Source organism: Nicotiana sylvestris, chromosome 7 (assembly GCF_000393655.2).
Source record: "Nicotiana sylvestris chromosome 7, ASM39365v2, whole genome shotgun sequence".
Taxonomy (NCBI): Eukaryota; Viridiplantae; Streptophyta; class Magnoliopsida; order Solanales; family Solanaceae; genus Nicotiana; species Nicotiana sylvestris.
Window position 1 is genome coordinate 93338617 of NC_091063.1, and position 72089 is coordinate 93410705.

Sequence of the window (72089 nt, forward strand, 5' to 3'; positions counted from 1 at the left end):
TTTTTTTAAAGAAAGAAGGAAACAAAAACAAAACTCCAGAAAAAAAATTCTTCAATTTCTCTCAAGTTCGTACCTTACAGAAGAGCTATCAATTGTTAAAATTCAAAAAAACTCAGACCTTTCCTCCCAAAAACTGACTTACCTCTGAAGAAAAGTCCCCATATATAGGGGAGTCTCGAACCTTCTCCCTTCCTTTCCAAGAAATCCTCCAAATTTAATCGCAAATCCGAAAAAAAAACAACCCCAATCTCACATAGAACAAAACCCGGACAAATGGAAGGTGTGGATGTGATTTCTCACATCCAACTGCTCCCATTTACCCGAGATTCGTCCCAAGAAATCAAAAGTTCGTGAGAATGACGTGAAGCTGAAAATATTCTGTTAGAGAACGGTTATGCCACACTGGAGAGATGAAAGGAGGGGCCATGTGCGATGCGTTTGGGGATGAAACTCATCTGAAACTCAGACGAGTTTGGACGAGCTTGGGCGAGCAGAATCAGGGCTAGGTGGGCGCCGTTTCTATGTTTCTAGGTTTAGGGTTGGGTGTATTGTTTGTATCGTGTATTTGGGAAAGTGGGGAGGGTTTGGGCAGGCGGGTCGCGGGTTAAAGGCTGGCCCAATGGAATTAATGAGAGAGGGTCTTGGGCTAAAGGCTGTCCGAAATTGGGCTCATTTTCCTTCTCTTTTCTTAATTTGTTAGCTTTACTAAATTTAATTAAAAATGCTAAAATAAAATCTAATTTGTAGAATTACCTTAATTTTTTATTTTTAATATAAGAATAACTAAATAACTTAAAGCTAATGAAAGGAAAATACTAATTTGCAACTAGAAGCTAAAATGTAATAATAACCAATATTTTGAATTTTTATTTAATAATGCAATGAATTAACAACTTAAATCTAAAATGCAAGTATCAACCTAAAAAAATGCAATGCATGAAATTTGACATTTTCCCCATGATTTTTAAATATTAAATATGCATTAAAAGGTAACTAAATGCAAACAATTACTGTAAATTCCTATAATAATAAACACTCAAAAGAAAAGTCCATTTGTGACTTTTGTAGGAATATTATTATTCGGGCAAAAATCACGTGCTCACAAAAAGGTCTTACAAAAAAAGAACAATACAAGAAGAAAGGAAAATTCTATCTATGCCTAGGGCTGGTCTCTCCCTCGGGAGCAACTTCCTCTTCGGGCCTAGCTTCATTATCGGACCCGCTCTGACTGTCGTCATCATCATCATCGTTGGAGGAGGAGACGAGGAACTTGGCATCAGCTTCGAGCGCTTTTGCTTGGGCTATCTCCTCGGTGAGGTCGAAACCTCGAGCATGGATTTCTTCGAGGGTTTCCCTCCGGAATTGACACTTGGCCAAATCACTGATCTGTTTCTACCGGTTGGAGACTTCCCTTAGTTCAATTTGAGCATCCTCAGCATCCTTTAGGTACATAGCAACGGTCTTGTCAGATGTGGCCTTCGTCCTCTCGACCTCGGCCCTAGCTTCGGCAACCTCAGCCCCAGTTGCAGCAAGTTTGGCCTCGAGCTCATCGATCTTCTTGGCCTGGGCCAGATTTTTTACTTTGCCTCCTCGGAGCTGGGTCTCAACCGAGGCTAGGTTGTCTAGAGCAGCCTCTTTCTTAGCAGTAAGTTGATCCATGTTTTCCTTCCACTGGTTGAAATCGGCATTAACTTGATCGACCTCTCCTCGAAGCTGCCCGATTATGTCCAATTTTTGCTGCAACTGAGACACTAAAGTGTTATCCACCACATTGGGTCAACTGGACCATACTCTTGCCAAATTATAGTTACCTGCTTGTCTAGCTCGGCCTCATTTTGACGAGTTTTGGCTAAATCTGCCCGAAAGTCCTTGAGTTCCTCCTTCTTTTGGCTGCAAAGAAGCCTTAGGGCCTTTCCTTCATCCGAGGATCTCTTGAGCTCGGCCTCACATTAGCTCAGCTCAGCCCTAAACTTGGTAGTGGTCTATATAGAAAAAGAGATATCAGTTAGTGTAGTTACAATAATAAGAGCTGAAACTTACATGGGAGAAGAGACGATGAGCCTTTTCAAAGGGGGTAGATGCATCATTGAGGTCGGTGGCATTATCAACCCCAGTAAAGCAATCCCGGAAAGGATCTTCTTCACCAAGGACTCTGTTTGGATCGGGTGCTCGCAGAGCATGAGCTTTCTTTATTACCTTCTCAGAATAAGATGGTAAAGGAGGGGAGTGACCTATTGTCACGTCCCGAGCAAGTCGCTCAGGGTGCTCTGTCCGGCCTCGGGGGTCTCGGTACTTGCCCCTTTTGGTGTACTTGTTGAAGAAGGGGGAATGATTTCGATCTCAGGTGATTCAGGGGATTTGCCCGCATTTTTCTTTGGAGCCTCCTTTTCACGTGGCAAATTTTTCGGTTCGGAGGACTTGACGGCCTCAATTGGCTTCCTGGTTCGGGTCACCAATGTTGATTCTTAACCCTCGTCCTCTTCTTTGTCATTCAATTGGTGGATTGAGTCTATCCACTTGAATGAGTTTCGTCCTTTGTCTTCGAGCAGGGGCTCTCTTATCCTGGGGGTCTTCGGGTTTCGAAGCCCTTTTTCTCTTATTATCTTTCTCCGATTTTGGAACCAGGGACTCGGTCTCTTTCCCGGGCGGGGCTGGCCTCATTTTGGAGGCATCTCCAATACCTACATGAGTGAATAACATGCATGCGTAAGGTGACATATCCAGTAAAGCATCAAAAACTAGGGGGAAGGACTTACCATGATGTTTGGCCTCCCATTTTCCTTTCGACAAGTCACACCATTTGCGCTCATTATACGTGGAGGTCGCGGCTAATTTTCGAACCCAATCTTCGAAGTTGTGGATCGCATGGGCATCCAAGCAACTGCCGTAAAAAAGGTAAAGACATCACAAAATGCAAAAACAAAATATAAGTAGACACTGGGGAAAGGACTTCACTTACGATCGGGGGTTCCATTTCTCTGGGAACGACATTTTACCCTCGGGAATGACATTCGAGGTCCTCTCGCACGAACCGGCTCATCCAACCCCGGTTCTTATTATCATCATTGCTAGCAAAGAAGGCCTTGCTTGATATGCATTGGAGCTTGATCAGCCCTCGGAAAATATGAGGATGATACAGTCTGATGAGGTGGTTGAGGGTGAACTCTAGCCCCTCGGCCTTGTCGGAGAAGTACCGAAGCATATTAACTATACGCCAGAAAGAGGGATAGATCTGAACGAGGGTGACTTGGTATCTTTTGCAGAAGTCGATCATGACTGGATCAAGGGGACCTAGTGTGAAGGGGTAAGTGTAAACACTTAGGAACCCCTTCACATGAGTGGTAATGCTCTCCTCGGGGTCGGGGATCTGTACCACGATCTCGTCCCCCCATCCACACTCTTTTTTCATGGCCTTAATGTGCTTCTTCATTATCAAGCAAACATATCTCGATACATGCTCGCATCGACCAGGAATCGCGGGGGGATTTTCAACTCTGAAGTCTTTTTTATAACACAAGGGCCAGAATGATCTCGTAAAGGGTAGGCACTTTATCACTGGCCGGCCGAGAAGAAGAGGAGGAAGCTTTCTCTTTTTGAGGAACGATTTTAGACATTTTCTCCATTGATTCAAACTTAAGGAAGTGGATATAGGCAAAGTTTATATCTTCTGGCACTAAACGAACGAGAGTAACGAGTAATAAGAGAGAAGAGATGGAGAGAGGGAGATATAAAAGGAATTTAGAGCTGGAATGAAGATTGAAGTAAAGTTTTTTCAAAATTAAACCTTGTATTTAAAGGCAAGCGGTGACGATTCGACGACGCTAATGGCCTACCACTACTAGTCAAGCATTTAATGTTTTGGGAAAGCAAACCGACGGGACGTTTTGGTCATCTCGAGCGCCTACGTCACGGGAATGATGTCATCATCAAGGACTCCGGAGAAATCGAGGCTCAAGTCGTTTCTTATCATTTTATTCTAAGAAACATGGGGACTATCTATATACGGTCAAAATCATGGGTCCCTAATTTTGTAGGCTCGAGAGGTCGCATCGAGAACAAGTTCAATATAGACCGATCTTGAGCTCGAAGGCAAAATATGAGGCTCGAAGATCTACGTGCTCGAGGAACATCGGAGTCGAGTATGGCCAACCTCGAGATAATACCGTTATGGGTTTATAACAGGATAGAGCAAGATTCCCGCCACGTCCCCAAGATCATGGTATAAATTCCAGAATAGATTTATACGAGTTAGTACGAATTTGTACTAGGCGGTTAAACAGCTGTCCCAATAAGGTTCCTTACTGTAAATAGAAATGTACCTTATTTAAGGTTCCCCTACTATATAAAAGGGACCCCAATCATTTGTAACGATCATCAATCATTGGCAAAAGAATATAGCTCTTACTTTCTTGCTCATTATTCATCAGAATTGTCACTTAGCTTTGTTATCTTTACTTCATTGTTCTTGTGGACCTACCTCGAGGTCAAGTTTGGCCCAAGCACTGATTTGATTCAACTTATTTCCTTAACTTATACATTTGATTTCTTGATTATTAATTGGTATTGAATTGAATCACGTATCTTTAAAATCATAAACAAGTTTAATTGTTACTTGTATAGTAAAAAATGTTTACCTTTAAAAAAGAGTTAACTAGCGAAACTCAAAAAATAACCTACTTTTTGGAAAATATTTTGATCATATCAAACACTCAATGATATTGCCTTCAAAGTGAAATTTGTTTTTCTTTCTAGTACTAAGACCTATACATATGTCACAATTTAAATCACTCTAAAAATAATTTTGTGTCATTGCATGAAATGTTGTACAAACATTGATTGTTTTTTAATTAAAGCGGCACATGAGCTGAGTTCAGAACGCCGTGAGATAGTTCGTTGCATATGAGATGTAGATGTTAGAGATGAACTTCATACTAGTAGTGTGAAGTTCAAGTGCATTAGTTCCAACTTGGAGACCACTGGTCTACAGTTCAAATGAGGTATTTTGAATTTGAGTAGTCTAAAGTTAGGTGTAGTACCTTGGCCCATAAGAAAACTTGAAGAGAATCTTATGAAAATGTGTAGAAATGGCGTGGGGTAGCCACTATTTAAGGTGATATTTATTTTTTATCCAGCAATTCTAATGTTGAGCAAAAATAGCTACTACTCTATTAAATTTAATATAAAAAGATATTTTTACCCTTTCTTCCATTGCTTTTCTTCCCAAACCCTCGCTTCTCTCTCAAGTTCAATACTCACTCATTTTTCGTTTTCTTTCGAGGAAATATCCTAGTTTCAATTTCGTTTTCTTTCCATGAGACATTTTTACCCTTTTTTTCATTATGCTTTATTTTCTATCAGAATGTCATTTTTATTGACATTTAAAGAAAAAGGCAAATGTGCAAGGTCACAACATAATGTATTAGACCATTTGAACGAGAATTCACCAATTTGAGTTTTCACTTTTTTGACTCTAATTATAGATATCTAAGTCTCTACGTGTTAACCAAAGATCTTGGAATTATTGGCATGAAAACTAAGATTTCAAAAGTTAAGGACACTTGGTCCAGAACTTAGACTAAAAAGCTCAAAAGTTAAGGACAATAGGTCATGGACTTACAATTACAAGTTCAAAAGCTAAGGAGAATAGGTCCTGAACTTAGGCTAAGAAGCCCAAAAGTTAAGGACAATAGGTCCTGAACTTAGACTAACGAGCTCAAAAGTTAAGGACAATAGGTCCTAAAGTCCTGAACTTAGACTAACAAGCTCAAAAGTTAAGGACAAGAGGTCCTGAAGTCCTGAACCTAGTCTAACAAGCTCAAAAGTTAAGGACAATATGTCCTGAACTTAGGATAAGAAGCCCAAAAGTTAAGGACAATAGGTCTTGAACTTAGACTAACAAGCTCACAAGTTAAGGATAATAGGTCCTAAAGTCCTGAACTTAGAGTTACAAGTTTAAAAGTTAAGGACATGTAGTCCTGAAGTTAAGTTCAAAAGTTAAGGACATGTAGTCCTGAAGTTCTGAACTTAGAGTTCCAAGTTCAAAAGTTAAGGACATGTAGTCATGAAGTTAAGTTCAAAAGTTAAGGACATGTAGTCCTGAAGTTAAGTTCAAAAGTTAAGGACATGAGTAGAAAGGTATTTTCGTTCGGGCAGTTAAAGTTTATTAAAGCAGTGGCTAAAGACTAAAAATATTTTAAACAGTGGCGTAAAAGTAAATACATGTGTTATTAGTGGCTAACCGTGCACTTCCCCTGAAAATGTTTCTAAATAAGCCCAAATTTATCAACCTATAACTATTAATCACAGGCATACTAAAAGTAGCCAAGCCTATACAAAATTAAACCCCCCAGAAAAATAAGGATTCTTTCCCTCCGAAAATCACGCCCAAAAATCTCCTTCCATATTTTTAAGTGTAATCAACAACATTAGATGCAAGACGTAAATAAAATTTTATTAATGAGATAGCAAACAAGATGAAACGCAAAGAAAAAATATATAACATTCCAAAAATCTAAGCAAAAAAGGATCTTTTTCAGTGGGTATGTTTAAAATTCATTGAAAACATATAGATGAGTCAATATACAAACTTTGATAAAGATTGGAGGTGATTAGGACTAGTTTTGAGTCAAAATATGTAGTTGAAATTGAGTTTTCTAATTTCTCGACGACATATGAATCAAACATGTATCTCACGTACAAGTATATATAGATATACAGGAGATACACAAGAGATACATATATACAAGTGACATACAAAAGATACATGAGAAATACACATTAAGATACACATATTATCTTTTTCCATGTTCATCCTGTGTACTTCGAATTTGGCTCAAGTTTCAATTCAAACCACCTAAAATCTCCACCAAATCGTTCTAAATTTGAGATTTATATTCTTTAAGATGTAAACAACACTCCCTAAAAATAAATTCCAATTTTGAAAACTCTAATTTTTTACTTCTTCTTCCTCGCCAGGTAGGGGTAAGGTCTGCGTACACACTACCCTCCTCAGACTCCACTTGTGGGATTATATTGGATATGATTGTTGTTGTCTAACTTTTGACTTCAAGCTTAAGCAAGCTTCAATGGCTGTCCATGGCGGATTCAATTTAATCCTTCGACCCAATCCAACAAACTAAAATTTATTCCTTCGATCCAATCCAACAAACTAACGTTTAAATTGATTTTTAAATGAATTAAGATGCTCGATTCTCTGAATTTCAACTTAAATGAATTAGAAAATTACATTATTGCTCAATTCTATTATCTCAAAAAATTTGAACTGCCTTTTGTGTTTTAGCAAAATAAATCGGTATTACAAAATGACATTTGGGCTATTTCCGATAGATGTTTTGTATTGGGCTAGGTTTGGTTGAAACTGTTTATGGACCAATAATTTAAGTAATTTTTCCAAAACTTAATTTCGTTTTAGATAGTTATGATTACTAAAAAAAGTTTTTATTAGTTTGACTTGGTAATTGAACAATAATAATTAATATTATCAGATATATGCAAATACGAATAAAATATATTTGAGATGTTTTGTATATTTCTTAAATGTACAAATCTCACTGGTAGAAAAGCATAAGACTTACAATAAAAGTATTAACATGTCGAAAATATATTCCCAAATCCTAATTAATAAATATCACTTGTATGTATTTTTTTTCTTCCATTATACTTTATCTTTCGCTAAATCTATACGATCTCCATTATTCAGTCCAAATTAATCCATATATTTTGACCCAAGCTAATACTAGGTGGAGTATTACCCATATGTAGTTCAACCCACCATTTGACACCCCTAGCTTTAATTAGTGACGGTTAAGACTTCATTTTATGATATTCAATTCCATTCCATCTCTTCTTCCTTTCACTCCTAACTTAAGTTATTCACGAGCTTATTGATGTGAGGCTAGAAACTCGTGTTTTAGCCGTAGTATTACATTCCAATTACTGCATTTTTACGTGTGCTTAAGCTCAAATGATAGTGAATTATACTTAGTACATATTTTATGCCTTGCAGGAAGTGATCCCGAGTTCAAAAGTTAATGTGGAGCTAAATCGATCAATTTGGAGCTTTGAAGTCTGAGTAAAAGCCCAATGCATTAAGCCGGGATCATGCTCGGAGGTCGTGTACCAAATCTGGATGTCAAAAGAAAATAAAAAATTTCACTTTGAGAAATTTGCACTACTGCGCTGCACTGTGCGGCGCAGGTGTGCAATTTCACAACAGGCGTCAGAAAAACAACTCTCTGAAGTTTCCCACAACCGCGCTGCACTGTGCGACACAGCGTGCGGCGTGCCTGTACAAAATTTGCAGAGGTAAGTCCTAATTCGCGCAGGAAAGGGTGTTATGTCTTAACCCGACCCTACTTGGTATAAATACACGTAAAAACACTATTTGGAGGACATTTGACACACCGAAGACCTAGGAATACTATTTCGGAAGGAGATTATCATCGAATTGTACATTCCTTCATCTTTAATTTGTAATTTGATTATGCAAACTATTTGTGGAATTGTTACTATGAGCATGAGTAGCTAAATACCTTATCTAGGGTTTTGATGGAACCCGTTGAAGGATGACTTTCTCATTATGTTAATATAGATTTGCCATCATATTATCTCTATTTATTCAACTATATGCTTATTGTTGTTGATTGAAGGGCCCTCAATTAGTTGTCCCTATTCAGTGTGCATTACTCGGGAGAAAGTATATATTTAGGCTGTTGTTGAACATCATCACTCCTAACGTATATGAGAGATCAATGCAAAGGGTTTAAAGGTGGGATAACAAAACCTTGGGTGCAATCTAAGTGAGCTGTACTTAAAAGCTAGCTAGCGTAATTTGGGAAAATATGTCTAGTATATTGTTGTAATTACTCGGGAGAGAGTTACGACAGTCAGAGTGCTCATAATCGATAGAGAAGAATTAGGCAAATTTATAGCAAACATAGCGAAAAGGATTCCGACAACAGGGGAAATCAGAACCTTAGACCTTTCTCATTCTTGCTTACGACCACTTTAGAGCTATGTCTTAATTCCTGCATTTTTATTACGTAATATTTAGTTAATAAACACCCATTTTATTACTTAAACATCTCTGAAGATTGAATACTTGAATTTCAGTGAGTTCAATAGCTGTGATCGATAGGTTAATTCCTTGTGGGATTCGGCTCTAGACTTATTAACCGGAATATATTTACAGTGACCGCTTTGTCCTTTTTGTAAGGCATAGGTGGGCGTGATCAAATTTTGGCGTCGTTTCTGGAGAATTAACGGTGTTATTAAGTGTCGTTAAAAGAAGTGCAAAAATTCTTAGTGTAGTCAATTTTTTCAACTTAAACTGACCATTGAAATTCTAATGTTTGTAATCGTGGTTGTAAAACGTGCATGCCTAGAAACTCCTCAAGAACTGGAGAATTGTTCGAAGCATTATTAGATCTTGAGAAGGTGTTCAAGGCATTGAACCGTGCAAACAGGAAAGGTAAACAACAACAGAACTCAACCAAAAGAATTGAACCAGACATGGAAGACGATAATCTAAATAATAGAGACAACATGAATGACCCAAACAACAGAAATAACACAAATGACCCAATCAATCGGGGTGTGGCACCTCTTGTGCTAGAAGCAACACTATATGACCGGGCATAACCCACAGCTAACAACTTAGCAACTGCTATTGTAGTCCCTTAAATAAAAGCAGATTTATTCCAGATCACAAATAATATGCTACATCTGTTGCAAAACAAAGGACTATTCTCTGGGTCATATGTTGAAGATCCTCAGCAGCATCTAAAGAACTTCCTCTCAATTTGTGCCATATAGAGACATCACACTATGACACTGGAAGTAATACGTTTGTTGTTGTTTCCATTCTCAGTGACAGGAGCAGCCCAGACTTGGCTTAGTTCACTCCATATCAACTCCATCACTACTTGGGATGAATTAGTCAAGCAATATTTGAGCAAATTTCATCCACCCAACAAGACAGCTCAGCAAATTGATGAGATATTGAGCTTTAAACAGAGACCAACTGAGACGCTACATGAAACGTGGGAGAGATTCAAGGCTTTGCTAGTTACATGTCCACATCATGGTATTCCGGAGCAGATATTGGGGCCGAATTTTACATGGGTTTAGCAGATACTTTGAAAGCCAATGTTGATGCTTCAGCATGTGGAGCATTTTTTAGCAAGACATTCAGAGAGAGCAAGATCCTGCTTGATAAGATGGCACAAAACTCAGGATGGACAAGAAGGAACGCTCCAATCACTCATGTGGTGCACTCGGTGGCTCTAGATCCGGCTAACTCCATGGCTGAAAATATGGCCACTCTACTGACGCAACTGAGCATCCTTACTAAAAAGGTGGAAGAATCAGGCTAGAAGCAGCAGGTACACATAGTTGATGCAACTAATGGGGTTCTATGTACATCATGCATTAACCAACCATATGTCTGCTCATGGAGTGCTGAAGGTGATAGTCAACAGTATTAGGAGAACATGAATTATGTGGCCAACTAGAGGGACCGAGACTAGGTGGTCAAAATTGGGGTCAGCAAAATCAACAATACAGACCAGCTCAGCAGCAGTACAATAACAACAATAATCATGGGGCTATGTGACCACAAGGTAAAATGGTGCCTTACCAAAGGCAATAAGGGTACAACCAGCAAAATCAGCAGCAGGCTTATCAACGACCTCAACAATAACAGATTGTGAGACATGAATATGGGTTTGCTAAACTCGAGAGTATAATGCAACAAGTGATTGGGACCACCGGAAAACTAGCTGACAGAGTAGACTCACATGAGTCAGCCATTAAGAATATTGAGATCCAGTTAGGACAGATTTCCATGGACTTAAATAATCGTCCTCATGGGACGTTACCTGCAGACACCCAAATCAATCCAAAAGAGCAGGGCCCGAAGCAGCTGATGGCAGTGAGTCTTCGAAATGGTAGGGACTTAGATCTGGAGCAAGAAATTACTCGCGAAAGTAGGCCGACTGAGACACTAGTGCCAATACCCATTGAGATAGATGATTCAACAGGTTTAACTGAGGTGACGGTACATTATGCGCAAGATAACACCAACAAAGAAGAAGAGATTGTGAAAGAGACTGAAGTTGCACCGGAACCGATAGTAAAAGCAGTGCTTGAACAAGAGAAAAATCAAATTACAGGGAAGAAGCGACCTCCAACACTATTCCCACAGAGATTGGCCAAGTATCAAAAAGATGAGAAGTACAAGAAATTTTTAGAGATGTTGAAGCAAATTCAGGTAACCATTCCATTGACTGATGCTTTAAAGGAGATGCCTGGGTACGTAAAGATGATGAAGGACTTGATGCAAGTTCGACTTCCAAGACTTGGCCACGGTTACACAGACTCAGACATGCAGTGATGTTGTTACGAGATCCATAGCTGAGAAGTTGTCTGACCCAGGGAGCTTCAACATCCCTTGCACAATAGGCAACTTTGCATTTGCTAAGGCACTAAGTGATCTAGGGGCAAGCATAAATCTTATGCCCCTAGCGATCTACAAAATGCTAGGCATTGGAAGAGCTAGACCCACATCTATGCTATTACAACTGGCTGACCGAACAGTGAAAAGACCCTCTAAGATTCTAGATGATGTGTTGGTGCAGGTTGGGAAGTTTGTGTTCCCAGTAGATTTTGTCATCCTTGACTGTCGGGTTGACGAGGAAATTCTCATAATTTTGGGAAGACCATTCTTGGACACTGGGAGAGCTTCAATTGATTGTGAAACTGGAGAGCTCAAAATGAGATTAAATAATGAAGAGTTAACATTCAACGTGCATAAATCTATGCGCAGACCTAGTGAATTTGCCAATTGCTCTCTAATAGATGCGGTGGATGTAGTGTTGGAGGAGGACGATGCAACATTGAACATTAAAGACCCTCTAGCAGCTTGTCTCATGAACTTAGATGAAGCTAATGGTGAAGACTTGGCAGAGTGGGTACTTGCTCTTGAAGGCCAAGGTTTTTGGAAAAGGGAGCTTGAGTTTGAGCCCTTGCACTTGGAGGAAAAAAAAACTCCTCCAGCTAAGCCGTCAATAGAAGAGCCACCAAAGCTGGAACTGAAACCACTGCCATCTCATCTCAGGTATGTATTCTTAGGACCTAACTCAACTCTACTTGTTATTATCTCATCCAGTTTGTTAGATGTGCAGGCAGAACAGCTTTTGCAGGTACTAACTGAGTACAAAACTGCAATTTAGTGGACCACTGTAGACATTAAAGAGATCAGCCTGGCCTTCTATATGCATAAGATTCTGCTGAAAGATGGGCACAAACCTTCTAGAGAACATCAAAGAGCTGAACCCCAATATGAAAACGTGGTAAAAAAGGAAGTGATTAAATGGTTAGATGCGGGAATCATATTCCCCATCTCTGACAGCAAACTGGGTTATCCCAATGCAGTGTGTACCGAAAAAGGGAGAGTATAACGATAGTGAAAAATGAGAAGAATGAGTTGATCTCTACACGAACAGTCACAGGTTGGCGAATCTGTATGGACTATAGGAAGTTGAACTTGACCACCAGGAAGGACCACTTACCACTGCCATTCATTAATCAGATGCTAGATAGATTGGCAGGGAGGTCTCACTTTTGCTTCCTAGATGGGTACTCGGGGTATAATCAGATTTTCATTGCCCCAGAGGATAGAGAGAAAACGTTGTTCACCTGCCCTTATGGAATCTATGCTTTTCGGCGAATGTCGTTTGGCCTATGCAATGCACCCGCCACATTCCAAAGGTGCATGATGGCCATCTTCACAGATATGGTAGAGGAGATAATGGAGGTTTTCATGGATGACTTCTCAATGGTGGGGAATTCATTCGATGATTGCCTTGTGAACTTGAGGCGAGTGTTGAAAAGGTGTATCGAGACTAATCTGGTATTCAACTGGGAAAAGTGTCATTTCATGGTACATGAAGGATAGTTTTGGGGCACCTAGTGTCAAGTAAAGGTATTGAGGTGGATCGTGCAAAAGTTGATGTGATAGAAAAGCTTCCACCGCCCACCTCCGTCAAAGCAATCAGAAGTTTTCTTGGGCACGCCGGTTTCTATAGGAGATTTATAAAATATTTTTCCAAAATTGCAAACCCCTTGTGTAAATTGCTTGAAAAAGATCACCCTTTTGTGTTTTCTGATGACTATAGGATAGCTTTTGAGGAATTAAAGAAGAGACTGGTAACAATACCTATCATAGTTGCCCCCAACTGGGAGCAACCATTTGAGCTGATGTGTGATGCTAGTGATTATGCTGTGGGAGCAGTTCTTGGGCGGCGAAAAGATAAAATCATACATCCAATATACTACGCAAGGAGATGCTATGACCAAAAAGGAGATACTGGCAGTGGTGTTCGCATTTGACAAGTTCAAGTCTTACCTGATTGGCTTAAAGGTAATTGTTTATACTGACCATGCTGCTCTCAGGTACTTAATTGAAAAGAATGAGTCAAAACCGTGCCTGATTTGATGGGTGCTATTATTGCAAGAGTTTGATTTGGAGATCCGTGATCGAAAGGGAACGGGGAACCAAGTCGTTGACCATTTATCCAGACTGGAAGGAGCTAAAAAAAAGGTTAAGGTAGAAGATATTTTGGAAACATTTCCAGATGAACAACTACTAACCATGAGTCTCGAGGAAGCGCCATGGTATGCAGACATTGCAAACTACATGGCGAGCGGTATTGTTCCTTATGACCTTTTCTCTGTTTAAAAAAAAAGTTCTTTCATGATTGTCGCATGTATTATTGGGATAAACCTTATCTGTTCAGGATTTGTGTGGATAACATGATCTGGAGATGTATCCCCGAGATAGACCAGTCTTCTATTTTGCATGCTTGTCGCGTGTCACCATATGGTGGGCACTTCGAGGGAGTGAGGACGGTTGCGAAAATCTTGGAGTCGGGGTTCTATTGGCCAACATTGTTTAAAGATGCACATCTATGGATAAAGGGGTGTGATGAATGCCAACGAACTGGGAACATTTCCCGCAGACATGAGATGCCCATGAACCCAATTCAGGAGGTAGAAATGTTTGATGTATGGGGGATCGACTTCATGGGTCCGTTCGTTAGCTCATATGGCAACAAGTACATACTCATCGTTGTGGACTACGCGTCCAAATGGGTAGAAGCTGCAACACTCCCTACAAATTATGCAAATGGGGTAATTGGTTTTCTGAAAAAGAACTTTTTCGGGATAACGAAACCTTGAGTGCGATCTAAGTAAGTTGTACTTAAAAGCTAGCTAGCGTAATTTGGGAGAATATGTCTAGTATATTATTGTAATTACTCGTGAGAGAGTTACGTCAGAGTGCTCATGATCGATAAAGAAGACTTAGGCAAATTTATAGCAAACAAAGCAGAAAAGATTTCGACACCAGGGAAAATCAGAACCTTAGACCTTTCTCATTCTTGCTTACGACCAGTTTAGAGCTAGTTCTTAATTCCTGCATTTTTATTACGTAATATTTAGTTAATAAACACCCATTTTATTACTCAAACATCTCTGAAGATTGAATACGTGAATTTCTATGACTTCAATAGCTGTAATCGATAGGTTAATTCCATGTGGGATTCAACTCCGAACTTGTTAATCGGAATATATTTACAGCTACCGCTTTATTCATTTTATAAAGTATAGTTGGGCGTGATCACTTATCCATCCAAAAATTTTAAGAAAAGACGAGGTGAAAAAAAGGTCCTTTTCAAAATAGATGATATTACTTTAAGTGATTGACAGGAATAATCCTATAAGGGATTGGTCTTTAAATATTGTCCCTGTTTTCTAATGTATTTAGAAACTGACGGACCCCACACACATGCATTGCTTGTCTGTGATTTCTCTATTGGATTGATAGATTTTATACTATGTTTAACCTTCGTATATTGTTAATTGCTCATAAACTCTACCAAATTGGCATGATTTTTTGTTTGTTTAATTGTTCACCAAACTCTAACAAATTGGCATGATTTTGTATTATTTGTAATTGACATTCTATTAAATTTTTCATCAAAGTCTACCCAATTAACATACTTTTTCTGTATTGTTCAACAATGTGTTATTCGAAATTGTAATTTTAGTTTCGATCAAACCATTCCAAATCTGCTTCGATCTTAACTTTAAAACAAACCTCTATTACCAACACAAATAATTTTCAAGCACAAATTTAGTCAAAAAAAAAATTAAATCAAGAAAACCCACTTTATCTTCTTTAATATTTTTTTAGGACCAACAATGAACTTTTGAAAATTTTAAAGTAAATCACTAAATTATTATTTGAACTATAAATTATTATTCAAACGATTTTAATAGTAATCAATCATTAGTTTCCAGATTTTATCCCCAAACAAGAATTTCACGCTTATAATATTGAAGAACTCTGATATTCTTGGTGAAGAAAAGGCATACTTTTGCAATAAAATAAAAAACAAAAACAATATTTAAAGATGAATCCCTTAGATTAGAGGACAACCTATTGTAAGTTTTTACATTACTTCTCAAGGGAGAAATAATCGAAGATGGAACCTAGAAGTGCATGCAAACCAACACGTACCCTTCTCCTAATTTCCCGTTAACAAAATGATGGGTCCAAACATATACTGAAAATCATTGGCCTATTGATGATGTGATTTACTAATTCATTGGACAAATTAACATGAATTTTTTTATTGAGACCATTCACTTCCCTTAATATTTTCTGTGTCTGAGATAGAAAATCGGAAATACCACAAAGGCCAAGTTTAATTTATTTTCAATCCCATATATATTCACTTCCTTGCAAATTACTTGAGAGTCATCTTCTTTCTCTCTTTGGCATTATTCCATTTTTCTTTCTCTCACAAACATTACATTTAAGTTTGTGAGAGGAAGAAAGACAAGGTTTCAAGCCTCATTTAAATTGCTAAGACAAAGACAAGTTAAAAAAGAAAAAACAATATGGGTGCTTGTGCTAGTGTACCAAAGGGCATGAGGGCTGAGGCAATGGCAGCTCCTCCACCGGAACATCCGAAGGAGGAGAACACCACCACTGCCACCACCACCACCGCGCCTGAGGTGGTGGAGGTGAAAGAAGGTAGTGACAATGCCGAGCCAAAGGAGGATGAGAAGGTGGCTGAGGAGAAAGGTGCTGATGACAAGCACCAATCTCTAGGATCTTTGCTCAATGAGGTATTTATGATTTTAAATTCTCTGTTTAAAAATATTTAAAAAATATATTTATATAATCAGGCCAATTATAAGTTGAATATAAGTAAATCTCAATCATTTGGTGACCCAAAAAATTAAAATGATTTCTAGTTAGTTTGCTATCAGAGCTTAATTAAAATTGAGAAATATATAGGATAAAAATTGTTAGTGTATATAATTTAAATTAGGTATTTAATGGGTTACATAATTGTTGTCATGTGATCAGGAGGTCACGGGTTCAAGCCGTGGAATAAAAATGTAGGGTATGACTGCGTACAATAGACTCTTGTGGTCCGGCCTTTTCCCGGACCTCGCGTATAGCGGGAGCTTAGTGCACCGGGCTGCCCTGATGAGTTACATAATTATATATGTTACCTTCTAAGTATATATTGTTGATGGGAAACATGGAAAAAGATCAATGAGTTGGAACAAAATACTACTAAGATTCAAAAAACTATTTCCCAATTAAAAATCTCCCCTCGACCCTTCCTAATTATATACTGTACTTTGACAACAAGCACTAAACAAATAAAGCAGAATTTAAGTTGATGGGTGCATATCAGAATTTTTAGTTTGATGGGTTCGACCTTGAGGATTCAGCACTGAACTTATTTAACCGAATAAATTATGAGTTCAAAATTTAATATTTGTAATAAAATTTTAATAAATTTCATTTATATATATATATATAATGTGTCAAAAATATTGGGTTAGGTTTAACTGTAGTCAGAATACTACATCCGCTTTTTTGACAGTTGGTGTTGAACTTAATGTAAAAACGTTCATATACATATACGGTTCAAATTCAGGGGCGGAGCCAGCATGTTCTCTAGGGTTCGGCCGAATTCACTAGCTTTTATCTTTAAAAATTCATTAAATATGTACAAATTATTCATTAAGAACCCAGTAACTTAAAAGGATTAGAATCTCCGAACTCATAAACTTCAAATGCTAACTCCGCTTCTGGGTTCAATCTAAGAGTAATGGCTGCAGTCGTACTATTTGTTCAACTGCTGCATCTACCTCCAACACAGTTCTCAATAGTTTATGGGTTCTGAACTTGCCACTAAACTCATAGCTCGTCTTAATTTCTGGATTCACATTTAATTTAATTCATACATATTTATTGTATTTCTTAATATAAATACAAGATTTGAATAAAAGCTACTGGCTTCGTCCGAACCCCTAACTCCACCCCTGAAAGCAAGACTTGTTTATGATTGATTACTTTGAAACATGAATGCAACAGAGTGAAGCAGCCAAGGAGTCAGCTAAAGATGAGAAGAGCTCAGACAGCAATGCTGAAACCAAAGAATCAAAGGATGAGGAGCTTCCAGTATCAGATGCAGCTGTTGCACAACCCTCTTCTTCTTAATGAAATAAAATGCCTACATTATTTGTTGATGTCTTCAGAGGCAAGCTCAAATGTGGTGAAATGGAAACAAAACTGTTTTTTTGGTGGATATATGTTTTAGAAATATCTGTATTTTCCATTGGGTATTTCATATTGTTGGAGTTCTCTTCTTCTTATGTTGAATTGTTTTGTTTGTTTTTCTATTAATCACTCGCACAGTACAGCTACTCTTATCTGGTTGTAACATGTTATATACAGTACCATATTTTTCAAATTATCAATTAATGATTACTGAAACAGCTAAATCATAATTATAAATGACCTGATTACGATGTGCACTAAGCTCCCGCTATGTGCAGGGTCCGGGGAAGGGTCGGACCATAAGGGTCTATTGTACGCAGTCTTACCCTGCATTTATGCAAGAGGCTGTTTCCACGGCTTGAACTCGTGGCCTCATGGTCACATGGCAGCAACTTTACCAGTTACGCCAAGGCTCCCTTCTGATTGCAATGTTAGTAGAGAAGAAATAGGAGAGCAAGAATTTCAAGTAGGGCCATGAGCAGGATGTATCTGTCATTTCTTACATGCTAAGCGAAGGCCTCGAGGGTAAACAGAAATTAGAAACTAATGGCCCTCTAGGTGTGTTTGGTACGAAGGAATTTCCAATTTCCCCATATTTGGTTAATTTTAATATTTTTAAATATTCTTGAAAAAAACAAAAAAAGTAAAACTGAGTAGATAAGAAAACAATGTTCACATATTTATAGAGAACTCTAGCTAGATGTGGCGCCACTATGACAACAGTTCTCAAGAAGGAAATGCAAAGTTTCAATCAAGCATCACATAGCAAAAAGAGGAATTATTAGCAAGGTTAAAAGAAAAACTACATCAAAAGAACAACCATCAATATAGATACTAGCATCCTTCAATGTGATAAGAAACAAAAAATGTCAATCTCAAGACAAATTTGCTTATAGTTCAAATATTGCAGGCAGCATATGGTACATGCTGGAAAGCCTCTGATACTTCAGCCACCCTTTTGGCCAACTTTAATGAGATATAAGCAGAGATACAAGGATTTCCGAAATTCTTCCAAATACCATGTGCAAAGGTAACTGGTAAAGTTGTTGTAATATGACTAGGAGGTCACGGGTTTAAGCCGTGGCAACAGCCTCTTCCAGAAATACAGGGTAAAGCTGCGTATACTAGACCGTTGTGGTCCGGCCACTCCCCCGACCTTGCGCATAGCGGGAGCTTAATGCACCGGGCTGCCTTTTTTTTTTTTACCAAGTGCAAAGGTAGAAATGAGGAACACAATAAAATTAAAGATTTCATGTAGCAAACACCCAACAAAGTGTCAACAGGATAAATCAACTACCACACCATGAAAGTTACGACTTTGCGTCTTACACCAAAAGAAAGCAAACAGGAAGCAGGAGACAAAAGGTACGTTGTAAGGGTAACAGGCAAGGGCTTACTAATAGAAAGAAAATTACAGACTGCGTATTCTGCAGCATGTGGCGCCTTGCTAAAACATATGCTAATAGATTATTCAGTCTGAAGACTTGTTTCACAGCGCTTGAGCTGAAGCTCCATGCGCTTATTCTCAAGCATCATAGCCTTATTTTCCAGCTTCAGTTCTTGTAGCTCCCTGTCTTCTCTCCGGCGGAACCTCAGGCACTTGACTCTCTGCTTCTCCAGTTCCAGAATTTGGGCCTTAATTTGTAACTTCTGTTCTTCCAACTGCAGTAACTGATGCATAATCTGCTGCTCATTCTGCAATGTCTCTGCCTCCTCATTGTTAGTATAATCATGAATCCCATTGCTGTTGGGATTAAGCACATTACAATCTGAATTAATGAATGCACAGACCACATTGGAAACTCTTTCTTCCCCGACTATCTTTCTCTTTGCAGACATATCCTGCACAACATATTCAGGCTCATACCTGTCCTTACGTTTGAGAGCCAACAGCACAGATCGCTGGAGTTCCCGATCATCGGGAAGGAATAATCTATTTTGGTTGTTGTATGAGCACAATTCTTGATAGAACAACTGTTTGCTACTTAAAAGCTTCTTCACTTCCTCCTGCGCATCATGAGTCAGGTCCATCATTTCCATAAGGCCAGGGTTCTCCACAACACAACATGCAGTGCCTCTCCCAAGAATATCATTCAGTCTCTTGAACTTTTTGTTCAGATCATTAAACTTATCCTCACACTGCTGAGGTGAGACATGATGACCTCTTTCAGCCATAGCATTGGAAATAGCCCTCCATTTACCTTTCTTTGGGAATATCCCATTGGACCAAACATCTTCTCCGATGTAAGAAACAGCAGTGATCAAAAGCTTAACCATCTCATCTGTCCATTTCATACGACTGTATACAACAGGCTGTTTCTCTTTATTCATCTTCCATCTTGTACGCCGATACACAACTGGCGGTTTCTCTTCACGACGTACAGTGACTTCTTCTACATCATCTGACCTCTCATTATAAGCTTCATACACATCAAGTCTACTGGTTTCGATAGCATCTAGAGACAACACTTGTTGGTTCATGTCATGCATGTTGCTAAAACCAAAGGATGCGGCACCTTCCAGAGCATGCTGCAAATCCCCTGAGCCCTGGTTAGGGGAATCGCTTTGTTGGTGATTAACTTGCATTGATCTGCACAAATCTATGATATCACTGGATTAATCTGGTACATATGAAGCAAGCTGATGAATGCTATTTCTACATTTAGCAGATTGGCAATCTTAATAACTCACAAACTTACAGATCCAGTACGATTTTGCTCATTCAATTAAGTGGAGCACAGAAAAGATACAAAATAGATTCTATGACTAGATTCTGCAGAGATAAAGGGCGAAACTAAGGCAGAGAGTCATGCAACACAGTTGAGTATAAATTTTTTATCCCTATGATCATCTATAAAGCAGAATTAACAGTTACATTGCACCGATTATCAATAGAACACAACCTAACTATGATATAAATAACAAGAAAGGAAAAAAATTGATTCAAGTCACATTTTACCAAATGCAGATGCAATAAAGAAATAAATTTACCATAGAATAAATGAGATCAGTTGCAACATAAATCAAATGTTTTTTACCCCTACAACACAAGTTCTTGTTTACTTCTACAGAAGAGGCTTATAAATTAAGTGAATACTTCGAGGGTGCTTCGTGAAACACATTGTTTTAATCGCCCAAGAAAGAAGAGAACTTACAACAGATGTGAGGTCTGCTAACAAGTGCCGTCGCTTTTGACAAATGGGATGATGGCAGCAGAAACAGGTGGGTTTTAGGAGACTTTGCTCGGGGAATTGGGCGGACTAATTCCCGGATAAGTTAGGTTACAAGTTGAAATAGGCAGCATACTTAATGTTTTATACACATATAGGTATCTCGGACTAATTTGTATATGCATTCAAAACAATGTCACATGGAAAGTGAGGTGTTCTGCGAAATTTTCTTAAAACTAATTAAGGAAAATATTTAATCCTTAATCCCCTTCCTCCCTCCCTCCCTCCAGTTTTTTCCCAAGAAATATGGGGCTTCAGATAACTTCTGATTAAGTTCTATAAGAATAAGGATCAAACAAAATACTTACAAGTTTTAACACAAATCACAACCAGTGGATAAAAGTTGCATTTGATTTAATTTACCCAAAAGACAAAAAAGTTGCGGTAATTCTTTTTATAACTGAAAAATCCCCCAAGGGCCAGCTGGCGCACAGTTCGAAACTCGGCGGATAATGGGCCTTCCCCTCTAGCCTTCTCCACAAAGAAATTGTGGTAATTCAGCACAGATAATATCATCTCAATTATATGACCTAATTGACAAAAAGGTTTGGTCAGAATAAGAGAGAAAATACAAACAATCAACTTATACCAAGCTTCAGAATGTAACTTTCACTCTTTGCAAGAACAATCAAGTAGACAGCTTGGAAGAAAAAAAAAGGAGACAGCTTGAAAAATAACGGCTTATTTCTGATGTGGTAACCTAGTTACTCTCTCTTTCCGTTTTCTTCTCCTATTTATTTCTTTAGGCTATATTCATGTCACATTTCTTTCCTTTCCTCTTGTTTCCTCTTTTTTTTTTGAAAAATTTCCTCTTGTTTCCTCTTTTCACCTTTCTTGGTTAATTCAATTTTGTAAGAATAGGGCGAAGAAGTCCTCAAACAAAGATGAACGAGTAAAGTCTTGGAGAAACAGAATCTAGATAGCGAAGAAAAAGGGAGACACTCTCTGAACTTTTCATTTTTCTTGTCGATTATTTCCTGTTATTATCATCCTAGAGATGATAATCTTGGAATTAATCTTGTTAATTATAGGATATTAAATATGCACCACGGGGATATGCTTCCAGATTAATTGATCCACCATGCAGTTCCTTATCAAAATTTTAAATTAGTTTATAGTTTGTATTTTCCCGTTGTCATCTCTCTCTCCCTCCCTCTCCCCCATTTTCTTCAAGTTGAGAAGTGTTTCTTGAAAGATTAATTGAAGAGTATAAGGTCAGACGGGATGAACACAAATGGTCCTATGGGAAGTACACAGAGTAAGAAGAGGACAGAGTAAAGATTATGAGCTTGGGAGAGTATTTAAGAAGATGGACAATTGTTCAAACAGTACTAACCACAAACTTAGAATACCGTTTTTGGTTACATGGAGGAACTCAGAATTACAAGCCAATACCTGGAAAAAAAAAATCTTTTTCTGGCTGAAAACTTCCCTTGTAACTTTATGTTTTTCTGCAGACCCTGAACCAATGACTGATACCCATTCATACAAAGACTACAAGAAAGACAGTCAGCCAGATAAGTGATATCATTTAATTTTCATACAGCTGGATCAAGTCACTTAAATAGTTAATCCATCCAGAAGAAAATTCACATTCCTTATTCATCTTTTCAGAAAGTTTACTTGCCAAGCTTCATTCAAAAGTTCGCATGACCTTTAATCTCATAAAGAATACAGTTTTTCCTTTTTTGGCTCAACTAGCAATCTAAATAATGAAAAAAAGTTTTCTTTTTTGTCTTCACTAGCTATCTAAATAGCTCAATGGAGTATTTGCTCTACAGCTCTTGTGGTAATTGTACTTATATAATATTCATGTGTAAACTGCAAGTTTATCATCACATGCTTGTTCCAATTATGCAAAGTTACCCAAGGGGATCCTTTATTTCCATGAAATTACTTCACGGATGAAGGATTGAATTGCATACTCTAGATCCAGAGATGTAAGGTGACTTCACATTTAAAATAGACTACATAAATACATTAGAATTTTTTTTGCTTCTTTTATCTAATCTTTAATAATGAGAACTTTTGATTTTTTGGGATGGTTACAATATCATTTTCGTGTCAACATTAAGTGGGGAAAATTGACAAGAGTATAAAGAGAGAAGAGTGAATTTTCAATCAGATTTTCTCGCAGTGCTGTTTCACTCTCCTTTTCCGTTAACGAAACAATTTCTTGTCGCCGTCGGTATCAAACAACTGGTCGTCGCCTGATAAACATCCGTCAATGTCGCCGGAAAAATCCGTCAACGTCGTTGTTGCCGGATATTGCCGAAAACCTCGCCGGAGAATAATCCAACAGATAAACTGTTTTACAATTTCACTTTTAAGCAAAATCTCCGTGCTTGTGCCCATTTTGAAATTTGGAAATTCTGTTGCTTGAAGGAAAATACAAAAAAGGGTTCAATTTCTTTCCTTATCTGTAGTATTCTTGTGACCGGAATTCAATCCATTCCGTCTCAACTCTCAACCCTAGCGATTCAGATTGAATAATTCATTTTGCAATTGATTTTTTCATTTGCAATTTAAAGATTTTTGGCCACGTTTGCGGTTTACAACCAGAAACAGAGTTCAATTCTTTGATTTAACACAGCCTTGATCGGGGAACTCAATTTTCTCTGGAACTCCGATTAACAAATTCTGTGGTTGGCTTGGTTTTCACATCTGAATTGCATTTGGCAGGAAAAATAAAGAACCCTCCGTCAGATTATTACGTGAAATTGGGACTCTATTTTTTGATACCCTTCTTGCCGAGAAAAGGGTTTGGTTGCGCATTCAGCAGATTTGGAAGCGCGTCCGAACATCCTCGACTTGATCCAGGTTCCATCTTTCTTGAATTGTATTTGCGCACATCTATTTACTGTTGCCTTGCCGGAAATTTTAATTGGATTGATTTATCTTTTCTACTAGTGTTTTAAGCTTAAGGTTTCATCTATCCATTTTAATTCTGTGTTTGCATAGGGGTAGTTTCTTAGACGTGGTAGATTCATTGTTCTAGTGCCTGCTCGCGTTACTGTTCTCGTAGTAGCTCCTTTGAGTTGTTTTTAGCTCTCGGGTTCGTAGCTTGTAGTCCTTCGTTCCCATTACTTGCTCTTAGTGGTAGTGTTTACCTGATACCTTTTGCTTATAGTGGCGATAGTGAACGATATGAGAGTAAGGTCATGTCCTCGGGTGGGGTTGGGGGTGGGAAGAAAGCCTCTAGGCTGGGTCTTGGAACATTGGGACGTTGACGTGGAAGTCTATAGAGTTAGGTAAGATTCTTAAGAAGAGGAAGATCAACATAGTGTGTGTCCAGGAGACTAGATGGAAGGGTACTAGGGCACGAGATGTAGACGGGTTTAAACTATGGCACTCAGGAAGCGCTGAGGGTAAGAATGGGGTAGGTATTTTAGTTGACAGAGACTTCATGGAGCTCGTGGTCGAGATTAAGAGGGTAATATAGGTTGATGAGTATTGATAACTAGGGATTTTGCTACATTTTATACTCCTTGCTTAAGTTTTGATTAGAAATCTGTACAAAATAGTCTCAAAGGCTCACAAGTTGTGCTTGATTGCAGGTTTGATCAACAAGGTGACAAGATGTCGAAGATCAGCTCAAAAGGAGTGAAACTTGCACAAGTATCAAGACAAGACAAAGCTCAGACAAAACAAGGCCAGTGCGGCCGCACACCATTCTGTGCGGTCCGCACAAGTGAGGTTCAGAGTATGATATTCAGGCAAAAAGAACAATGCGGTCCGAGTAAGAAGGATCAGAGAGTTGCCAGTTCCGAGTTTCAAGCCAATGCGGTCTGCGCTCCATTTCATGCGGACCGCACTAGAAGCCTCCGCGGTCGCACTCCATTCTATGCGGTCCGCATTGCCCGAGTTCAGAGAGATGGATTTTTATGTCAAGAGCCTTACTGCAGCTGCACGTGATTTTGTGCGGTCCGCACTAGCCCCGCAGGGGTATTTTTGTCCAGATTTTTCAGCTTAGTATAAATAGTTTCTTTTCCCATTTTTAGGTCATCAAATAATTTTAGCTAAGAGCTGCGCTCGTGGGTTCGAATATTTTAGCTATTTTGAGCAATTTTATCTACATTTCAACATTGAATCTTCTTGTTTATCTTAGTAATTAATTAATATGAGTTTTTCTTCATCTATTTCTTGTTTTTCTTCTTTAATTATGAGTAGCTAAACCCATAAGCTAGGGTTGTGGCTCAACCCTAGTGTGGGTAATGGATGGGTCTTGTGTTTTAGGGCTAGATTGGCTATGAGTGTTTGATATTTGGGCTAATTTCATGTTTAATTGCTGAATTAGTGGTCTCAAACACTAGTTTGTGTTTAGTTGACTTGAGCTCTTTTTGAGAAAGAGAGCTTGAGTCTCTAAAATTGGTCCAACAAGGAATTGGGGCGTACTCAAGAGATTGATAGCCCCAATTAAAGGGTTAAACCTCGAGAGAGTAATACCCGACTTGAACCTTGATTGTTTGTGCAAATTTGCATACCCAATTGGTCTTGAGAAAGTCAATTCGGGCAAAATCACTTGAACCACCGAAAGGTGTAGAGTGGTTAAAATCGTGCAACGGTTATATCATACTCCCCAAATATGTCAATCATGCCTTAGACTCAAGTATCCGTCAATTGACCACCTAGGCAAAAGTCACTACCCTAGTGCCTTTTAAACCATTTGAACAACCCGCAACATTTTATTCTTAGTTTATTCTAGTTTAATTTACCATTGTAGTTTGATAAAAGTAGAAGTAAAACAAAAACCAAAAAATATTTAGAAGTGTAATTTGGAACACATACCCAACTCTAAATTAGATAGATACCCGACTCCAACATCTAGCTCTCTGTGGAAATCGATCCCGACCCTAAATCGGGTAAAAGCTGCTTCGACCCTCTCTCGCTACTCAATAGTAGTGCAGGGTAGGCTTTGATCAAGTATTAAACTGGTAGTTGGTGGGTATACTGTAAACGTGATTAGTGCATACGCTCCTCAGGTAGGTTTGGAACAGGAGGTCAAGAAGCAATTCTGGGAGGATTTGGACAAGATGGTGCGTAGTATCCCGCACATAGAGAAGTTGTTCATTGGCGGAGATTTCAATAGTCATATTGGGGCTAGTGCTAGGGATTATGATGATGTGTTTGGCGGGTTCGATTTTGGGGATAGGAATGAGGGAGGTAATTCACTGTTGGAGTTTGCTAGAGCTTTTGATTTGGTTATAGCTAACTCGAGTTTTCCGAAGAGGGAAGAGCACTTGGTCACTTTCCGAAATTCAATGGGCAAGACTCAGATTGATTATCTTCTCTGCAGGAAATGCGATAAAGGTCTGTGCACTGACTGCAAGGTCATCCCAAGTGAGCACCTCACGACCCTACATAGGCTCCTAGTTATGGACCTGAAGATCAAGAGGAGTAGGAGGAAGAGGGCGGGGTGCAGGCAACCTAAGATCAAGTGAGGTAACTTGACCAAGGACAAAGCTCAGGAGTTAGGGGAAAAGTTGTTGGCTATGAGGGCCTGGATGAGTAGGGGGGACGCGTCTAGTATATGGTTCACGACTGCGAATTGCATTAGGGTAGCTGCTGGAGAGGTCTTAGGGGTCACGAAGGGCTCTCCTGGGGGTCATAAAGGGGACTGGTGGTGGAATGGAGAGGTTCAAGTTAAAGTGAAAGCTAAGAATGCTAGAGAGGTCTTAGGGGTCACGAAGGGCTCTCCTGGGGGTCATAAAGGGAACTGGTGGTGGAATGGAGAGGTTCAAGTTAAAGTGGAAGCTAAGAAAGCTGCTTATTTGAAGCTAGTGGAGAGTACAAACGAGGAGAAAAAAAGGACTTATCGTGAGTGTTACAGAAAGGCAAAGAAAGAGGCGAAGTTAGCAGTTACGACGGCTAAGAACACGGCATTTGCTCGTTTGTACGAGGAGATCGGGGGCAAAGGCGGGGACAAGAAGTTGTACCGGTTGGCCAAGGTGAGGGAGAGGAAAGCTCGCGATTTAGACCAAGTCAAGTGCATCAAGGACGAGGATGGCAAAGTGTTAATGGACGAGGCACTTATTAGGAGAAGATGGCAGACATACTTCTATAAACTATTGAACGAGGAGGGGGATAAACGCATTGTGCTGAGTGAGTTGGAGCACTCCGATAGTCGGCGGGATTTTGGATACTGTAGGCGGATTATGGTAGAGGAGGTGGAGGGGCGATGCATAAGATATGCAGGGGCAGAGTGACGGGGCCAGACGAAATCCTGGTAGAATTCTGGAAGAGCGCGGGGCGGGCAGGTTTGGAGTGGCTCACTGGGCTGTTTAATGTTATATTTAAGACGAAGAAGATGCCCGTAGAATGGAGGTGGAGTACGATGGTTCCGCTTTACAAGAACAAGGGTGATATCCAAAATTGCAACAATTATAGGGGTATCAAGTTGTTGAGTCACACTATGAAAGTTTGGGAGAGAGTGGTGGAGGCCAGGGTGAGGAGGTGCGTGTCTATTTTCGAGAATCAATTTGGATTCATGCCGGGGCGTTCGACTACGGAAGCGATTCATCTGGTAAGGAGATTAGTGGAGCAGTACAGGGAAAGAAAGATTGATTTGCATATGGTGTTTATTGACCTTGAGAAAGCGTACGATAAAGTCCCGATGGAGGTCCTATGGAGGTGTTTGGAGGTTAGCGGCGTTCCGGTAGCGTACATTAGGGTGATTAAGGATATGTATGATGATGCTAAGACTCGGGTGAGGACTGTGGTTGGTGACTCAGAGCATTTCTCTGTGGAGATGGGGTTGCACCAGGGATCGGCTCTTAGCCCATTTTATTTGCCTTGGCGATGGATGTACTCTCGCGACACATCCAAGGGGAGGTGCCTTGGTGCATGCTATTTGCCGATGATATAGTGTTGATTGACGAGACGCGAAGCGGAGTTGACGCGAGGTTGGAGGTTTGGAGACAGACTTTAGAGTCTAAAGGTTTCAAACTGAGTAGAACTAAGACAGAATACTTGGAGTGAAAATTCAGTGACGGGACCCATGATGCAGACGTAGAGGTTAAGCTTGATGCTCAACCTATCCCCAAGAGAGCGAGTTTTAAGTATCTCGGGTCTATTATCCAGGGTAAGGGGGAGACTGACGAAGATGTCGCACATCGCATCGGAGCGGGATGGATAAAGTGGAGGCTCGCTTCCAGTGTTTTATGTGATAAGAATGTGCCGCCAAGACTTAAGGGTAAGCTTTATCGAGTGGTGGTTCGACCGGCTATGTTGTATGGGGCTGAGTGTTGGTCAGTCAAGAACTCCCACGTGTAGAAGATGAACGTAGCAGAGATGAGAATGTTGAGATGGATGTGTGGGTGTACCAGGAGAGATAGGATTAAGAATGAAGCTATCCGGGACAGAGTGGGAGTAACCTCCGTGGAGAACAAAATGCGAGAGTTGAGGCTGAGATGGTTCGAACATGTTAAGAGAAGAAACATTGATGCTCCTGTCAGGAGGTGTGAGAAGTTGGCCATGGGGAGTTTGAGAAGAGGTCGAGGTAGGCCTAAGAAGTACTGGGGAGAGGTGATTAGACAGGACATGGCGCTGCTTCAGCTTACTGAGGACAATACGCTTGATAGGAGGGTGTGGAGGTTGAGGATTAAGGTAGAAGGTTAGTGGGTAGTTTTTAGTTGTTCACCGATAGTCTTAGTAGCATGCATGTCCCTTCATATTCTTAGATTTTTATTACGTTATGTGATTTTGCTCGCCTCAGGTATTGTATTCCCCGTTGCTATTATTTGGTACTACTTATCCTTTATCTCTCCCTTTTTTTTTCTCTTCCTTCTTTCTTCCTTCCTTGCTTTCCTCTTCTTCTTCTTGACCTTCCTGAGCCGAGGGTCTATTGGAAACAACCTCTCTACCTGCATTAGGTAGGGGTAAGATCTGCGTACAGACTACCCTCCCCAGACCCCACCTGTTGGGATCATACTGGGTTTGTTGTTGTTGTATAAAGAGCCAAAACTGAGGAATATTGTACTTTGTTTGGGCGCCTATATAAATTACAAAGCATGTGCTTCTTTTAGCTTCTTTTCTCTCTCTTAAATCTGCCAAAGAGTTGTTTACAGTGGTTTTATTATCTTCTAGTTGAATGATAACCTAGGATGTATAATTTATAGCATTTGCAGCAAAGTGGACTTCACTTTGAATTTGGACCAAACTGAAAGGTCGACATTCAATTTTGGGATGGAAAGAGTACATTCTTCTCATGTTGGTGCTGTATTTTCAGTTTAACAAATGCCTACTAAGATCCGCTCAAGGTTATCCTTTCTGATTCAGTCAATAGCAGATCCTTCTTTCTTGCTAACAGGGCAAAGATGTTATAATCACAGTTTATCAATATTTCCTCAAAAATTGGAACTCACAGGCAAAATTTACAGCACACTTGCTTAGAAATAGAATTAGATCATCCTGATCAGAAATAGCATCAGGTCATAGTCTAATTGTCTTTTGGTAAGAAGGAAACAAACAAAAGATACTTAATAGTTTCTGTTAAGAGGGAAAGAAATGTAAAGTATATAATATTTTGCTAATGAAAAACCAAGTTTCCACAGAAGAGCTCCAAATCAAAACTTTGCGATCTTGCAATTTGCAGAGCCATCATGTAAGAATGACCATTCATGACATTATCTTCGTTAATTTGCAGGGACACAATTCACTACTGCAAGATGGTGCGTGGACATACATTTGCTAATAGGTATTCATATAGTCCAGAGTAGAACTTAAGCATCAGTGTAAGTCAAAATGTTCCCACTATCGCCCCAAAACTTGCTCCAAAGATATCTTTCCATTATTCCAGTAAACAATATTAAATACCCCAGAGTTACTCCGAAGAACATATTATGTGTTAGCAGACCAACTAGATGAAATATAACTAGAAAGACAGGTGGATAAAAAGAATCAAACACAAATAATATAATTATCATGCATCATGACCTTAGACATTTCAACTAACAAAAGAAGTGTGAAGCACCACGGCTATTCAATCCAAGATGGTGCACAAACTATTATTATAGCAAATCTTATGTGAAACTCATGAGGCCACCATAAACAATTAATAGAAAAATAAAAGGGATGAGAAAATCAAGTAGGTACATGTACCTGAAACAAAAACAGCAAAATGTCAGCTGATATACACTTGGATTGAGCATCCATTTCTTGTTGTTTTATCTCCAATTCCAGACAATTAATTCTCAAGCATCATGCACTCCTTTTCTTTTCTCAACTCCCGCAGATCCTTGTCCTTGATGTGGTTGACTTTTTTTACCACTCAAGTTGCTTCTTTCTAGTTCTAACATCACATTCTGAAGTTATAGAGCTTCTTCCAGCCAAGTTGAGCTACCTATGACCCAGCAATTCTCTAGCCTTCTCTCCCTCCCCAGTACCAGCAAGAACTTGATTTACATCTAGAGGTCAATGAGCATTTTCTCTCCACTACGAGGCAAGAGTTTCGAGGAACTACGAGGACCCAGGAATTCAAGTTCTTCCTCGTAATTCTTCCTCTGTCAGGATCCTATGACATATTAAGACTTCATCAAGTGTATAATCATCTCTGCTGTCATTGCTTTGACCTTCCATGCCAGCATCTCTCGAAGCTGTGAGGCTTAGAGGACCTGACTACAGGAAGCTCGGAGCATCAGAATCATTGTCAGTGTTATAAACCAACCACAAGGGTCATTGAAGATACTAATAAAGAGGAAGGTAAAATTCGATTCAGAAATCTAAAATGGTAAAACAAATGTTCCAAGCTAAAAGTTTTCCTAACATCGTCCTCAGCATTATCAGAAACATCCACCAAATCTACAAGAGGTGGATGTTCAGCAACCTCAAAATAAGTACCTCGCCACAGTATATCACCAAGTCTTGCATCTTTTACAATCTTTCTCAGGCATTGGAATATGCGATAGCCTTCCACTTCTTCTTTGGTAAAACTAATGAATGCTTTGTTCCGATACTGCTGAAGATGGAAGAAGCATCCTCTCCAATGTATGAAACAACAGCAAATAAAAGTTCACCATCTTACCTTTCCAGCTTACCCACTGCCATGGTGACACCTTTAAATCTCTCCCACCTACAATATGCCCATGGACACTTTTTCCTAACCCGCTAGTTTTTCATCAGCAGCAGCAGAATCTTTAACTGTTTCCACCTTTGTTGCGAGCACAAACAGAATCCAGAAGGTCCAATTCTGTTTGACCCAATTGCAAGGTATGGTATGGAAGGGATTCAATGGTGGCCTTGGAGTCTCCCACCTCAAATATCTAGCTTCTTTCCTGCTGCTACACCTATAATGACTAATATTTTGGACTTCCTCCGAAGGGTAAAGCACCATTGAAGAGTAAAAATGTCTGTTTTCCAGGTGACTAACTTGCAATGATCCTTGTATGCCTACAAAACCACAAGATAATCACAGCTGGTTGATTATATTCCAGCAGTTATTAATCACAGAAATAACTTAGAAACCTAAAATCCAATGAATATCTGCATACTGCCCCCAAACCTTTCAGTCAATTACACCTCAATTCCAAATTAGGGGCCAGCTATACGAATCCTATGTATCCGGTGCGATATTCAATAATTTGTCTTTAAGATAGTAATTTAGGGTTCTCTGAAACTAGTACTATATCTCACACTTCCATACAAGGATATACAAGTCTCCAACCAAGATAAAAAACGGTCTTGGGAAAACACAGGATGCATATACAAATCTCCAACCAAGATAAAAAAGGTCCTGGATAAACACAGGATGCAAAGTAAGTATAATAACTGAAGATAAACTTTAATCCCAACTAGTTGGTATGGCCTATGTGGATGATCTAAACAACAAAAGAAAAAATTCAATGCAATGCATTCGTCGAAAAGCTATTGAATGCCTAAAAAAGACGAAGCAACACTAAGGTAGCAAGTACTCAACAAGTCCACAAATTTCTGAATTTACAGGCTTCTAGTGAGTATTAATATTAAGAAAATATGATTGGACCTTCCCTGCTTTTAGACTGCAAATGATGCCATAATTGCGATAATTAGCAGCAGAATAATCAAACATTGTTGTCTATAGAAAAGTTCCACAAATTAGTATCAAGATTTTGACTCAAAAACTGAATCTTTTGAATCCAGAAAACTTATTGGAACATGTAAGTCTCGCTGTAGTAAAAAAGGGTAGAGTGACAGGGTATCAAGGCCGTCACAAACTATCTCGTTTGAGAAGTATATGTGAGGTGCTTACCAATAGGTCAAATTAAGGCGGGTATAAACTCAAACTTAGGCCCCTCCACTTTTCTTTTTCTTTTTTTTAGATTAAGATAAGATTTCTATCTCTAACGTTAAGATATTGTCTTCAAATCTAAATCATCTTCAAATCATGTAATATGCCCATATACAAATCTTTTTTATTTTTTATTTTCACTTAAATGCAACAACAACACATCGATATCAATAATAAAAACAGCTACAATGAAAACTGCCGTCTCCTCTTCGTTGCATCTCAAATGACTAGCTTCATCTGTCTCTATACCCTCCTTCCCTCCCACACCCTCAAGTTTATTTCATCTTTGTGGACTCTACAATGAAGATTTAACATGTTTGCAATAATTAGACTCTAAACTGCTAAGATAAAATTATAGAAACACAAACCCAAACTGATTATGGCATTATTTCCCACTATCAATTATCCTTCTCTATTAGGTTAGGCAAAACCACAATTGATTGAAGAAAGTTAACAAGAAGAAACTACATTTTCTTTGTTTTGGAGAACAGAGTTAACAAAAGAAACAACATCGTCGTACTAATCAAGAGAAAAAGCGCACGGGGGATAATTACCTCTTGCAACCTCTAATATAGTAGTCTTACTTAACTATTGAGTTGTGACAAAAATTGTTCAACACCATGTTAAATCTTCACCCTATTATCTATCATAAAATTATTCAATATCACGTTAAATATTCACATTATGAACTCAAACATACAATTTTAATAAGCCCCTCCGAAAACCTGCTGAAGCAGATGAGGAGAGCACATCAAACTCCTCTGTTGGCTCAATTTAGATGCATTTCCAATGAACTATGGAAGGACCATATTCATCGTATTCATCCTTCTTCACGTATGCAATATCTCATTGAAATAAAATCAGAAAGGCACATCCCAACAGACATAATACTCAAAAGCATGTTTTGAAAAGAAGAAGAGGTTGAAGAAACATGCAAGAATCAGACTGAGCACAACGCCAATGGAGCATATGTTCAATGTTTTCAAGAATCAAACCTAGCACAAAGGCAATTGATCATATGCTCAATGGCTTCAATTGACTCGATAATTTTAACACAAAATATAGAGATATATGTGAAAACCTGATAAAAATTCATAAATATTAAATTTGAAACCATAATTTCAAGAAATACAATGCGTTCACGGCTAATAAGCTAGTGCCCTAGTCTACTACCACAAAGTGATATACAATATGCATACCTGTTGGAAGGTGTTGCGAGAAGCTAAAATTGATCCTCCAATCCAGACTCTGTTCTTCCTTTCAGGGGGTGCCACCACCTTGATCTTCATGCTACTGGGAGCTGCAAGGCGGTAATTTCCTTGCTCAACAATCAGTGATATCAAGAAATGTAGTTCCTTCACCACTAAGGACAATGTTATCATAAAAATCCTTCCTAAGATCTGCATTGCACTTCATGATGAGAGTTAAAAGTTGATATTTGGAAGTTATAATACATTCTTGTCAATCATTCCCTAAAGCATAAAAGAACAAGCTTTACATCCATTAGACAAGATACAAATAAAAACCAAGTTAGCAACAAAAGACAAAACTTAAAATGAGCCAAGACCACTGGCTTCTTCATCTCAGAGTTATATGAATTTAATAAAAGTAACTTCCAAAAATCACCTTATTTAACCCATCAAAATCTGATTTTATAGTAAGGGTAGGACTCGTTTCTCACCTGTGATTTGGCCACTGGGATAAATAGACAAGATAACCTGAATAGCAACGTACATGGAAGGTACATGGAAGGCACGTTGAAAGTTTCAAACATGATTTGGATCATTTTATTTCTATTAGCCTTAGGATTCAAAGGTGCTTCAGAGAGCAGCACAGGGTTCGGTTGATTGACACCTAGCTCATTTTAAAAGATGTGATACCAGATCTTCTCCGTATCATCCCAGTTGCCTACTATTCCATCCTCAGTTGGGTATTTCAAGGTGAGGATACCCCTCCTTGAGTTGGTTGCATCACCAACATAAAATTCCAAATGATCCATCCCAAACCTAACGCCAGTGTGCTGTGGTCAACCAGCAATACTAGGAAATACAGCCTTGGAGCATCATCACCAGCAAATCCAGCCTGCAGATGAACAAACCAAAGGAGTTATTATTTATTTGTCTTTAAACTAGAAATTAAGTTTCTACGACCACAACTTTTACAAGATGAACATATATATATATATATATATCAATCTGTTCATATTTGAGAATCAGAAACATCAAATTATCAGAGTTATATTCACTTTCATTATTAACAGTTCAAAAACAAAGGGGATATTAAACATTTCTTTGGATAGATTAGAGCAAAAAGGAAAAGGGTTTTAGCTTATGCACTAACTTTAATTATTGAAGTCCCATTCTCACATACAAGAGGCTGAAGGTGTTCTAAGTTGGCCATTTTTTAATACCTAACAGAAGGTAAAACAGAAAATGTTGAAAAAATATGGAGAAAATGAATAGCAACAAAGTTTAAAATTAAGATTTCAAGATACCAGCAAATATATTTACCCCCAAATTTCTTGGGAACCTCATTTACATCCTTTTCAGTAAGGGCTATCAATGGTTTTTGCCTTTCCCTTGGATAACTCAAATTCCCGAGATGAAAATGGATGCTCTTAGCAGTGGAGCAACCTCTGTCGTATCCCACACAAAGTTTGCTAGGTTTTAGGCGATAAAAAGAAACTTTATGAATTCTCCAACTAATCAATACTGAGGAAATTCTAGTGCTTCTCTCATTCTAAATTTTAAAATTCGTTGTACTACTTGTGAAGGATAAGCATCGCGACTTTACATGATTGGTCATTTGGTCTACTTAGTTATAGACCAATAAAGACATGCTTTCATGTAATTGTGTCTTTGCTAGGGGTTGTGTGCATACTTCTATGAAATGTCACCTACTTACAAATGATGATAAGGTTCTATGGGAGAATGTAACCTTCCAATATGACATGAGAATGAGATCAACTATATATTATATTGTTATTCAGGTTTATCCAAACAAAAGTCACCTACAGTAAAATGGTTGGGAAACTTGTAGTTTGCAAATTTCTCATGGAGAGCTATCATCAGATTCAAACCTTTCATTTATTAATGTAGACATTTCTAAGTCACAACACATTCATATATAAGTGACTAATCACTATCAAATTAAAACTGGAAACACCACGCACACAACCTTATCTTAGGCATAAAACTATTAAGTAGGTAGTTATTTAGGTTTATCCAACCAAAAGAAAGTCAGTAAGACGAGAATAGTTGTAAAACTCTCAAAGTCCCAACACAGAAATAAGCTAGTCATGGTTTTGACAATGCATTGATGCTTTATCAATGAATCTTTTTTATTTACTAAAAAAACTACTCTTAGCAAAATAAAATTCTTTTTCTTAACAACGGTTGTACTCGGGACAACTCGGTGCATCTTGACTAAAGTACCAGGTACCTATTACCTCTCAATAGTAGAGGTACCAGGTTACTCTGTTCACCATGACTTAGACAAACCACAAAACATCATCTAGCTTTTTTTACGAATTGATATAATAAAATCGTTAGTACCCCTAAATCCAAGTATAGTTGACAGAGATCAATACCATGATCAACTATTTTACCGTTACCATTCTCAAAAAAGAAACACCATGATCAATTATTTTGTTCCGCAAGCATGAAATCAAGTAAAGATAGTTCATAACAACTGTTCAGACTTATAATTTCTGATTCATTTTTTATCAGACGGAATCCAAGAAACCTATATAGTGGTTAACACAGTGCCTTCTACTCGGCCCCTCTATACATAATGAAAACTCAAAAATACATATTTTTTTATTAATTTCGCACCTGCAGTAAAAGAAGGGTAGTTGGTGGTATTTCACATTTGTGGACTTAAAAATCCTAAAACCACTTCTGAGCCCTTTGTTCTCTTGTTATCCAAAACAAATTTGCAGATGGTGATCTTACTTAAGTAATTAATTAATATCCCCATAAATTTTGACTTGTAAGCATCCTAACAAACATAAATAAAGAAAAGCCCCTGAAAACGGCATACATGCAATAAGCAGGTTGATGATTTGAACCCTTAGTTTATTCTACATATTTTACACAGACAGCACATAAACATGATCAAACGCACAATCGAGTGAGCAGTAATTAAGAACTTGTACAAGAGCAGAGACCCCATGAAACTGGAAAAGACAAACATTTTTAAAAAGATTGTGATGATGTTGTATACCAGTTAGCGACGAAGTTCATGTGTCTCGTGAAACATGTTCTTTGTTTAAAAGCAGGTATGATTTTCCCATAAATGGAAGAGTTATATTCGTGTCAAATGTGTGTAATTGCAAAGGTAGAATATAGTGTCTGGCCAAAAACTGTTTGTGGAGAGTATTAATTTGTATTTGGAATCAATTTGAAAAACACTTACTTTTGTGTTTGGTATAACGGTTTCCAAGAAAACAAGTAATAATATTATTCATTTCCAGTGTTTGATACGCAAATTAAGAAAAATAACTTCTCGAGAGTATTCATAAATAATTCTGATACAATAAACATGAAGTCATAAACTTTCGAACCAACAACCTTCCGAACCCACAAATTTTACAAACTTCCGAACCGCTAAACTTTCGAAACCGCGAACTTTCGAACCCGTAAATTTTGTAATTTCTAAACATGTAACCTTCCAACTCATAACTTTAGAACTTGTAAAATTTCGAACCTGTAAACCGAAACATGAAAAAACTAAAACTGAAAATATATAAAAAATATTTTTTCTGAGGGGGGAGGCTGGGGCAGTTGGGGCAGGGTGGGTGGTGCAAAAAAATAAAAATTTAAAAATTACCAAAAAAAAGTAAAAAAAAAAAATTTTGTGCAGGGTGGGGGCGGGGGGGAGTGGGGGTGGGTGGTGCAGAAAAACGAAAAAACAGAAATTTAAAATTACAAAAAAAAAGTAAAAATAATTTTTTTTTGCGGGAATGGATGAAGGGTGGGTGGTGACGGAAAAAAATTAAAATTTTAAAAAAAAAACCTTTTTGGAGGGTGGGGTGGGTAGGCGTGAGGGTGGGGAATAGGGTGGGAAGGTTGAGAATAAGTTTTGGAAAATGTTTTCTCTTCTCTTGATAAGAAAAATATTTTTCTCCAATTGGAGGAAAATGAGTTCATAAGGAAAATATCTTTCAAAACATTTAAGCCAACCAAACATGAAAAATATTTTTCGGAAAATATTTCCCTTCTACCAAACACACCCTTAATGTTTCAACGTATTCTTGGCCAAGAGCTGAGTCCGAAACCTAAATGCCAATATTTTGGACTCAAAACACGTTTTACTGTGTAAAAAAAATTATTTTTCTACATAAAATACAGTATTATACCGCGTTTTACTTTAACGGCTACCGCATTTTACATCCATATTCTTGGAATTGAAGAGTTTGACCAAAGGAGTGGATAAAGTGTAACATGTGAACATGAGTTCACGTGTATCTTTTTAATCGTCAAGTGACTCAGAAAAGGCCACGTCCTTTCTATGTGACGAGAACTTTTTTATATTTTATTTTTCCTTTCCTTTATTATTTTTGGAAAACACTAATTTTGTACTCTGTTTCATGTTATGATTCTATTTTCGAAAATTAAAATATATGATTAATAAAATTATGATTTTTAAATAAAGTAATATTTGAAGTTAAAAAATAGTATTTAAAATTATATTTGGACATATATTTTATTTAAAAAAATATGTATAGTTTTGTGAGTGTGAAGAATGATAATAGGCTAGATTCATGTAGTTTGGCGACTGTTTATGCCTCAACTTGACTATGCTTCACTGTTCTAGGATAGTTAAATGACGATAAATTGGATCTAATTGTGAATTTCATGTTTTGTAGGAGTGAGTTGCGCTTATGAGGACTTAGGACAGTGTTTGGAGCTAAATTAAAGCAAGGGAAGCCCCTCGGAGCTGAGTACGTGTGAAAGAAGAGTAAAAATGTTGAACCAGCTTAGCGCGCCCTTAGCGCGACCGCGCTAGCCCAAAAAATCGAGGCAGAATGTTATGCAATATGCGCGGCCATTAGAGCGGGCACGAGCGCGGCCGTGCTAGTCCAGTTCGGAGCACATAATTTCGGGGGTAATTCCACTTAACCTATAAGAGGTCCAACTCGCCCAAAGAGACATTATCAAGGTTTTTACAGCTTTGTTGAAGGCAAGAAGAGGCAAGGAGGATAATTCGACATCGAGTTCTACCTTTCTTCTTTTTGTATTTATCATTCATGATGAATTTTGCTATTGTTATTATGAACACGATTATGAGTAGCTAAATATTTAGTCTAGGATTTTGATGGAACCTATTGAAGGATGAATTTCGTGTTATGTTAATATAGTTTGCCCAGTTTAATCTCTATTTGTTCAACTACGTTCTTGTTGTAGTTAATTTATAGGATCCTCAATTAGCTGTGCCTATTTAGTATGTATTACTCGGAAAAGAGTACATATTTAGGTAATTGTTGAACAACACCACTCCCAAAGTATATGGGGAATCAATAACCGAGGGTTTAAAGGCGGGATTAGGGATAACGAACCTTGGGTGCGATCTAAAGTGAGCTGTAATAAGAACCAGCTAGCGTAACTCGGGAGAGTGCGTCTAGTAAATTATCGTAATTACTCGGGAGAGATTTACGGTAATAAGAGTGCTCATGATCGATAGAGACGATTAGGCAAATCTATGCGAACCATAACAAGAAGGGATTCCATCAATAGGGAAATCACAGCCTTAGAATCCTTCTCTTATTTGTTTACAATCCAGTCATATTTAACTTTTAGTTCACTTACTTTCATTCAGTTATAGTTAGTAAAAATATCACCAATTGTTATTCAAAATATCTGGAAAGTTGATTACGAAGAATTCAGTGAGTCTGACAAGAGTAATTGGTAGGTTAATTCCCTATGGGATTCGACTCTGACTAAATACTCGGATTATATTTGCAACGACCGCTTTGTCCTTTTTATAAGGCATAGTTGGGCGTGATCAAATTTTGGCGTCGTTGCCGGGGTATTAACGGTGTTATCAATTACAGTTGAAGGAAATACAAAAATTCTGATCAGTTTTCTTTATTTTCAATCTATACATTGAAATTTAAACGTTTGTTGACTTGGTTGTACAGGTGCATGCCTAGAAACTCATTGAGAACTGGTGAAGTATTTGAAGCATTATCAGATCCCGAGAAAGCTTCAAGGCCTTGAATCGGGCCAACCGGAAAAACAAACAACAACAATCAACTGAACAACTCGAACCAGACATGGGGGATAATGTGGTAGACCCAGCTACGCCAGTGCGCCAGTAATGGCACCTCTTGTGCCAGAGGCTGCTCTATATGACTTGGCACAACCCACAACAGAGAACTTGGCTACAACGATCTTAGTCCTGCAGATACAGGCCGAATCTTTTCAAATCACGAACAACATGTTGTGCTTGTTGCAAAACAAGGGACTATTTTCGGGGTCATACATTGAAGATCCTCAATAGCACTTGAAGAATTTCCTATCAATCTGCAAAACTCAAAGGCAGCCCAACATAACTCAGGAAGCAATAAAGTTGTTGTTGTTTCCATTCTCAGTGACAGGAGCTGTCCAAACTTGGCTAAATTCACTCCCCATTAATTCCATCATGACTTGGGAGAAGTTAGTCAAGCAATTTGTGAATAAGTTTCATCCACCCAACAAGACTGCTCAGCAATTTGATGAAATCTTGAGCTTCAAACAGAAATTAATGGAGACACTACAAGAAATATGGGAACGATTCAAAGGGATGTTAGTTATATGTCCGCACCACGGTATTCTAGATCAGATGTTGGGGCAACGGTTTTACATGGGTTTGACAGATAGCGTGAAGGCTAATGTTGATGCTTCAGCTGGTAGAGCATTCTTGAGCAAAATATGGAGAGAAAGCCAGAGCCTGCTTGACAAGATGACACAGAATTCGGGGTGGACAACTAGGAATGCACCTATCACTCTAGTAGTTCACTCATTGCCCTTAGATCCGTCCAACACTCTTGCTGAAAATATGGCCACCTTAATGACATAGATGAGTATACTCACCAAAAAGGTGGAAGAATGATGGCAGAAGGAGCAGGTGCACATTGTAAATATTACCAATGAAGGATTATGCACATCTTGCATTAGTCAGCCAATTGGTGGCCAATGGAATACAGAAAGTGATCATCATCATTACCCTAAGGACATGAATTATGTGTCTAATTATGGAGGCTAGAGACAAGGTGGTCAGAATTGGGGCCAACAAAATCAGCCATACAGGCCAGTCCAGCCACAGCTCAACGATGGAGATATGGGAGGCATGCAACCTCACAATAATGTGGCACCATACCAAAGGCCACAGGGATACAACAATCAAAATCAACATCAGGGTTACCATCCTCCTCAACGGCAACATGGTGGGAGACAGGAAGATGGGTTTGATAGACTCGAGGCAATGATACAGCAGGTTAATGGGTCAAATGTGAAAATGAGTGAAAGAGTAGATGCACATGAGTCAGCTATAAAGAATATTGAAGTGCAGTTGGGCCAAATTTCGATGTCTTTGAATAATCGTCCTCATGGGACATTGCCTGCAGACACGCAGGTAAATCCAAAAGATCAAGGCCCGAAGCAGCTGATGGTAGTAAGTCTACGTAATGACAGAGACTTAGACTTGGAGCAAGAGAGGGCTCGAGAAAGAAGACAGGCTGAGACACTTGTACCAGTACCCATTGAGCTAGATGATTCAACGAAACTGACAGAGGTGACAGTACAGCCTGCTCAGGAAGAAACCAACACACAGATTGAGGCTGAGAAAGAAGCTGAGACAGCCCAGGAATCGATAGTTGAGGTGGTGTCTGACAAAGAAAAAACCCAAATCATTGGGAGGAAGAGACCTCCAGCACCATTCCCACAAAGGCTGGCCAAATACCAGAAAGAGGAACAATACAAGAAATTCTTGGAGATACTGAAACAAATCCAGGTAAATATTCCATTAATTGATGCTTTAAAGGAGATGCTTGGTTATGCAAAAATGATGAAGGACTTGATGTCCCAAAAATTTGATTTCCAAGACTTGGCCACAATGACTCTAACTCAGACTTGCAGTGCTGTGGTGACTAGACCATTTTCTGAAAAGTTGTCTGATCCAGGAAGTTTCACAATTCCTTGCACCATTGGTAACTTTGTCTTTGCCAAGGCACTTTGTGATTTGGGGGATAGCATAAATCTTATGCCCCTGGCAATCTATAAGAGGTTGGGGATTGGAAGAGCTAGACCCACATTATGTTATTGCAGCTGGCTGATAGAACTGTAAAAAAACCTTCTGGTATCTTTGATGACGTGTTGATACAGGTAGGGAAATTTATGTTCCCTGCAGATTTTGTGATTCTGGATTGCAAGGTGGATGAAGAAATTCCCATAATTTTAGGAAGGTCGTTCTTGGCCACAGGGCAAGCTCTCATTGATTGTGAAACTGGGGAGCTCAGATGAGGTTGAACGATGAGGAGATAACATTCAACGTGCAGAAATCTATGAGGCGACCAAGTGAATTCGCCAATTGTTCTCTTATTGATGCCGTGGATGTAATCGTGGAAGTGGATGATGAGACATTGATTATTGAGGATCCTCTTGCTGCATGTCTTGTAAATTTAGATGAGGTGAATGAGGAAGAATTGGAAGAACGGTTGTTGGCTTTAGAGGGCAGAGGGTTTTGGGATAGAACACTTGAATTCGAGCCCCTGCACTTAGAAAACAGAGAAACTCCTCCGACCAAGCCATCCATAGAAGAACCACCAAAGCTGGAGTTGAAGCCACTGCCCACCCATCTCAGGTATGCGTTCCTAGGACCTAACTCCACTTTACTTGTTATTATCTCATCTAGTTTGTTAGATGTGCATGCACAACAGCCTTTGCAGGTACTCAAGGAGTGCAAGACTGACATTGGGTGGACCATGGCAGACATTAAGGGGATCAACCCGGCATATTGCATGCATAAAATTCTGCTGGAAGAGGGGCACAAACGTTCCATAGAGCACCAAAGAAGGTTGAATCCCAACATGAAGGAAGTGGTGAAGAAAGATGTGATTAAGTGGTTGGATGCAGGAATTATTTTTCCTATCTCTAACAGCAACTGGGTTAGCCCGGTGCAATGTGTTCCTAAGAAGGGTGGTATGACGGTGGTCAAAAATAATAACAATGAGCTGATCTCTACAAGAACTGTCACAGGCTGGAGAATTTGTATGGACTATAGAAAATTAAATATGGCCACCCGGAAAGACCACTTCCACTTTTCTTCATTGAACAAATGCTTGACAGACTGGCAGGGAGGTCCCACTTCTTTTTTCTGGATGGGTACTCAAGGTACAACCAAATCTCCATTGCACCATAGGATAGAGATAAGACCTCTTTCATATGTCCATATGGAATTTATGCTTTTCGGAGGATGCCCTTTGGCCTATGCAATGCACCCGCCATATTTCAAAGGTGCATGATGGCCATATTCACTGACATGGTCGAAGACATAATGGAGATGTTCATGGATGATTTCTTAGTGGTGGGAAACTCATTCGACGAGTGCCTTACAAATCTGACCCGAGTGTTGAAAAGATGTATTGAGACTAACCTGGTGCTTAATTGGGAAAAGTGTCATTTCATGGTACAAGAGGGCATAGTCTTGGGACATCGGGTGTCAATTAAGGGAATCGAGGTGGATCGTGCTAAAGTTGACGTGATAGCAAAGTTGCCACCCCCCACATCAGTCAAGGCAATTTGGAGCTTCCTCGGGCATGCCGGTTTCTACCGGAGATTCATAAAAGACTTCTCAAAAATTGTCAACCCTCTTTGTAAGTTGTTAGAAAAAGATCACCCTTTTATGTTTTCTGATGATTGCAGGGTAGCATTCGAGGAGTTGAAAAAGAGACTAGGCACATCACCCATCATTGTTGCCCCGACTGGGAGCAACCATTCGAACTCATGTGTGACGCCAATAACTATGCAGTGGGGGAAGTGTTGGGACAGCGGAAAGACAAGCTAATGCACCCAATTTACTATGCCAGTAGAACGTTGAGTGGAGCCCAGCTGAACTACACTGTGACTGAAAAGGAGATGCTGGTTGTGGTGTTTACATTCGACAAGTTCAGATCATACCTGATCTGCTCTAAGGTAATTGTATATACTGATCATGCATCCCTCAGGTACTTGATTGAGAAGAAGGAGTCCAAACCACGCCTGATTCATTGGGTGCTGTTACTGCAAGAGTTCGACCTGGAGATTCATGACTGTAAGGGCACATAAAACCAAGTCGATGATCATCTATCACGACTTGAAGGAGCTGAAAACTTAGTTGAGGTAGAGGATATTCTGGAAACCTTTCCAGATGAGAAGCTACTCGCTACAAGCCTTGAGGAAGTGCCATGGTATGTAGACTTTGCAAATTACTTGGCAAGCGGTATAATTCCCTATGAACTTTCCTCTGTTCAAAAGAAAAAGTTTTATCGTGACTACCGCATGTATTATTGGGATGAACCTTATCTGTTTAGAATATGTGTTGACAATATGATCCGGAGGTGTGTCCCCGAGATAGAACAATCTTCTGTTTTGCAGGCATGTCACACATCAGCATATGGCGGGCATTTTGGAGGAGTCAGGATGGCAACAAAAGTGCTAGAAGTCGGGTTCTACTGGCCAACAATGTTTAAGGATGCACATCAATGGGTGAAGGGCTGTAATGAATGTCAGCGAACCGGGAACATTTCCCGTCGCCATGAGATGACCATGAACTCAATTCAAGAGGTTGAAGTATTCGATGTCTGGGGGATAGACTTCATGGGCCCCTTCGCCAGCTCCTTTGGCAATAAGCACATACTTGTTGTTGTGGATTACGTGTCCAAATGGGTTAAAGCTGTAGCACTCCGCACCAATGATGCAAGAGTGGTGGTGGGGTTTTTGAAGAAGAATATATTCACCCGTTTCGGGACCCTAAGAACTATTATCAGTAACGGAGGCACTCACTTCTGCAATTGAGCCTTCGAGAAATTGCTAGCAAAGTACGATGTGCGCCACAAGGTGGCAACACCAAATCATCCTCATACCAGTGGACAGGTCGAAGTGTCTAATAGAGAGATAAAGAGTGTACTGACTAAGACTGTGAATGCCACAAGAAATGATTGGGTGAAAAAGCTAGATGATGCACTCTGGGCCTACAGAACTGCTTTCAAAACACCAATTGGTATGTCACCATACAAGTTGGTGTTCAAGAAGGCCTGTCACTTGCCAGTGGAACTAGAACATAGAGCTTGGTGGACAGTGAAACAGCTAAATCTAGACATTGAGGTTGCGGGAACAAATAGAGTCACAAAATTGCATGAGCTAGACGAGTTTCGATTTTTTGCTTTCGAGAGCACGAGGTTGTACAAGGAGAGAATGAAGAGGTTGCACGACAAGAACATTGTTTAGCAAAATTTCTATCCCGGAGACATGGTATTGCTTTATAACTCAAAATTAAGGCTATTTCCGGGTAAACTCAAGTCACGATAGTCTGGACCATTTCGAGTGGTCGAACTATTCCCTTCAGGTGCCATAGAGATTGCCTCAAAGAAAGACTCTCATACATTTAGAGTCAATGGGCAAAGATTGAAACCATATGTGGGCATGGATGAACCAAAGGAAGTGTTAGTGATCCATCTAACTGAACCTCAGAGGTCGAGCGAGCCTTAAATACGCTTATCGGCGTCGTGTCATGACGTTAAATCAGACGCTGCATGGGAGGCAACCCATTGATTTGTTGTAACTATCATGCCACGACATTAACTAAGGCACTGGTTGGGAGGCAACCCAATGCATAGTGACTTTAGTATAGTTAGTATTTGTTAGTTTTGATTTTTGTAAGTACTAACCAATACAGGTGAGCTTAGGCAAGTGATAAGTCCATCGGACGTGGAAGGAATAGGTAAAATAGTGGAAAAATTTTAAGCCCAAGAGTGCGCCTGCGCTACAGGCCGCGCATATGGGCAAACATTCTGCCTCTACATCTCGCCCAGTAGCGCGCCCGCTCTATGACCACGCTAGAAGCGCGATCACGCTAGTGGCCATGCTAGTGACCGCACATATGGCCAAGTACACTATTTTACTAGCGCGGCCGTGCTCGAATCGCGCTGCGACCGCGCTAGTCCCGCCCTCCTGACACCTTATTTAACTTAACAATTTTATTTTTATTTTTTTTATTTTGTATGTTTAATTATTTAGTTGTTTATTTCACCCCCCCCCCCCCCAACTATTCCCCTTTCTCTTCTTCATTCCCAAATCCCCAACGCTGAAGTCTCCCCAACCCTAGCTCCCTTCTTCTCCAACTTTCCCCCTTCTCCATTCCCAACTAACCCCAACCCAAATTCCCCAGGTTCAAGCCACGCCCTCCCCTACTTTTCTTCACTTCTCACCATCTTCTCTCACTACAGGTAAGGTTTTCTTTTTGCCATGGTTTTTGATTATTATTTTTTTATAGATTTTCATTTAATTTCTTCTTTTTTTAGTAGTTTTTTTGTTCTTCTCCTTTCCTAGTAGTAATTTGTAGTGTTTGTGTAGTGCTTGTGGGTGGTTATATTGGTGGAGTTGTCTCTTAATTTAGTGGGTAAATTTGGGGAAAATTATGGTGGTATTGGGTTACAACATGTTTGAATTGGAGTTTCGATATATAATGCCCACAAGGTGTTTGTTTAAATGACACAGTGAGTGTAAATGGTAATTGCGACCAATTGTGCGAGTAAAGTCTGAGTAACCGCAGTTGAGTCACAATTTTGTTGGTTGTGCTAATGCTATTCATCTTCTAGGTACTATGGCACTATCCAGGAAACGCCGCACCATAGGTGCTTCTTCCAGCGGTCAAGCTGGATCGTCCAGGGCATGCAGGTCAGCTCCTGCTCGTCCCTTTGATAGTAGCAGGTTCGTCTCTACCAAGGCTCAAGACCGCTTTGCTGATAAGGCTCCTAAGAAACTGATACCGGAGAGGGGCATAGATATAGGGTCGCTCCAGCTAGGCTGCCCTAACTTGTATAATGAGCTGGTAAGGCGGGGACTACAAATCTTCTTTGAAGAGCTGGACGAGGGAAATGTGATGGTTGTCCGTGAATTCTACGCAATGTAAAAGAACATGTGAATGGCGTAGTAACTGTGTGCAGAAAGTCAGTGGATGCCTCTGTTGAGGCTATTCGGAAGATATACCAGCTGCCCCCTCCTATGGATGTGTATGAAGACTATTATGAACTGTATGGGATAAAATACACCTAGTGGGAGAGGTTATTTGCCACCATTTGTGTACTCGACAAGGATATTGTATGGATGAAGTATGGGAAGAAGTTTCACTCCACGGCGCTCTCCTTTGAAGGGAAGTGTTGGTTGTATGTCATCAACAACTGCCTGATCCCGTCGTCCAACACCACGGAGGTGAATGCTCCTTGAGCTGCTCTAATTTGGTGCTTTATGAATGGTCACAACTTTGACGTGGCCAAGCTGATTCACGAGGAGATATTCACCCGTTGTCCGGTGAAGAGGTATGGGTTCTTCTTCCCTTCTTTAGTCACTAGGCTTTGCTGGGCAGTTCGGGTGTCGAAGAATTTGAATGTGGATGGGATAGTGCCAAAAGACTCCAAGTTCCGAGCTGATAAGGTAACTACTGAAAAGGAGCCTGTGGCAGCTGGTGGTGATGATAGTGCTGAATCTGATGACTCTGAGGAAGAGGAGGCTGAGCAGGAGGAAGTGAGGGCTGAGTCACCAGCCCATGAGCAGATTGCGGAGGCTGTAGGACCATCTGGTCTTGCTCAGGTTACCCGGTTCACTACTTTAGAGCAGGAGGTGGCTGGATTGCGTACCTCGGTCGTTGACTTAGGTACAGAGGTTGATGCGGTAGCTGCCTAGCAGGTGAAATCGGAGAAGAAAATATTGGGCTGGCTGAGAGCTCTTGGTCGTGCATGCAATCTAAACCTAGAGACGGTCTCCGATCAAGAGTAATCACCTAGGGAAGTTCCTTTACCTCAATGTTCTTTATTTTGTATGCCATGAGGACATGTCTTCCTTTTAAGTGTGGGGTGGGGGATACTTCAATGTATGAGTATATATGTAACAACATGACTGTTTTATGTTTTTGTTGGCCCAAGTAAAGGTTAGTTTTGAAGACTGACAAAGGAACTCAGGATGAACCAGGTCCATCCCTCAGGTGCACAAAAACGGGAAGATTCGAGCATGTGGGTTGCACGTGAAAGAGATAAGCTTAACTTGGTGTATTTAATATCTCCTAATCGAAAAGGTTGCATAATTGATAAGGAGAAGGACTCCTTAATCAAAGAGAATACTGTCCAAGATAGGGAAGGAGTTAGAAGTTGAAATCAACTAGAACTCTTCCACCAAGGAAGAGTTACATCAGTACTCTAGTTATTTTTTCATCTACTAACTCTATAAATTACATGATGTTTTCACATTACAGGTGTTGCACAAAAACGCAGAAGTTAAACGTGAATTGAGAGCAAAATAGTAAGGCTTTTTGCAAGCAGCTCGTGTGTGATTCAAGTATGCAAACCTGAAGCTACATGAACCAGATTGAAGAACCAGCTCCATAAAAAGTTTTATGTGTCTTTCTTTTATTCTATTTCAATTATAGTAGGTGGTTTAAAGTTGTACCTTTCAGCTTTCATAGAAGCAATTGTATTAGGTACCTAGAGTGTTCAAGTTATAGCTAACTTGAAGTTGTCGCAACAGTGGATGTTGTGTGCCACAACGAGATTAGAGTTAATCCTTAGGTTTACAAAGAGTTTTTGTAAATGCTGTTTTGGCTCAGTGATTTTAGTGGAAGTTTGGGAAAATCCTACTGAGTAGTAGGTCGTGGTTTTTTCACCTTTTGAGCTAGGTGTTTTCCACGTAAAAATCTTTGTGTTCTTTATTTTATGTACTTATTATTCCGCAAACAGTAGTAGTTAGAATACCTAAACGAACCAGGTTCTGCTAGAGCGAAAATTACCATACAAATCACCCCCTCTTGTGTGGTATTGACGTTTAGAACATCAATTAGTATCAGACCGGGTTATCCTTGAAGAGGCTAACACATTAGGAAAAGATCAAAATGAATGCACCACCTGAAAACTGGGAAGGGCAATCCACTGATAGGCCTCCACTCTTTAATGGCCACTACTATTCTTGGTGGAATAATAGGATGATATATCACATCATAGGAGAAGACTATGAACTCTAGGACATAGTCACAGATGATCCTCTGACAACTACAAAGAAGAATGCTGAAGGAGAGGATGTGCCAAAGATAAGAGCTAACTGCACTGCTGAAGATTTGAAAAAATGGGAGAAGAATGTCAAGGCCAAGAAATGGCTTGTGTGTGGACTAGGTCCAGACGAGTACATTAGAATTCAAAGTTGTACCACTGCTAAGAAAATCTGGGATACTTTGCAAGTGGCTCATGAAGGAACACCTCAAGTGAAGAGGTCTAGAGGAACACTGCTATATTCTCAATATGAGAATTTCACCATGGAGGAAGGTAAAACCATCTAGGAGATGTATACAAGGTTCACCACATTGACTAATGAACTTAAGTCTCTTGGAAAGGTTATTCTTGAAGAGGACAAAGTTGAAAAAATTTTGACAAGGGTTCTGCCAGTCACTTGGGAAAGCAAAATCACTGCCATTCAGGAATCAAAGAACATTGCCACTCTTAAGTTGGATGAGCTAATTGGAAATCTCACTGCCTATGAAATTAGAAGGCAAACCATGAAGATGGATGCACCCAAGAAGGAAAGGAGCCTGACATTCAGAATCACTGAAGGTGCTGATCTAGAGGAGGATGAAATGACCATGATCACAAAGGACTTCAAGAAGTACCTAATGAGAGGAAATGGTCCTTCAAGAAGTGGAAGCTACAATAAACCAAGAGTTCCTGAAAAACAAACCAATGAGGGGTGTTACAAGTGTGGGAAGACTGATCACCACATCAAAAATCGTCCTCAATGGGAAATTGAATGGAAGAAGGAAAGAGCTGAACGAAGGAACAAGAAGAAGGAACAGGTTCAACCCAAGAAGAACAAAGGATCAACAAAGGCTATGGTTGTTGCCTGGGGAGAAAGCTCAGATGAGGAATCAGAGGGTGAAGATGGAGATGAACAAGCAATTATGGCAATTGGAGAATCCGATGAGGAATCTGAGGTAAGTATAATTTATCTCAAAGACAAGATTAAGTTTTTGTCTAAAGAAAAGCTATCTGAGTTACTCCTGGATTTCATTGATGAATCTGAGGATCTAAATAATGAAAAGGAATAGTTGTCTAAGGAGTGTGTGATTTTGAAAGCTAAGTGCAAAAATCTGGAACTTAGGGCAGTGAAAGTGAAAGTAAAAATGCTGAGCTAAAGAACCAGGTTCATGAACTTGACACTACTATCCTAGAGCTTAGATATGAAAATCTAAAATTGAAATTAGGAACTAGTAAAAAGAAAGCTGGTCACACACAACTCACTTTAGAAGAAAATGTAGGAAATATGAAAGATAAGTTGTACAAAAGAGATTAGTAGATAAGGGTCCTTAAGGAGGATCTAAACAAGGTTAAGCACGAGCTAGACAGAACCTGTAAATGGAATAGGTCTTCCGATGCACTTTCATGGCTACATGAACACCATAGTAGCAATAAGAGAGGACTTGTCTACGGGACCCCTGCACCTAATTGGGATCCCAAAAGCAAGTACCTCACACTTCCTGAGAACATAATTTGCACACACTGTGGTAAAACTGGTCACTATAAATCTGAATGTATTGCAAAAGAAAAGGCTAGTGAAAAAAATAAGAATTTGTTCAAGGGAAAAATAGGTTGTCAGGTTGGGCTAAAAAGAATCTTGATTCACCCTTTTGCCTATAGAAAGAGACCCAAACTAGTTTGGGTTCCTAAGACTAACCCCTAATTTCTTTTTGCGGGTCCAAGTGAAGGGGAGCAGCCAAATATGGTACATGGATAGTGGCTGCTCAAAGTATATGACAGGAAGCAAGAACCAGTTCCTTTCACTTGAGGACCTCAAAGGAGGTAATGTCTCCTTTGGAAATGAGAAGAAATGTGAGATCATTGGGGTTGGAAAGGTAGTTAAGACTGATTCTCACTCTATTGAGAATGCCTACTTGATAGATGGCCTAAAATACAACCTAATAAGACAATCACTATTGTGTGATAGAGGTAATTTGATAGCATTCACCTCTACCAAATGTTTTGTGATTAATCTTACCACTAACAAGATTGTTTTGCAGGGAAAAAGAGTAAACAATACGTACATTGTAGATTTGTCCACACTTTCAGAAAATGAACTCACTTGCTTAAGTGTGTTGGACAATGATCCCCTCCTTTGACACAAAAGACTTGGACATGCAAGTCTGAGTCAACTCAACATATTAGTCTCCAAAGATCTGGTGATAGGGCTGCCTAACATCAAGTTCAATAAAAACAAAGTTTGTGAGGCTTGTGCAAGGAGGAAGCAGGTCAGATCCTCTTTTAAATGCAAGAAAGTGGTAAGCACCACCAGAACGATGGAACTGGTCCATATAGATCTCTGTGGTCCAATAAGAACATTAAGCGGAGGTGGTAAAATATATGTGATGGTGCTTGTTGATGATTACTCTAGGTTTACTTGGACATTATTTTTAACATCTAAAGATGAAGCATTTGACATGTTTACTTCTTTTGTTAGAGAAACTCAAAAACAACTAGGTGATCAACTTGTATCAATTAGGTCTGATCATGGAACTGAATTTGAAAATGCTAAGTTTGCTGAATTTTTGCATACTACATCATAAATAGTTGCATGAATAGACCTCTTGTTAAGAAGATTCCCTATGAGTCACTTAAATGGAGAAAGCTAAATATATCTCATCTTAGGGAATTTAGATGCAAGTGCTTTGTGCACAATAATGGCAAAGACTCCCTAGGTAAGTGTGATCTCAAAAGTGATGAGGGGGTATTCTTGGGATACTTTTCACATAGTAAAGCTTATAAGATATACAGTAAAAGAACTATGTGTGTAGAAAAAAGTATATATGTTATTTTATTAAAAAACTAACATTCTTTCTAAGAGGCAGGAACAAGAAAATGAAGAGATTGTGTTGATAAGAAATTTAAATGGTGAAACCACAGTCCATCCTGAATATGCGTGATGGAATAGGTCCTTCCACCCAGGGTAACATGATAGGGGGAACTGACTAGAGATGAACTGATCCTCAAACCTCAGGTGAACCTATTCCTCAGTAACAAAACCAGGAAGGAACATCCAAAGAAATTGACACTCCTATTGCAACATCCACAAAATTGGATATAGATGAACCTGGTTCATCTGTTAATTAGAAGTTGTATAGGGGAATGATTGGTTCTCTTTTATATCTCACTACTAGCAGACCTGACATTGTGTGTAGTATAGGTCTTTGTGCTCGATTTCAGTCAAATCCAAAGGAGCCCCACTTGACTAATGTAAAGAGAATATTGAGATACTTGAAAGACACCACTGACCTTTGCCTTGGGTATCCAAAAGGTAGTAATTTTAACCTAGTGGGATATGCTGATGTTGATTATACAGGTTTCCTAGTGGATGGAAGAGCACCTCAGGTATGTCACACTTCCTTGGTTCATGTCTTGTGTCATAGGCTACTAAAAAGCAAATTGAGTGGCCTTATCTACTGCTGAAGCTGAGTATGTTGCTGCTGCTTCATGATTGTGTTCAATTGTTGTGGATCAAGAAATAGTTAATGGATTTTGGTATTGAAGTTGGTTGCATCCCTATTTTCTGTGATAACACTAGTGCTCTTAGTATGACTAAGAATCCGATTCATCATAAGAGAACTAAGCACATAGATGTTAGACACCATTTTTTGAGGGACAACTATGAGAAAGGCTTGATCACTGTGGAGATTTGTGCTACTGACAAGCAAATTGCTGATATCTTCACAAAAACCTTAAGTAGAGATCACTTTGAGAGGAACGGGTTGGAATTAGGGATGATTAAGATCACCTAAAAGGACCAGTTCAAGGTTTAAAAAAAACTTAAAAAAAAAACTAAAAAAAATATATTTAGTTAGAAAGTCTGTAAATTGTGTATATTTAGATTAAATCTTGCTCAGTCTCATACTTTTTATAGTATAATCTTGTGCCATGTGTTAAAATGACTCATTAATCTCTAATGATACTTTCTCTATTTTGGCAAATTTAGACTTACACAAGAGAATTATCAGTGAAGAACCTGGTTCATCAAGATAACACGATATGTTTTCTACACTCTGCATATTAAAATAACTATATTTGGATCATGAGCAGAGTCCTACCAAATGCCAAAGTTCTTGTGAACTTATCCGTTATAAGTGAACCGGTTACATTCAAGACTCCTGACCGTATTAAACTATCTAGATTCTTTTAAGTCTGCTACTCAAGGGGAAGAAAGTGGTTCTTCCGAAATTGAACAGGTATCTTCTGATTCTAAAGTTTCTCTTGAGACAACTTCTAAAGTTGCTGCAGATTTGGAAACTAGATTTGTAGGATCTATAGCAGGTGTTGAGAATACAAAATCTGGTGAAGTTGGTGGTAAAAATGAAAAAAGGGAGAGCAAGGGTGCTAGGAGTACTGTGAGGGGAAAGGGGACAAGAGTGGCTGATTTTTCACCCACTCCTGTGAGTTTAACCAAAGACGCATGTGCAATGGTTGTTTGGGGAGATGAACCTGGTTCATCTGTAGAGGAAACCCTCACAAGACCTGCAGAAGAAAATGACTGAAAGCTATAATCTAGCTTCTTGATAGAGTTATTTGTCACACCTCCTTTTTACCTACACCCCCGTAAAAGGGGTGTATAAGGGAGTTTTTTCCAACTTAAAGTGACAATCAAAACGGGATTATATTATTAAGAAATTCAGAGTCGCCACTTGGGAGATTTATGGTGTCCCAAGTCACCGGTTCAAATCCCGAATCGAGGAAAAGATTGACTCTGTTTAACAGTCCGCGCACCAGAAATCCGAGTAAGGAATTCTGTTAACTCGGGAGAAGGTGTTAGGCATTCCCGAGTTCTGTGGTTCCAGCATGGTCGCTTAATTGTTATATCCGATTTAATTATCTGATTTTAGAAACACGTTCTAACCTATGATGCCATTTTAAACCTTTAACCAATTTTAATCAATTTTAAAAGAAGATTAAACGTCGTTTAAAACACGTCTTTGAATCGCGCCACATGAAATGCACCCGCAATCCTAAACATATTTATTCAACGTTTTAAGATTTGATTTGGGTCATATGAAATGCACACCCGAGTTTACGAAGGTAATATTATTAAAATACACGCCTAAAGCAACTAACGCATTTGCAGCTTTGCGAGGGCCATGGAAAATTCGTAAATGGCACACCTCGAATTCTAAGTATTTTAAGGAAAAATAATTAAACGAGGGCCAAGCATTTGAGATTTTTATTTGGCTTGGCACACCTCAATTCTAGATTCAAAAAGAAGGCTGATCTAATTAACTAGAAGACCTAAAGAGGTTCGCATCTTTTATTCTGAAGCTAAGGTTCAATGAGCTTAATACTTAGTGGGCTGATATTAAAAACTGATACCTTGACTGTTTGATAAGACTAAAGCCAACAACAAGCCTTATAGCCTCAAACAGGCCAGGCCCGACTAGATACACAATACGTGAAGGGCCCAGGAATATGCCAAAGAAACGGCAATGTAGCGTAACAGGCCCAAGAGGCCTATTTCGATGTACTGCCTGTTGCATGCCCATGATAACCCCAAACTGATGATAGGGAAAATATGGCGTCAACCAAAAATATCCAAGACTATCATGATTTAACAGCCTGTTGCAGTTAAACAAAACAATAAACTGAATTTGAAATTCTCAATTAAAGGTACTAAAACCTCATACTAATAGGATACTATAGGAATGCACAACTAGAACAAACTAACTTATGTAAGTTCAACAATCAATCACAAACTGATTTTAAGAGAACAATTCCGCAAGTGAAAAGACATACTATTACACTATTGATTATGGTATAATTGACAATCTATTACAGTGATCCCATGGCACACATTGTCCAATTAATCATACGTACACAACATTAAATGTGCAAGTGATAGCTTAGATAACATCTAAAACTACATATCTACTACAGAAGATTAAAGCAGTAGGAGGAACAGGGGAAGCTAAGTTCAAATGCAGCCTGCGTTCAATCAGTATTCTACCCGATTCACATGTTCAATAATCACTCGTTATTCATGGGCTAAGGAGGTACATGGGAAGCAAAACAAATAAGAGATTGAGAGATCGACAACAAGCAATATCAGTCAGCCCAGAACCAACAACACTAATGAAACAGTAAATCTTCCACAATCAACCAAAAAGCTTTTTCAATGGAACAGTAAAGGAAGTCCAAAATCAACTCTAAACCAAAGGCTCAAGCCATTTTTTTAACCAGAAATGCAGCTAGAGCAAATTTTTAAGTATTCTGCAGAAATTTAATGGGTTTATAACAATGAAATGCAGGGACTTCAACACCTAAAAGTATTCCGCCCTTTTAGCTTTTCTCAAGGGGTATTTTTCTCTGAAATCTAACTTGAATAGCAAGTCTTGATGCCTTTATAGGCAAGACATTAGGGCAGCCTCAAAGATTTCAAATTTTGCAATTAGACCCTTTTTACATTTGCAATATAGCTTAGATATCCCTAGGCAACTATCAGATTTTCGGTTAAGTCCTAATGACAGCTTCTGGGAAGCTTCCTATTTCAGTTATAGAGAGATTCTTTACCTAGATTTCCCAATTTACCCTTTTAAACCCTGTTAATTACCTTGCTAACCAAACAAACTTGGGCTCAAAACAACCGGGCATCTTGAATTGGGTGAGAAATGACTCAAAAGCCCAAGGCTGGTTCCAAATCAGTCCAAATGAACATTCAGAAACTCAAATTCTGACCCAAAAAGCCCCAGCAACACGAGTAAACAATTTGACTCTGCGCTGACTATTACCTTGAAAATTATGAATTAAAAGTAACAAGATCATTAATAACAAGGTTGACACAGCAAAATCAACCCTAAGCGGGTTTGGAATAATTAAACAAAGATACTAACAAAGTCGTGCTTAATGGATCAAAAACAGTTAAAGAAATCAATTTGGGAAAACAAAACTTAACGGAGAGCACAAGAACACAACCAACTCTCAAACAACACAATTAACAGAGTTTTAATTGAATCGACCAGAAAAAGGAGGAGAGGTGGACCAAGAAATGAAGGACGGACTCACCAACTGAAACTCAAACCTGGGGCTTGGGACTCCTAAATGACGTCAAGTACTTATTTTTTATCAAGGAACAACTCTGCATGTACGGGTTTGGGTTTGGATTTAAAAGCTCGGGCTTCAGATTCAACATTCGACGAGTTCCAAACAGATTCGATGGGAGCTAGTCACAGACTTGGGAAGAGGAGGTCGAGAAGGCACTAGGGTGTTGATTTGGTGGGGCCGCCGCCAGGTTAAGGTGGTGGAATTAGGGGCGGCAGGTAGGGTTTCTGTGAGAGAGATAAGAGAGGTAAACGGAGAGGGGGGGCCTGTTCGAACTGAACTGTCTCTATAGGTTTTAGGACAATTTTAAACGAAAATGATGAAATGCTCTGGGCTGTTGGATGCAACGAGACGAACGACCATAATTTGTTGGGGTTTAATGAACTCGAAACGACATAGCTTCACGCATGTACTTCGTCGTTTCTTGAGTCTTAAGGACAGAAGGGTTGTGGGCCAGGTATGGGCATGGTTTGGATGGGTTCTTTGTTTGGGCCTGGAGAATTTTAAATAAAAATGGCTCAAACAGACTTCTTATTGAAATTCTTTTCTTTTTCTTTTTAATTTCAAATCCTTTTTTTTTCAAATTAAAATAAAATCTAAATTAATTTTTAAAACCAAATTAACCTACCGAATTAGATTAATCACTCATCATAGTATTTACAATAATTAATTAAATCCTAAATTTAGAGAAAACTATAAAATTCAAAATTAAAGAGCTAAAATGCAAAATGAACTATTTTTTTGATTTTCATATCTTATAAAAAAACTAATTTACTAATTAATCTAAAATAATATAAAATTAAATCCTAAATGCAGATGCAGCATATTTTTATATTTTTTATTAATCAAACAAAAATAAAAATGCACAGACCAATGCAAACCATTATCAGAAAATGCCACAAAATCCACAAAAGTTGCAAATAATGAAAAGAAATTATTTTGTTTTGAATTTATGGGAGTAATTCATATAGGGCAAAAATCACGTGCTCACATTATTAACGGCACCAAAACTCATACCATTCCCTATGGCTTCATTCTCACAACTGTGCTTGCACATTTCAATGTACCTATGAAAAGGTGGGAGGTTAGTACAAGCATGGATCATTTTTGGGTTAATACTCTGCTTGCTTGCAGTATGAAGTCAATGTCACTCCTAAAGAACCTAGTTCATCCAAAAAGGTACCAGTGAATAGCAAGGTCAGAGCCTTGGTACAAGAAAGTGGGGCTAATGATGTTGAGATTGAAAGGCTGAAGAAGAGGTTGGTTGAGATAGAGAATGAGAGAGATGCTCTCAGAACTGAGCTGGCAAGAGAAAAAAAGAAGAATGATGGCATTCTTCAAGGTGTGCTGAAACTCCTCCAAGTTAAAAACCAAGCACCTAGTTCTTCCCAGCCTTAAGCCTCCTAGCCTAGTGTAGATTAACCAGTGACCCAGTTCGGGATTATTTGTTTCTTTTGCTCATGTTTTCAGTATTTTTATTTCTTCTTATGCTTTGTGGTAGAATCTTATCAATAATCAATGAAATTCAATGTCTTTTGCTCTAATTGTCTGTTTATATTTCTTTGATGGTTAAAATTATTAGCTTGATCTATGATGATTAATCCATGATTGCATTTGAAGTAGCCTCAGTGGCCATGAGTAAGCTTTAAAATCTAGTTATCTCATATTTTTTATGCAACTTTTCGATGATGCCAAAAGGGGAAAAAAGGTTGTGCTTTAAACAAGTGATGTTTATAACCTAATGTACCTGGTCCTTGATGATAAGTGATAAAAAGGAAAAATATTTCTAACATTGTGTTGATGTTGAGCTGAGTTGAAACAAGGCCTAAACTTATTAAAAGCATAGAGTTTGTCATCATCAAAAAGGGGGAATTTTTTGGCCCAAGTAAAGGTTAGTTTTGAAGACTGACAAAGGAAGTCAGGATGAACCAGGTCCACCCCTTAGGTGCACAAAAACGGGCAGATTCGAGCATGTGGGTTGCACGTGAAGGAGATAAGCTTAACTTGGTGTATTTAATATCTCCTGATCGAAAAGGTTGCATAATTGATAAGGAGAAGGACTCCTTAATCAAAGAGAACACTATCCAAGATAGGGAAGGAGTTAGAAGTTGAAATCAACTAGAACTCTTCCACCAAGGAAGAGTTGCATCAGAACTCTAGTTATTTCTTCATCTACTAACTCTATAAATTGCAAGATGTTCTCACATTATAGGTGTTGCACAAAAACCCAGAAGTTAAACATGAATTGAGAGCAAAATAGCAAGGCTTTTTGCAAGCAGTTCGTGTGTGATTCAAGTGTGCAAACCTGAAGCTACATGAACCAGATTGAAGAACCAGCTCCATAAAGAGTTTTATGTGTCTTTCTTTTATTCTAGTTCAATTGTAGTAGGTCGTTTAAAGTTGTACCTTTCAGCTTTCATAGAAGCAATTGTATTAGGTACCTAGAGTGTTCAAGTTATAGCTAACTTGAAGTTGTCGCAATACTGGATGTTGTGTGCCACAACGGGATTAGAGTTAATCCTTAGGTTTACAAAGAGTTTTTGTGAATGCTGTTTTGGCTCAGTGATTTTAGTGGATGTTTGGGAAAATCCTACTGAGTAGTAGGTCGTGGTTTTTTCACCTTTTGAGCCAGGTGTTTTCCACGTAAAAATCTCTCTGTTCTTTATTTTATGTACTTATTATTCCACAAACAGTAGTAGTTAGAATACTAGAAGAATCAGGTTCTTCTAGAGCGAAAATTGGGTACCACACAAATCACCCCCTCTTGTGTGGTATTGACGTTTAGAACATCAGTTTTCTTTGTTTGTCTTGATTGTTTTTGTGGTTTTGAGTAATAGTTAAATTAGGTAAGTTGACTTGTCCCGACGATAGATCTCTTTCGACGGGGTTCTTGAGGGTCTAAGTCGACGTGAAAATCTGAAAGAAAAAAAAAACAGAAATATGTTGGACTCTTCCTGATGACAGATCTTCTAGACAGTTTTTTTGAGGGAAGTAAGTCTAAAGAAAATACCAATTTTTTTTGTTTTAGGTAGTGTAGTAACTCCCCCTTGATTTTTCTTTGGGTCACGGTTCTTTTTCAAGGGTTTTGCTTGAACCGGGTGTAGTTAGTTTTTGTTTATTTTTGTTTTTAGTTTTTAGTTAGTACTGATGGGCTATGAGCTGAAATAGAAAAAGAATCCCTTGACGTTGATACACCTGAACACAGTAGACACTAGAGTATGACGCTTAGTCTCAGTGGTTGATTCTTGTTAGAGTGCCTTAACTTGTATGTTTGTAACTGACTTGAGTACTCAAACGAGAGTGTCTTGATAAGCCAATCTGGAGTGAGTCATGTGCCATATGTGTATGAGTTGTATTGTATTCTATGCTCTGCATTTGATGTCTAAAACTTGCCCCGTGTGTTTGCAAAGCGAAATAGTAGCTTTATTCAGTCTTAGAAGTGATATAGGCATTTCTTTGTTAAGCCAGATATATAAAGTAAACCCACCTAAATGCGATACACCCTAGTTAACCCTGTTGAGCCTATAAACATGTATCTTTGGCAACCACATTACAAACCATACTCAATTGTTTGAATGACCCATCTGTTTGAACCCCTTTACCTCCCATGAGCACTTGAATGGTTATGAAATACGAAAAAGTTAAGGTGTGGGGTGGTAGTTTGGTTTTTGAGTGGAACTGATGAAATAGAGAAAAAGGTGCAGTATTTTGAAAAAAAGTAAAAGAATAAGCACCACTTAAAAAGAAAAAGAAAAAAAAAGAATGAGTAATGTAGTACTTGATAAGTGGTGACTTGATATAATTTGTCACGACCCTAACCCCGAACCTGTTCGTGATGGCGCCTCTCGTGAAGACAAGGCCAGCCAATTAGACCCAGTTCACTTTTTAAAACAGTTAAACAATATAAGAGCAGTCTAAACATGATTTAATGATAATAAGAAGCGGATATACAACCCAACACAACCTTAACCGAGGTGTCACAAGTCACGAGCATCTACTAGGGTATAAATACAAATGAAAGCCTGGAGTGTACAAATACAGACTAATGAAATGAAGAGAGAGAAAAGTAGTGTTGCGAACGCCGGCAGCTACCTTACTAAACTCTGATGACTCTGACTCCGATCAACCAAAACATACCTGAATCTGCACACAAGGTGCAGTGAGTAATGTGAGTACTCCGACTCAATGAGTAATAATAATAAATAAAAAGACTGAAGGCAAGAAATCACGTAAAACATATCAAGATGTTGTATGGAAGCAGTCCAAAACCAGTAAGAAAGCAATGAAGCTATCATTAGAATATTTTGGCTCAGTTAAACTTCTTTGAAAATGACTTTTCCAACAATTACGCAAATGAATGCCAAAAACATTTAGTGCAGATAAGCACAGAAATCCGTCTCTCGGGCACAAATACCATAGTTTAACAGGTAAAATGACCAGTAAATATGAAAGATAAACATATAAATGTTCACCCCTCAGGCACAATGTCAACAACTCCGCCCCTCGGGCAATATCTCAGAACAATAAGAGCCCCTCGGGCAATCACATAGAACGGTACCAGCCCCTCGGGCAAATTACATAGAACAATACTAGCCCCTCAGGCTATCATATAGAACAATATCAGCCCCTCGGGCTATCACATAGAACAATATCAGCCCCTCGGGCTATCACATAGAACAATATCATCCCCTCGGGCTATATCTCACATCATAATGGGTACCCGCGCTCACTGGGGGCGTACAGTGAGAATTCCGATTCGAGCTACTGCAACTTCGGGAATTTCATTCCGACCTCTATATCAAAATCTCACCTATCAACCGGAAAACGCCGAAATCTCCATTTCGCCAATTCAAGCCTAAACCTTCCACGGACCTCCAAAATGCATTCCGATCACGCTCCTAAGTCCCAAACTACCTAACGGAGCTAACCAAATCATAAAAATTCCGATTCGAGATCATATACAAACAAATCAAATCTTGGTCAAACCTTTCAAACTTCAAGCTTCAACTGAGAACTGTTTTCTTCCAAATTCGTTTCGATTACCCTGAAAACCAAAATCAATGATTTACATAAGTCATAATACATCACACGGGGCAAGTTATGCTCGAGAACTGGCGATCAAAGTGCAAAAGCTCAAAACGACCGGTCCGACCGTTACATCCTCCCCTACTTAAACATACGTTCACCCTAGAACGTGCCCAGAGTTGTTCCAGAAGTCAACCAAATCGCTGAATAACCTTACCATGCATATACCCGGGGTGATCCCATATCACCCTATCTCATATAGGTCCGATAACACAATGAAACTGCATTTCCACATTCCAACCTAGCCCATAAGCCTTAGAACCACATTTCCACTTCTGAAATAATTCACAAGATTAGAATCTCATATCTATTTTTAGAATAAGCCCAAACAAGCTGTAATCACCCATACTTGCAATCTCAGGTGCAATCACTTGATATGCCACATAACTCACACTCGTAGTGATAACTTCTAATTATAGCAGCTGCACACAACACCCGAATACCGATAGAAAAACTCTTATCAACTAGAATCTCACCCCAACACTTTCATATACTGCCAATGATCACTAAAACACGCGTTAAGTCATAACCATTTCCCAGATCAACCATTCAAGATGTCACTCCTCCTTTGGCAAATACCACAGCAAATTTCTGAGCTGAAGCTCGATATTATCCTTCCAATATGCTGAAATCGAACCCGTTCGTATTCATTAATGATCTCAACGATCTCCTCTAATTCAATACATACTCTGGTGACATGACACATCAGTACAGGCCTAAGCTACCATTTGCATAATACGCACACCAATAAGCAACAATCCGAACATACCTCCAATCATGAAAATGACTCAAATGAAAGAGTTGTACCTCAAGCTCACCAGTACCGCCGCAACACAAGGCTGAGAACCCGTCTCACATCGTAGGAACATAACCAACATACCATTCACCGAGCAACACCCAATTTCTCTTCCCGCTTGATTTCCACTACGAAACCCCAATCGAACCACACCATAGGTGCCTATAACCGACAAATCACAACACCTCTCCCAGCAATACAATTCGGAGCCAACCAAGCCAACTCAAGTTAGAACACGCATCCACATTGGCTTGCCAATGAACTCCTCATCAAGGAAATCCTGAGGTTGTTCCTTCAACTCCTCTAACTCTGCCGATGCCATACGATACGGTGTCCGGCATCAAATCAATACCGAAATCAATAACCTTGCCCGGCGGCATGCCCGGCCACAAGAAACACATCCAAAAAGTCCCTCACTACCGGAACCGAATCAATGGTAGAAGCCTTTGCACTGACATTTATCACGGAAGCCCACATAAGAAAGACAATTCTTCCCAGTCGTCCATTAGGTCCTCGAAATATAAAACCACTCCACTAGGACATACTCTGTCAAACCTCGCCACTCAATCTGTGGCATTTCCAGCATAGCCAACAGCGCCGCCTTAGCTCAATAGTCCAAAATGACACAATGCGGAGACAACCAGTCTGAACCCAATATTACATCCAAAATCTAACATACCCAGCAATGAAAGATCCGTTCGAGTCTCCAAATCGCGATAGTCACTAAACAATGTCGATACACACGACTCACAATTACAACATAGCCTAAGAATTTTATGACCTTCCTTTCGGAACCGAACCGCAACCTTACGCACGCAATTCCCAATCATTTACAACATACCACATAACCCATACCATCCTAGGATAACCATGAGAACTTCATATCCCTTCCGAACCGCAAGCAACTATGCATTCCACTAGCTAAAAACTTCACATTGATCCCCTCTAGAAGAGAACCACTATACATCCCATGCTCCTCATGCCAATAGGAAAAATATACCTTTCTAACTGTGGTGGAAACCATCTAGAACTCCCCAAATTCCATTTGCACAACACTAACTCATCAGGACTGAATCCTTCTAACTCAACCGAGCTACGCATGCCACAAAACCCCAAAAGAATTGCCACGATACACCTGCAGAGACTCATTACCCCGCAAGCATTCAAAGAGCTAATCATACCCTTACTATACCGATCCGACCCACTACCAAGCTATACCATCTGCTGAGTTTCCTTCTGATTTACCTTCAACTTGATACTCTTTCTTGCTATAACATCACAATTCCTCAACCCAGACTTACCACACAGGACCCAAGCATAAAACCATACTGTCTAAGGCTCATAAGCTGCTGAATACTCTCTTAAATATTCCTAAAAGCACCACATTCAAAATACTTTACTCTGAGGAAACTTCCTAAGAATCTAAATCCGTTACCTTTACCTTTCTGATACTGATACATGGAATCCCATAATTAATATAGAAAATACCACAAGTCTTGACATCTTCCCATGAAAACTCAGTTTCTAACGACATATACAACTTGAAGATACCCAATTGTTATATGTAAAGTCTTGAACCCATTAGAACCATTTAGTCATCCACTCTACTCGAACTGCAATTAGTCTGATTAAATGAACTGAACAACCCGTGCCTCGTTGGCACTCTGACACCGAAGAATGTAACCTTATTCTAGTACAACCAAGCAACTTCCTGCTCTATGTACCGAGCATCCTTTACCAATAACAACTCAAGACATTCCGTGATTCTCACACACCTATGAAGCGTACTATAACCTTTGTTAAGAATTTTTCTTATACCTGAGCCATCCTCGATCTCAATTTCTGCAAGCCATAACTGATTCACCAGCACGCCTCAAACTGAAACCAACATAGTACTTAACCGTACAATCGCCTAATCAATAGCAGACTCCCCCACTTGGCTCGAAGCCATAGATCAACACACACTCAATAACTCATAACGCTTATAATCTATTGATGTCATAATACCATAGTGAGGTTAAACTCAACTCCTTTATAAGCTTGTGAAAACACAAATCATCTAGAATTTTAACTCTTCTGCAAATCTTACATTCGCTCTCGCAACAGTTACACCCACTCTCTAAGCGACCCAATTTAATTGCAACACATATCTTTCACTCGCAAATGAGATCTTCTAACAGACACATAAGGATTGCACCACCTCAGAACACTTCGCAGGAAATAACCCACATGTTTTGCCTCCAACTAACATTCATGTATACCTTCCACCGCCATAAACTGTACGCAGTCACTTAGTCTTCCTGAGTCTGAATTCATACCGCAACATGAAATTTACTTCACTCTCAACTGGGAAACACGAAAAGATCCGTCACACGCCCATAACTCGGGGCTATACCTCAAATCACGACGGAATTCAAGCACTTAATAGTTCTTCTATCCTCCCGCAGACCTTTCTTGTCGCTTCCAAATCATATGGATACATCTCGCAGTACCAACATACTCATCACATAGTTATCAGCCATCACTTCCACTAATAGGGACAATACTGCACATATAAGTTCAAAAACACTTGCTCACACAATCAACACCTCAGTGCTCAAGCTATCGGCAAAAATCTGGCCTCAAGTCCTCTAGACTAGCCCAATATCAACTCACAGAGATCACATCTCGCCCCTCAATCGGGGAATCCCAAGCCATCGATACTCATCTGATACTGAGCGCTCATGCGCGCATACGAACGCGTGGAAGGAATTCAAAGAGTTACATTTCAAGCTGAATCAAAGGATGCACGATAAGAATTCAAGAGTGTGAAGTTTTCCTAAAGGTTCTGCAGCCTCTCGAGGATAAATACAGACGTCTCTGTACCGATCCGCGAGACTCTACTAAACCTGCTCGTGACTCGTGAGACCTATGTAACCTAGTCTATGATACCAACTTGTCACGACCCTAACCCCGAACCTGGTCGTGATGGCGCCTCTCGTGAAGACAAGACTAGCCAATTAGACCCAATTCACTTTTTAAAATAATTAAACAATATAAGAGAAGTCTAAACATGATTTAATGATAATAAGCAGCGGATATACAACCTAACACAGCCTTAACTAGGGTGTCACAAGTCACGAGCAGCTACTAGGGTATAAATACAACTAAAAGCCTCGAGTGTACAAATATAGACTAATGAAATAAAGAGAGAGAAAAGCAGTGATGCGAATGCCGGCAGCTACCTTACTAAACTCTGATGACTCTGCCTCCGATCAGCCAAAACATACCTGAATCTGCACACAAGGTGCAGGGAGTAATGTAAGTACTCCGACTCAGTGAGTAATAATAATAAATAAAGACTGAAGGCAAGAAATCACGTAAAACATATCAAGATGCTGTATGGAAGCAGTCCAAAACCAGTAAGAAAGCAGTGAAGTTGTAAAATCTCTTTAGAATATTTTGGCTCAGTTAAACTTCTTTGAAAATGACTTTTACAACAATTACGCAAATGAATGCCAAAAACAGTTAGTGCAGATAAGCACAGAAATCCACCTCTCGGGCACAAATACCATAGTTTAACAGGTAAAATGACCAGTAAATATAAAAGATAAACATATAAAGGTTCGCCTCTCAGGAACAATGTCAACAACTCCGCCCCTCGGGCAATATCTCAGAACAATAACAGCCCCTCGGGCAATCACATAGAACGGTGCCAGCCCCTCAGGCAAATCACATAGAATAATATCAGCCCCTCGGGCTGTCACATAGAACAATATCAGCCCCTCGGGTTATCACATAGAACAATATCAGCCCCTCGGGCTATCACATAGAACAATATCATCCCCTCGGGCTATATCTCACATCATAATGGGTACCCGCGCTCACTGGGGTGTACAGACTCCGGGAGAGGCCTCTTACGGCCCAAGCGCAATATCAAGCCATCTCGTGGCATCAATCTAGGCCCTCGGCCTCATATCAGTCAAGCCACCTCGTGGCGTAATATATGTATCTCAGGCCCTCGGCCTCATAAACAATATCAACAAGCCACCTCGTGGCGTGCATATCTCAGGCCCTCGGCCTCAATTACTATCAGTGTTTCCTCACAACTAGGCCTTAGGCCTTACTCAGTCAAAAATACTCACAAGCCCCTCGGGTATTAGTAAAACGGTATTTCTCAACCCAAAACATCATTTCAAATATCATTTAAGTCGCAAAAACGAAGTCAAAATGGCTGAGTAATAAAACAGTGGAAAATAACATGACTGAGTTCAATTAATAAGTCAAAGCAGTGAGGAAATAGTAATAAAAATCCTGAAGGGTTCAAATAGTTGGCACGAAGCCCAAATATATCAACCAGCCCAAATCATGATAATAACAAATAAGTTTCAGTCAAATACACGGTAAAATCATCAATCAGGACGGACCAGGTCACAATCCCCAATAGTACACGACCCCACGCTCGTCGTCAAGCATGTGCCTCACCTCAATATAGCACTATGATGTGCAATCCGGGGTTTCAAACCCTCAAAACATCATTTACAATCATTACTCGCCTCGAACCGGCTAAAACTCTAGCTCGCGACGCCTTTGCCCCTCAAATTGGCCTCCACGCACGTCAAATCTATTCAAAATTAGAACGAATACGTCACAATATGCTAAGGGAACAAAGCCCAAGCAAAAATAATGGAAAAACACCAAAAATCTCGAAATTAGCAAAACCCGAGCCCCGAGCCCACTTCTCAAAACTCAGAAATTTTTACATCAACGGGTTTCTTATCTCCCCACGAGTTCAACCATACCAATTTTACCAAAATCTGACATCAACTCGACCCTCAAATCTTCAAATTAAACCAAGAGAGTTTTCAAGATTTTTACCAACTAAAATCACCAATTAAATATTAAAACAACGATGGATTCGAGTAATCTAACCAAAATTGAGTTAAGAACACTTACCCTGATGTTTTCCTCGAAAATCTCTCAAACAATTGCCTCACCCGAGCTCCCCCAACTCTATTTTTGTCAAAAATGGCCAAAAACCCCGTTTTATAACATTTTCCGGTTCGGGCGCCACAGGTGACGCCGGGCACTGCCTGTGGCACTGGTTCCAGTAGTCAAAATAAATCCTGGCGCCATGGATGGCACCCCGCGCTACCCTGGGCGCTGGCGATGGGAAATTATTTTTCCCCGACACGAATATGGGCATAACTCTCTCATACGATGTCCGAATTGGACGATTCTTTTTGCTAAGGCTCCGAAATTTCGATACAGATCTAATGCTTCAATTAAAACTGAATTTGGAGCTCATTTGCATAATATAATACCATTTATTCTTGATGAACGACATCAAAACATTCTTGAAATGCCCAAGTTAAACTCCAATAACCATCCAAACTCCACCCGAGGCCCTCGGGACCTCAACCAAATATATCAATAAGTCCTAAAATATCATGCAGACTTACTCGGAGTTTCAAATCATGCCAAGCAACATCGAAACTACAATTCGCACCTCAATTCGGACTTACGAGTTTCAAACTTTTCTTTTTACAAAGCGCGTGCCGAAACGTATAAAATGACTCCGGCATGACTTCAAATTTTGCACACAAGTCATTAATGACATAATGGAGCTACTGCAACTTCTGGAATTCATTTCGAACTCTATATCAAAATCTCACCTATCAACCGAAAAACGCCGAAATCTCTATTTCGCCAATTCAAGCCTAAACCTTCCACGGACCTCCAAAATGCATTCCGATCACGCTCCTAAATCCCAAACTTCCTAACGGAGCTAACCAAATAATAGAAATTTCGATCCGAGATCATATACAAAGAAGTCAAATCTTGGTCAAACCTTTCAAACTTCAAGCTTCAACTGAGAACTGTTTTCTTCCAAATTCGTTTTGATTACCCTGAAAACCAAAACCAATGATTTACATAAGTAATAATACATCACACGGGGCAAGTCATGCCCGAGAACTGGCGATCAAAGTGCAAAAGCTCAAAACAATCGGTCGGGTCGTTACATAATTGCACCTAATTGAGTTTGGGGATATTATAAATAGAAGTGTGGTGGAATATCTGGTCTGACATAAATATGGTTTTGAATGCGAATGTGATTGTATTAAAAGTGCTTAGGGAGGTTAGTCATTATATCCAAATATATCATACTCATCCCTTAGCCTACATTACAACCAAATGAAGTCCTAATTGATCTTAGATTGAATGCGCTCGATTAGTAGAGTAGTACACTAAAGGCAAGCCTATGGTGCATCTGTGTGACATATGAATTTCCTTTCGGAGAGTGAGCGAATTTTGTCTATCTAAGTTCCTAATTGCTCTTAATATTATTATTTGTGGAACTACTCTCTTGTGTGATGTGAGGGCATGTGATTCACAAAGGAAAGGTAAGTCTTGACCTCTGTATAGAGTAATTTGAGTAAGTATGAATATTGCACGACACGTGAGAGTCGACTCTTGAGGCAAAGATTGTACACTAATAGACGTAACTTTGGCGATTTGTTCTAGGTGTGATACGTTAGGGGAAAAGCTTAGTGAAGGAACATTTATAGAGTAGGGTCGATTGCTCGAGGACTAGCAATGATTTAAGTGTGAGGTATTGATAATAGGCTAGATTCATATAGTTTGGCGACTATTTATGCCCCAACTTGACTATGCTTCACTGTTCTAGGATAGTTAAATGGCAATAAATTGACTCTAATTGTGAATTTCATATTTTGCAGGAGCGAGTTGCGCTTATGAGGACTTAGGATAGTGTTTGGAGCTAAATTAAAGCAAGGGAAGCCCCTCAGAGCTGAGTACGCGTGAAAGAAGAGTTAAAATGCTGAACCAGCTTAGCGCAGCCTTAGCGCGACCGCGCTAGCCCAGAAAATCGAGGCAAAATGTTATGCAATATGCACGGCCATTAGCGCAGGCACGAGCGCGGCCGCGCTAGTCCAATTCGGAGCACATAATTTCAGGGGTAAACTTGGAAGTTTGGGGGTAATTCCACTTAACCTATAAGAGGTCCAGCTCGCCCAAAGAGACATTATCAAGGTTTTTACAGCTTTGTTGAAGGCAAGAAGAGGCAACAGGCAAGGAGGATAATTCGATATCGAGTTCTACCTTTCTTCCTTTTGTATTTATCATTCATGATGAATTTTGCTGTTGTTATTATGAACACGATTATAAGTAGCTAAATATTTAGTCTAGGGTTTTGATGGAACCTGTTGAAGGATGAACTTCGTGTTATGTTAATATAGTTTCCCTAGTTTAATTTTTATTTGTTCAACTACGTTCTTGTTGTAGTTAATTGATAGGATCCTCAATTAGCTGTGCCCTATTTAGTATGTATTACTCGGGAGAGAGTGCATATTTAGGTAATTGTTGAACAACACCACTCCCAAAGTATATGAGGAATCAATAACCGAGAGTTTAAAGGTGGGATTAGGGATAACGAAACCTTAGGTGCAATCTAAAGTGAGCTGTAATAAAAACCAGCTAGCGTGACTCGGGAGAGTGTGTCTAGTAAATTGTCGTAACTACTCGGGAGAGATTTACGGTAATAAGAGTGCTCATGATCGATAGAGACGATTAGGCAAATCTATGTGAACCATAATAGAAAGGGATTCTATCAATAGGGAAAATCACAACCTTAGATCCTTCTTTTATTTGTTTACAACCCAGTCATATTTAGCTTTTAGTTCACTTACTTTCATTCGGTTATAGTTAGTAAAAATATCACCAATTGTTATTCAAAATATCTGGAAAAGGTGGTTACGAAGAATTCAGTGAGTCTGACAAGAGTAATTGGTAGGTTAATTCCCTGTGGGATTCGACTCTGGGCTAAATACTCGATTTATATTTGCAACGACTGTTTTGTCCTTTTTATAAGGCATAGTTGGGTGTGATCAAAGAAAATAAAAAAAAATGAAAAAGTGGTCAAAACTACTTTTTAATTTTTGAAAAATCCATTTCCAAAAAATCTCCAAAAACTTAAGAATTTTCATGGACAAACACGTTTTTTTAAAAATTATTGAAAAAAAAATGAAAAAGAATTTATGGACAAACAGGTCTAAGGTTCCATTTGAATATAGATTTTTTTCAATTTTTTCAAAAAAAATATTATTCGTTTATAAAATTTGATTAGTTTTTTTAAAAAAAAAATCGAAGAAAATTTTTCAAGTTCTAAAAACTAGTGTGGATCAGCTTTTGGATGATAACTTTTCGTTTTAACTTTTTTTAGTAAAATGTATGTCCAAATACAATTTTAACTTTCAAAAAATATTTTTTACCACTAATTCAAAACTTTTTTTTGAATTTTCAACCAAATTTATATCCAAATGCTAACTAAAGATAGTACGATATTTCAACAAAGAAAAGAGCTAGTACAGTCATACATAATATCTTTTCCATTTGACAAATTTCAAAAAATATTTAGATAGAAAATTTAACTATTAAGCTCTTTGATTGTCTTCAAAGAAAGGCTATTGACTACTTTTTTGCTGAAATTTTGGACACGAATCTTCGCTAATTCAAGCGTTATATTGCTAGTAAGAGAATAAAATCTATAAAACAAACCACAATTATAAAAGTTCTTCCATCAATCTTAAAAGAATTTATTTTTCTAGGTAGCTTTAAAATATCTACCTTATAGTTTAAATCTTTATACGTTTAATTATGAATTTATAAAAAATGTATTAGCTTTATTCAATATATTTAATTAGGAAAATATGCGTATCTTTTGAGACTTTAAATTTGAATATTTTTTTGATCTTTTATATGTAACTTTAAAAAGGAAAAATAATTAATTTTTGAATAATTTTTATCTATACCAGTCAAAAAATATTTATACGCCAAATGTTGTTGTAGGTTAATAACAGTCATTCACTATAAAAACCAAAAGATATCGAAACAAACGAGGTTGTTATACAAAGGGTAACAATACACCTCTCATGTTTTGAATGGGAAAGAGAATCCCCTTGTGCAATAGCTTTCCAGTTAAATAATTTTTTTAATATATTTTTTCAATAGATAATTGAATAACCAAGTTCTTTCATTATAACCAAAAGCTTAAGATATGACAAACAATTAGGATCTATATAATTTATGGAGTTCCCATTTAGCCCTCTTCCTTCACAGTTTAAGATATGATGTAATGCAAAAACGCCTCCATAATAAATTTTCAAATGTGACATTATCAACTATAATTTTTGTTCAATAAAGATATTTTCAAAATAACTAAACTTTAATAATTGCTTTAGTATATTTAATATACAAAAAATACATAAACAAATTAATATAGCAACAATTCTTTCATCTAATATATATATGTCGTCACACCTCCTTTTTCCACCCGAGGGGGATATAAAGGAAGTTTTTTTCAATTTAAGTGACATAAATCGAAATGGAATTATTTTATTTATTTCAAAATCGCCACTTGAAGTAATTTATTTGATGTCTCAAGTCACCGATTTATTTTAAATCCCAAATCGAGGAAAATCAACTTTATTTAAAAGTTTGCGAAACCAGAAAACTAGGTAAGGAAAACTATTTTTTAACTTCAAATATTACTTTATTTAAAAATCATAATTTTATTAATCATAGATTTTAATTTTCGAAAATAGAATCATAACATGAAAGAGAGTACAAAACCAGTGTTTTCCGAAAATCTATCTATCTATATAGAATAGGAAAGGCAAAACAATATTAGAATGCCAAGTGGCACAACCACAATTCAACATGTGTTAAATTTTAGGACAAACTTCCAATACATTTGGAAATTAAAAAATAATTTAAAATATAAAGTAATTTAAAAATTTTAAACCTTCCCGCTTAACTACAACATGGACTTCCATGTTGGATTCAAAAAAATTTTGCGCAATTTTTAAAAATTATTTACTAAACCTTCAAATAAAAAAAATAATTACTCCAAGGCAAAATCAATAAATTTACTTTTCCAGGCGTTGCAAGAATTAGTGAATTAGTTTTTAAAAATTGATATACATATTTGATATTGTACTTTTTAAAATTATTTATTAAACCTGAAAAATCAAGAAAATAATAATTACTACAAGTCTAACCTATTAAATATAATTTCTCAGATATTGCAAGATTGTAGTAAAATAGTTTTAAAAAATTATTATACATATTTGATACTGTATCTTATCGTGGAAAAAAAGATACTGTAATAAGCTTAATAGCCTGTTTGGGGTTTGTGTTCATTCTCCTTTAAACAAATTTATTTTATACTATCCCAAAATCTCCCAAGTTTGTTGGCAATGGGAGAAATTTATTCATTCAGTTACTTTATTTATTATAAAACTTGGCAATTATGAAAAAAAAATACTTCCTTCCATTGTTGGAATCGGAGGTTTTTACAATTTATTTACGAAGAAAAAGGAAAAAATATATATCTATATATTATTAAAATGAGATAAAAATCTTCACATTAAGTTAAGAGGCAGCCTCACATTAGGTCACTTGGTAATTTAGAAGAAAGTTAGTTAGGTTAGGTAATGATGATCTTTTTTTTTTTTTTGAATTTAAAAATTAAAAAATTAAATTATGTATTATGTGTTGTTAATGATTAGTTACTCTTTTTGAATTTGAATTTAAACATACTTAACTATTTCTTTTACGGAAAAATAATTTTGTATATTGTAAATTATTTATTCTGAAACGTTATCTGTTTTGAATTGGGAAGTTGCTAACAAATAATATAACTTCAT

The 72089-nt window shown here is 38.7% G+C and overlaps 4 protein-coding genes, 1 non-coding gene and 1 pseudogene across 13 annotated transcripts; 3 read left to right on the forward strand and 3 right to left on the reverse strand.

The window, feature by feature from the left end:
• Window positions 1-10003: 10003 nt before the first annotated feature.
• On the reverse strand, window positions 10004-10109 carry LOC138874319 (small nucleolar RNA R71). The gene has a single exon (XR_011401358.1). It is a non-coding gene; the product is annotated as a small nucleolar RNA R71 (small nucleolar RNA).
• Window positions 10110-11555: 1446 nt separating this feature from the next.
• LOC138873444 (uncharacterized) lies at window positions 11556-14259 on the forward strand. Its single transcript, XM_070151917.1, has 5 exons — window positions 11556-12221; window positions 12316-12371; window positions 12454-12931; window positions 13313-13473; window positions 13818-14259. Exons 1-5 carry the CDS (start codon window positions 11556-11558, stop codon window positions 14257-14259), a joined length of 1803 nt encoding a protein of 600 aa, XP_070008018.1.
• Window positions 14260-15843: 1584 nt separating this feature from the next.
• Window positions 15844-17818, forward strand: LOC104244807 (uncharacterized). Its single transcript, XM_009800300.2, has 2 exons — window positions 15844-16215; window positions 17483-17818. Exons 1-2 carry the CDS (start codon window positions 15985-15987, stop codon window positions 17606-17608), a joined length of 357 nt encoding a protein of 118 aa, XP_009798602.1. The 5' UTR covers window positions 15844-15984; the 3' UTR covers window positions 17609-17818.
• A 1074-nt stretch (window positions 17819-18892) lies between these two features.
• On the reverse strand, window positions 18893-31012 carry LOC104244809 (uncharacterized). 9 transcript variants are annotated; one of them, XM_070150582.1, is made up of 4 exons: window positions 29998-30113; window positions 22294-22392; window positions 21262-21428; window positions 18893-20258 (listed from the first exon to the last, which is right to left on the reverse strand). In XM_070150582.1, the coding sequence occupies exon 4, from the start codon at window positions 20252-20254 to the stop codon at window positions 19136-19138; it is 1119 nt and encodes a 372-aa protein (XP_070006683.1). In that variant the 5' UTR covers window positions 20255-20258; window positions 21262-21428; window positions 22294-22392; window positions 29998-30113; the 3' UTR covers window positions 18893-19135. The 9 variants fall into 9 exon arrangements, with proteins under 9 accessions (XP_070006683.1, XP_070006685.1, XP_070006684.1 ...); XM_070150584.1 differs by having other exon boundaries at window positions 18893-20268; XM_070150583.1 differs by having other exon boundaries at window positions 21207-21428.
• On the reverse strand, window positions 30587-34672 carry LOC104244808 (actin-101-like; annotated as a pseudogene).
• A 5811-nt stretch (window positions 34673-40483) lies between these two features.
• On the forward strand, window positions 40484-41664 carry LOC138873445 (uncharacterized). The gene is made up of 3 exons (XM_070151918.1): window positions 40484-40826; window positions 40935-41413; window positions 41527-41664. The coding sequence occupies exons 1-3, from the start codon at window positions 40484-40486 to the stop codon at window positions 41662-41664; spliced, it is 960 nt and encodes a 319-aa protein (XP_070008019.1).
• The last annotated feature ends 30425 nt before the right edge of the window (window positions 41665-72089 follow it).

What these genes read in the sequence shown, in the direction of transcription:
- LOC138873445 (XM_070151918.1), top strand. Translation starts at nt 40,484, where the DNA reads ATGGGAGGCATGCAACCTCACAATAATGTGGCACCATACCAAAGGCCA. An exon ending in GCTGATGGTAGTAAGTCTAC is followed by an intron (nt 40,827 to 40,934) that starts GTAATGACAGAG and finishes CGAAACTGACAG; the next exon opens with AGGTGACAGTACAGCCTGCT. An exon ending in GCATAAATCTTATGCCCCTG is followed by an intron (nt 41,414 to 41,526) that starts GCAATCTATAAG and finishes GTGTTGATACAG; the next exon opens with GTAGGGAAATTTATGTTCCC.
- LOC138873444 (XM_070151917.1), top strand. Translation starts at nt 11,556, where the DNA reads ATGCTAGGCATTGGAAGAGCTAGACCCACATCTATGCTATTACAACTG. An exon ending in AGGCAGAACAGCTTTTGCAG is followed by an intron (nt 12,222 to 12,315) that starts GTACTAACTGAG and finishes TTCTGCTGAAAG; the next exon opens with ATGGGCACAAACCTTCTAGA. An exon ending in ACTGACCATGCTGCTCTCAG is followed by an intron (nt 13,474 to 13,817) that starts GTACTTAATTGA and finishes TTATCTGTTCAG; the next exon opens with GATTTGTGTGGATAACATGA.
- LOC104244809 (XM_070150577.1), bottom strand. Translation starts at nt 30,047, where the DNA reads ATGCTCAATCCAAGTGTATATCAGCTGACATTTTGCTGTTTTTGTTTC. An exon ending in TTTTGCTGTTTTTGTTTCAG is followed by an intron (nt 20,259 to 29,997) that starts GTACATGTACCT and finishes AGATTTGTGCAG; the next exon opens with ATCAATGCAAGTTAATCACC.
- LOC104244807 (XM_009800300.2), top strand. Translation starts at nt 15,985, where the DNA reads ATGGGTGCTTGTGCTAGTGTACCAAAGGGCATGAGGGCTGAGGCAATG. An exon ending in TAGGATCTTTGCTCAATGAG is followed by an intron (nt 16,216 to 17,482) that starts GTATTTATGATT and finishes TGAATGCAACAG; the next exon opens with AGTGAAGCAGCCAAGGAGTC.